General features: G+C 37.8%; 1 protein-coding gene and 1 long non-coding RNA gene across 5 annotated transcripts; one reads left to right on the top strand and one right to left on the bottom strand.

Annotated features, from left to right (window-relative positions):
- Positions 1-19,125: 19,125 nt before the first annotated feature.
- Positions 19,126-53,913, top strand: kank3 (KN motif and ankyrin repeat domains 3). Of its 4 annotated transcripts, none has more exons than XM_039811568.1 (13): positions 19,126-19,228; positions 38,614-38,686; positions 39,997-40,079; positions 40,392-40,418; positions 40,527-42,305; positions 42,953-43,055; positions 43,285-43,521; positions 43,824-43,914; positions 44,776-44,995; positions 45,524-45,666; positions 50,466-50,666; positions 52,323-52,424; positions 53,133-53,913. In XM_039811568.1, exons 3-13 carry the CDS (start codon positions 40,043-40,045, stop codon positions 53,193-53,195), a joined length of 3,003 nt encoding a protein of 1,000 aa, XP_039667502.1. In that variant the 5' UTR covers positions 19,126-19,228; positions 38,614-38,686; positions 39,997-40,042; the 3' UTR covers positions 53,196-53,913. The 4 variants fall into 4 exon arrangements, with proteins under 4 accessions (XP_039667502.1, XP_039667501.1, XP_039667505.1 ...); XM_039811567.1 differs by having other exon boundaries at positions 39,993-40,079; XM_039811571.1 differs by lacking the exon at positions 40,392-40,418.
- Positions 32,890-38,241, bottom strand: LOC120565654. The gene is made up of 3 exons (XR_005640275.1): positions 38,037-38,241; positions 33,347-33,493; positions 32,890-33,204 (listed from the first exon to the last, which is right to left on the bottom strand). It is a non-coding gene; the product is annotated as an uncharacterized LOC120565654 (long non-coding RNA).
- Positions 53,914-57,375: the final 3,462 nt, after the last annotated feature.

Raw genomic sequence — 57,375 nt, 5'->3', positions numbered from 1 at the left:
GACACCTCAATGGTTTTGACCTTATATTTGGGGAAATAACTGATGAATATACTCTGTTCCATTCATGTTTACAGTGTGCATGGAATTTATCACTTAATTATCTTCATAGTTCTAGATTTTAGAGTCCAAGTTCTTTAGTGTCTTTATTTTCTATGTCCATATATACAGGGAGCAAGGCATATAATATGTAGAAAGGAACTCGTCCTCTATCAAATAAAAAAAGAAAAAAGCGTGGCAGACAATAGCGGACAGACTGAATGATAGTCTAAAATATACATTTATGAACTACTGCTCTTAACTGAAACCATTCAATAAGTACTGTATTGGCAAAAACGAACAGTTGTACACTTTGCATTAAGCGAGCAGTGGAAGTTAATATGACTTAGGACATTTATATTTTAGCCCATGAGAGAGAGGGAGAAACAGAGTGAAAGAGATATTTACGCATCATATTCTAGCGTTGTAGAAAATTGATTTTATGGTAAATTTCCTGAGTAACATTATCTTCTGCTTACTTTTAAGGCAAAGAGTACAACTGTTAATTTGCGCAAATGATTAGTAGCCTAATCCTTGAATGGTATGATTATGACGGTTTCAATTCGAGCAGTTGTCAGTTAATGTATATATTTAGGCTACAATTACGATTCAGTGGTCCGAATCCTGCCATTCGCTGTTTTACACGGCCGTGTTTTTTTCTTTTTATACAAATGTATTTCATGATATCATACTTCCATAAGAAGCTGCTGCTCACTCTGTATAAAGTATGTACAATGCGTAGTCTCCATTTTGGATCAGTAATCTGTGATCGACCTCGCGGTCTTTTGAGGAAAGCCGTGGACGCGCATCTATCTGAATTACTTCAGCCTGGCTCGACCTAGTCGCTCCTCCTCAGCCTGGCTTGGCCTTCGTGAAACGCACCAAGCCAGGATGCACAGATTAGACTAGGTCAAGCCTCGATTTATCAGTTATCCTGGATTTATATATTCTGCTTTTGTGAAACAGGCCCCAGATTAATATTGTGTCTGACAACATTATGGAAAGGATTTCAAAGGAGGTCGACCTTTCTGTTAGAGTAAGATCCTTTCTGTTTAACATAAAAACATCCACGAAATTGTGTTTCCTAAAGCCACCAGACTCCATGTAAATGAACAGTAATTTTAGCAGCATAAATTGCCTTCATTCAAAGTCGACAGAAACAAAATAAAGCTATGAAAAGCCCTTTTGTGTCGTCTTTCCACTTTACCAACCATCACGGTTAAAATTAACACATAGTTTACTGATTTACATGTGAAAATATGTTGGCTCTATACATGCTAAAAGTATTGTTTTTTTTAAATGAAATCTGGTGGGTTGGGCGCTAGCGATCTTAGAGCTGTTTCTGGTTAAATAGAAAGGCCTTAAAGAGGTTTTAAATAGGCCTATATTTGTATGGATCCTCCTAGAATAATAATCTGAGCCTGTTGGTGGCAAAAACAGCAAACGAAACTGACGATGCACATTTGCCCTATAGGATTACATTACAGAGCTACCGAAAGTGAATATTTGACTTAGATTCATCAGGTGTTGCTCCGTGTCTGCTGAATGTATAAACAACCAACTGTTTGCTAACAAGTACGCCATATCAAGTTTATAATGTGATAATATGTCAGTGTTGTGCTCCCCACAAGTGGCCAAAAAATCAGTTATTCCAGCTTTAAAGTGATCCACCAAATAAAACCATGCCTTTAGTAAGAAATACTCAACCTCTGTAGACAAAATGTGGCTATAAAAGGTTTGTCTCTTCATTTGCGTCATCAATTAAAAGATTTAAAAATCAAATTTTAAACTCGAAACCCTGCACCTTTTAAGTGACAGGAAATCTATTGATAAAAGGATTTTAAATGTTTTTTATGTTTTTAGTCTTTTACACTTGGTTTAAAACTTCCCTTTACATTTTTAAATAAATACATTCCAGTTCAAGTTAGCTGTAAATGTATTATGAGAGTATGTCAAAGTTCAAATGTGGATGTTGAATGCAGTGATGCCCCTAGATATGTTTAGGTGTTTAAATGATAATAATCAAATAAACATTTACACATGTATTTCTGTATCTGTGACCTGAGAGAGGTGGATGACCCCGAGCGTCAGATATCTAAGAAAATGATAATATTGTCCCTTAACAGTATATTAACTGTGGTTATCTGCCGATTATAAATCTTAACGCACAGTTTTCATCTTCTAACATGTCCAGAAACATCCATGCACCTCAAGGGCACTGATTACAACAACACAACATGTCCCATCAGATCTGCACATGTACAATACATGAGGTTCCACAGAGGGGTCTGGTGGTGATGGTGGGAGTAGACTGTGTTTCTAGGCACCCAGTGGGTTACTGTGTGAAAGGTGAGGGTGTTGCCACGTGTCTGGTATGTTGCATCAGCCTCCGAGGGCAGAAAATATCCACGGACTCTGTTTAGGATCAGACATGCTCAGCTGGAGGGCGAGACCAACTCGCTTGTAGCCCAGAGCGACAAAAACATCCACAGTGCTGCAGCTGGATTTGAATTTATTTTTAACTGTTGTCATGATCTTCAACCTCGAGTGTTTGCTTAGTCTTTATCAGTAACCTTAAAAAACAAAGACTTCAAGGAAACGCTGGATAAGGAAAATTAAATCTACAGAAAACCTAAAATTGGTGAAAAAGAGACTTGGGATTAGTTTGATTATTAGATGTGGTAGCAGAGGCATTGATTTATAATATTTGCATAACAATTTATCACAAAAAAACAAATGTTTTTTGTCAAATATTGATGAAACGTTGTTTGTTTCTCTGTATGCATGTGATTTTGATGATTTTTTTCATCACTAAAACTTTTACTTAGAGCTTGTAATAAGTTTTAATGTTATTAAAAATTAAATTTTCCTCAACTAAAATACAGTCTAGTATCAAAACTGGATTTAGGATTGTGTTTATTTGTGAATCTATACACATAAACGTGGTTGTTGATTATTTCTGTAAGGCGGTAAATACACTAGAATTCTTCATTTTATGGATCAGTTTACCACAGTGTCGTCAATGCACAATTAATGTAGGTTAAAGGAGTAGTTTAATATTTTGGGGAATACGCTCATTCGCTTTCTTGCCGAAAGTTAGATGAGGAAATCGGCATCATTCTCATATCGTTACAATAAAAATTAAGCTACAGCCAGCAGCTGATTAGCTTAGCTTAGCTTACATAACGACTGGAAATGGGGGAAGAGCTAGCTCTGTCTCAAAATCCTGCTACCAGAACTCACTAATTAACACGTTATATCTTGTTTGTTTAATCCGTAACAAAACCAAATTGTAAAAATTAGGATGTAACAACAATTACATCCTGGTGGTAAGCGGTGACTTTCTGGAGCCCGGCCAAGAAAAAGTCTGTCCTATAACTCCGTAAAACCATGTGTCATTTTTTACGCTAATATGTTAATTAATGAGCTTTAGAGGTTCTGGTTGGTCGATTGTGTTATCTTTAGACAGAGCCACGCTAGCCATTTCTCCCCAATTTTGGTTTTTTTATGCTAAGCTAATTGGCTCCTGGCTGTAGTTTATTTACTGTACAGACACAAGAGTCAATCTTCTCATCTAACTCTAACCAAGAAAGCAAATTGGCATATTTCCCAAAATGTCACTTTAACCAAATTTAGCTTTAAACTATTTTAAATAAAAACATTTTACATTTTTATTTAAAATAATTTTATTTATTAAGATACTGTGTGTCTAATTCCAGTCAGTGAGAGTCATATAACATTTTCTATTTAATATATTTTCAAGGAAACAAATCACCAAAAACACGTTTTGTATTTTTATTTATTTGTTGTTATTTATTAAGTTATTACAAGTTTTGGAAAACAGTCTTCAGTCCTGGCTAGTCTCTTCTTTTAGTTTTTAGTCTTTCAGTTCATTTGGCAGAAAAGTGTGTGAAAGGTAAAGTGTATAGTTTCGTGTCATGTCACAGGATTTATAAAAAGCAGCTGTTATTTACAATTCAAAGGTTGAATCTCCGTTCATTCACTTGCATTACACTGACCTTTTACCCAGATTCCCCTCTCGCAGCATCCTGGTGCTCCTGCTCGCTTTGGGACCTGTTTCCCTTTGTTTTTGTACAATCTGATTCTCCAGCTTGCACTTTAACCTAGAAAGCAGCGTCGTTTCCCTGAGGCATCCAAACCCTGATCAAAGAGACGTCGGCATTTAAGTCAGCGGTGGGCTGTGTAAATACCTTTCCTGTTTTTACGAGTGAGTTAATGAGGTTTTTCTGGCTACTGTGAAACACTGAATGTATAGTTTTATAGTGATTAAATCAGCACCTGAAACGGAAAATCAATACTTGAGGTTCATCATCATGTGACTTAAAGCTTCATTGTGTTAATTTGTCAATTAAATTATCTGCTACACTTTAAAAAATACCATACAACTACTACTTCTCATTCTTTTGTATTTAGCAAATGTATAATTATGTTTGTAATGAAGCTTTCATGTAATTTATATATTTTCTGGCTGTAGTGATGTCAGGTCAGTCCACCACTTTGATCCAGACTTGATATCTCAACAATTATTTGATGGATTGCCTTGAAATCTCATTCAGACATGTACAGTATGATCCGCAGAGGACGAATCCTACTGACTTTTGTGATTCTCTGACTTTTCCTTTTGTGCCATCAGCAGGTCAAAGTTTCACTAATCCTGTGAAAATTTTAATATCGACTAGATGAATGGGAACAAAATTGTGTACATTTGTGGTCCGAAATAGTTGCTTGTAGGCTTAGAGAAAAGGCACAAAAGAGAATTTAAAATCCTGCCATCTTTCTCAGCTTCGCACAGCTGGCCAATCACGGCGTGAAGTGGGGGTAAATGTTGGATTGTCGGTTTTGCAAAGTTTCAGAAGTTGTCGGATGTTTCTAGTCCTGACATCGGAAAGGTGTGTGTGGTGAGGAGGGGGTTTCCAACACTGACCATGTGACAGGCCAACACATCCTCATACCTAAACAAGATTTTAAATGACTCCCAAAACGACATATATGACCGTTCTATTTACTGCCGCACCATGCTCATTTTAAACAAGGCCGTGACATGTGACCACGGTTTTAAATACATAGTTAATCTTGTGAAAAGGAACTAGTTAAGATAAGGCAACAAAAATACTTAGGGTTGGCTTAAAATGATTCATGTAAAACTACTAAAATAAAGTCGTGATGTGACGTCACAGATGTGATTGCGTCACGGACGAAGGTCTGTACAACTCGGTTAATTTCAAAAAGTAACAGTTGACTGGTTTTACACGGGACGCGAACCCCGGTCTCTTGGGTGAAAGTCCTGTTTGTTTGTTTGACCCATCCACCACCCCAGCCTGCATCCTCCTCACGCGGAATCTGGCGCTCTTATACTTTATCACCTCACTTTCTCATTTATTCTCACGATAAGTACTACAGCCACGGGAGGTCGCCACACAATTATGGGTCGTTATGAGCTGCTTGCACAATCGACCTATACTGTCGTTTTCTGGGTCAGTACAGTCTGGACATTCTGACATGTTTAGTCTTGTTTAGACCAATGAGCTGTTGTTAGTGTACAACTTGGACAGATTCTGTTGATGCAGAAGAGGCCGCTGGATTTTGTGCTTCTGTTCAACAATCAAACAAACTAAAGGCTGTTTGAGAGCCGCAGTTGTGTTTTACATCACACCTCCCTGTATGATGTCCCTCCTTTACAGAAGTAGATTCATTTATGGGACCTCCTCTGACTTATACTGTAGGTCCATGTTGTTGTAAAAAGATTCAGGTTCACCTAAACTCAACCTTAACTTTATGTGACTCTCTGTAACTAAATAACGTATATTTGCATGACTAACAACATTTTTACCTTTTTAAAAAATAAGATGCTTCCTAATGTCAATATAATGAATTACACAATAAATGGGCACCTGACATCTGTCTAAACTGATCTATAAACTTTCTGAGCATCTTATTGCATTAAATATAAATAACTTGCTGACCTCTCCTCTATTTTTGAAAATAAAACCCCAGTTGACCTTTTTTAGTATTAGTCTTAGTATTAACCAAGTATTAACCTCTGCCTCAGTCCAGATATTTACTCACATGTGGCTTCACTGGTTCACTGCAACCGGCATCACTTTACTTGGCTGTGACCTCTGCTGTGAGAGGGTCAAATCACTTCTCTTACAGAGTTCACCTTTTACCCAGAAACCGAGAGGAAAGCCTGAGGCGTGTGAAAATGAAGAGAAAACTTCAACATACTCAGCTCAAATGACTTTATTTGCAACCACATGCAGAGACTGATTTCTGATTCATTGTGGATTTTTACATAGCATTAAATTATCTTTTCTTTATTTTTTAATGGTGTTCATTTTTGAATTATTAGAAAATAATCTGAATTGTTGTTTGTTTTAGCTGTTTTTTTTTTGTTTTTTTTACTCTTTTGTATTTTATGTACTGCCGAACCAAGTCAATCGGCAGGAAATTATCACCCACCATTCTCCAACCTGCTGTTTTGTAAAAATGAATACTTGGGTTTTGAAACTGAACAAACAATTTGTCACCTCTGGGACAATGTGTTTATATACACTACAGTAAATGATTATTAGAGTAATAGAAAAAAATACTCTTAATTTATTGTGTAAATATTTGTTAGTAAGTCTTTGATTATGCTTGTACTTGTTTTTCTGAAGCCAAACAAAGAGCTCGTTTCCCTCTTCAGAGGCCTTCAAACTAATGCATGACCTCTTCCTGTTTGGCCTCACCTGGACTCTCCTTGAGGCCCGCAGTAAATAAAAAACATGTTTTGCTGCCAGGGTGTCTGGACTTTGATTCACACTCCGAGAACGTGATGGACAGGTATCCTCCTATCTCCATCCTGTCAGTACCACTCGCTCCTCAACGGGGAAATTACTTTTTGTTCTGTTAAAGAGCTGCTGGCCTCAAACTCTGTTTTCCTCTCGGGTTGCTCACTTTGGCTGCCCCCCTAGCAGCCAAATAATATAATCAATTAATGCTGCTTTAATGTCCTATCTTGTGCATCCACATCACATCCATCTTCCATGAAATGATCGTTCTCCTTTGGCTCAGTTGTAGCACAGATTCCTCCCTAAATATATTGACTATAATTTCCAATAAAATTTTACCAAAATTTCAATACTGGTCATAGGCCCACATGCCGTGTGGCGTCTGTATATAAAATGTATTATTATTAGTTTCCTGTCTTCTCACACATGGAAGCAAAGACTTGCACTGCGAGTGATGGTGCCAGTTCTCCATTACGGCAGCCGCCCCATTTTTCTTCTGATTTAAATGACTGGATGTTCAGCTCCCTTTGGTGCATTTGGAAGAAAATGTATGATTATTGCCGACAAAGTTTATAATGTGATAAGAGGAGAACACTGCAGGGTGTAGATCTTATAGTAGTGTATGTAGATAAAAGTTGTGTTGATGGAGGTGATGTTGAAAAACAATAACTTTACAACCACAATGTAGGCAAATGGTTTCTTATCAAAACAGCCTTGAAAGCTGTTAAAAAGTTATAAAGTTAAGTCACTAAAAGGGACGATAAGTAGAGAGGCTGAACAGTCTGATTCTCAAGCAAATGGCTGTTGAATATTATTTCTTTATGATGAATGAACTCTTTAAGGTATAAGGTTAAGTTTGTTATTATACAATACAGGATTTGCACAATAAAATGCAGTTGTAGCCAGTCAGAAATGTATAAATAAATATTCACCTATTTTAAAAATTTGAATATAATAAAATAGAACAAAGTATATAAAAGTAGCACTAAATGCTAATTCATTTTAATTATATTTATAAAGAATACAGTATAGCAACAAATAAGTCAATGTTTAAAGTTTGTTCTTGACTTTAGAAACAACAGCTACGGAACAACTGACCTAATGATCCATTTAGGAGCTGTTCTGGAGCTAAATCAGCTTGAAAACTATTAGATTAAATTTGGAAAATTAACGGTGGTTAGTTTCAGGATAAGATTAGTGTTTTATGTTAAACTGAAAATAATATCAGAGAATGTCCTAACAAGTAGCCTATAGTAATCCTGGTGTGTCATATGGGGTGGAGGCCTGTATTGATGGTTTGTATCTTTGTGTGTGTGTGTGTGTGTGCGTGTGCATGTGCGTGTGTTTGTATGTAGACATATATGAGATATTTTGTTTTCATATCACGTCACTTCTATACTTCCACATGTCCAGTAAATTACTAATTTAAACTAAACTGTTTAAATTACAATAATATGACTGTAGATGTATTTTGCTCACTTATTTTTGAATTTTAAAAGTCAAGCAGGGGTGTTCATGTCTCTTGGGTCTGTGACCCCCTGGACTGGAGTTCAGGCCGACCTGCAGGAAGGAGAAGTCATAAAATGTCTCAAAGCTTCCAACTAAATGCAGCTTCCTCCATCTGTGTGTTCCATCAGAAAACTGTCCCCGTCCTCGACTACTGCACGCTTCTCATGGTCGCTGTAGGTCTACTTTCAGTGTTTAAGCAGCTGAATACCAGCAGTCATACCAGAAAGCATAATTAAATATTTTAAATGGGCATTAAAATTGTGGCGGAATTTTTAAACATTTACTTACTGTAGGTAAAAATAACAATGCCATTATTTAAAAAATGTTCTGTTACAAGATAAAAAATAAAACTTTCCCCCATAAAAGTAGAGAGGTACTAATTATATTATTAAGTAATAACCAGAGATTGTCGCCACTGTTGCACTAAATGCTTGCTCTTTGGGCAATTACTGGAATTGTAGGGTCTTTGTAAATTATAGAGTGTGGTCTAGACCTACTCTAATTGTAAAGTGTCTTGAGATAACTCTTGTTATGATTTGATACTGTAAATAAAATTTAAATAAATTGAATAGATTGTCTCAAATAAGGATGTAGTCTCTGACGTCACTCATAGGTTTCTGAAGAGTCAAAATTAAGCTCAAAGTGGGCGGCTCCCTGTGGCTTCAATTCAGCCGTCGCCATCTTGGAAGTACCTGACGTCACCTAAAATGGGCAAAGAGGTGGAGCGTGGATGGAGTTTAGGTGGCCGAAAAAAAAGTGTACAGTCTATGCTCGCAGCCATCTGTCACTCAAAGCAGCCATTAAGCTGTCACACATCAACTGACATATCTACTCCTTATAAAGTCGTTATGGAAAATGTGTTAAACAGTTGCTTTTTTACACATCCAGCAATTACAGAGAAATATTATCATTTACTTGAAGTTGTGTTTCTTACCGGATTAATCTAAGTCCAATATTTATTGTAACAAAAAATTGCCGGTGCAACACAGATGTCTTGTTACTTTACACTGCTTTGTCCTGCCTTGGTTGCACTGGATTGTTGTGGTCTGCAGAAGCACAGAGAACTCTCTCATTTTTACTCCAATATTTAGTCTTCTGTTTTTGGTCTCCACCAACTACTCAGGGAAATATCTGGCTCTTCACCATAACTCGTCTTGTCCTGTCTCTTGTAATAGTATAGTATGTCATACAAAAGTCATAAAAAGTATAGTAATAAAAACATTTTGTCCTCTCCTGTGTGTTTATTGGTTTGATCAGCCAATATATAAGTGTGCCTCATGTCTCATTTTAGTAGGAATGTTAGATGAGTTAACAACTTGTTAACTTGTTTTTTTAGCCTTATTTTTCAGTATGTCATAAAAGGTCATAGTGTAGTATGTCATAAAAATCATAAAAAGTTATAGTATAGTATGTCATTAAAAAGTCATAAAAAGTCATAGTGTAGAATGTCATTAAAAAGTCATAAAAAGTCATAGTATAGTATGTCATGAAAAATCATAAAATGTCATAGTATAGTATGTCATAAAAAGTCATAAAAAGTCATAGTATAGTATGTCATGAAAAATCATAAAATGTCATAGTATAGTATGTCATAAAAAGTCATAAAAAGTTATAGTATAGTATGTCATAAAAAGTCATAAAAAGTTATAGTATAGTATGTCATAAAAAGTCATAAAAAGTCATAGAATAATATATCATAAAAGGTCAAAGAAGTCATAGGATAGTATGTCTTAAAAAGTAACAAAAAAGTCATGGAATAGTATGTCATAAAAGGTCACAGTGTAGTATCTCATAAAAATCATAAAATGTTATAGTATGGTATGTCATAGAATAATATCATAAAAGGTCATAGAAGTCATAGTATAATATCTCATAAAAAGTCATAGAAAAGTCACAATATAGAATGTCATAACAAGTAATAAAGAAATCATAGTATAGTATGCCTTTAAAAGTCATAAAAGTTTATAGTATAGTATGCCTTTAAAAGTCATAAAAAGGTATAGTAGAGTATATCATAGAAATCATAACGTAATATAGTATGTCATAAAAGTAACAAAAAAGTCGTAGTATAGTAAGTCGTTAAAAAATCTGACAATACTGACAATACATAAATTTATACAATCATAAAAGGTCATAGTATAATATCTCATAAAAAGTCATTAAAAAGTCATAGTATAGTATGTCAGAAAAATCATAAAAAGTCATGGTATGGTATGTCAGAAAAAAGTCATAGTATAGTATGTCAGAAAAATCATAAAAAGTCATAGTATGAGTATGAAAACATCATGGTATAGTATGTCATAAAAATTCATAAAAGGTCATGAGTATATGTATGTAATAAAAAGTCATGGTATAGTATGTCAAAAAAAGCATCATAGTATAGTATGTCATAAAAAGTCATAATTATAATATGTATAGCGGAAAAGCCGTAAAGTCATGGTATAGTATGTCATAAAACGTCAAGGTAGTATAATATGTTCATAAAAGTAATAAATCATGGTATAGTATGTCATAAAACATCATGGTTATAGTATGTCATAAAAGTAGTTGTCATAAAACATCATAGTATAGTATGCATAAAATCATACAGCGTAGTATTATGTCATAAAAGCATCAGAATGTCATAGTATTATATTATGTCATAAAACTGATAATACTGACATACATACGTTTATATATCATAAAAGTCATGGTATAGTATCATAAAAGGTCATTAAAAGTCATTGAGTATAGTATGTCATAAAACGCATAAAACATCATAGTATAGTATGTCGTAAAATCATCATAGTATAGTATGTAAACCGCTATAAAAGTAACAAAAATCATGGTATAGTATGTCATAAAAACGCAATACTGACAATAATAGTTTATATCATAAAACGTCATAGTATAAATTTTAAAAAGGTCATAAAAAGTCATAGTATAGTATGTCATAAAACGTCATAGTATAGTATGTCAAAATAAAATCATAGTTATAGTATGTCTCATAAAAGTCATGGTATAGTTATGTCATAAACATCGTAATTATAGTATGTCATAAAATTAGGTATATTATGTCATAAAACGTCATGGTATAGTATTTAAACCGCGTCTAATAGTATATAATATAAAACGTCATAGTATAGTTATGTCATAAAACATCATGGTGTATATTATGTCATAAAACATCATGGTATAGTATGTCATAAACGCAACTATAGTATAGTATATGTAAAACATGTGTATAGTATGTCATAAAACATCATAAAGATATATTATGTCATAAAAATATGGTATAGTATGTCATAAAACGTCATGGTATAGTATGTCATAAAACATCATGGTATAGTATGTCATAAAACGCATAAAACGTCATAGTATAGTATGTCATAAAACGCATAAAACGTCATAGTATAGTATGTAATAAAACGTCATAGTATAGTATGTCATAAAACGTCATAGTATAGTATGTCATAAAACATCATGGTATAGTATGTCATAAAACGTCATTGTATAGTATGTCATAAAACGTCATAGTATAGTATGTCATAAAACGTCATAGTATAGTATGTCATAAAACGCATAAAACGTCATAGTATGTCATAAAACATCATGGTATAGTATGTCATAAAACGCATAAAACGTCATAGTATAGTATGTAATAAAACGTCATAGTATAGTATGTCATAAAACATCATAGTATAGTATGTCATAAAACATCATAGTATAGTATGTCATAAAACGCATAAAACATCATAGTATAGAATGTCATAGAAATCATAACAACGTAATATAGTATGTCATAAAAGTAACAGAAAAGTCATAGTATAGTAAGTCATTAAAAAATCTGACAATACTGACAATACATACATTTATATAATCATAAAAGGTCATAGTATAAAATCTCATAAAAAGGTCATTAAAAAGTCATAGTATAGTATGTCATAAAACGCATAAAACATCATAGTATAGAATGTCATAGAAATCATAACAACGTAATATAGTATGTCATAAAAGTAACAAAAAAGTCATAGTATAGTAAGTCATTAAAAAATCTGACAATACTGACAATACATACATTTATATAATCATAAAAGGTCATAGTATAAAATCTCATAAAAAGGTCATTAAAAAGTCATAGTATAGTATGTCATAAAAACATTAAAAAGTCATAGTATAGTATGTCAGAAAAATCATAAAAAGTCATAGTATGGTATGTCATGAAAAATCATAAAACGTCATAGTATAGTATGTCATAAAAAGTCATAGTATAGTATGTCATAAAACGTCATAGTATAGTATGTCATAAAACGTCATGGTATAGTATGTCATAAAACGTCATAGTATAGTATGTCATAAAACGTCATAGTATAGTATGTCATAAAACATCATGGTATAGTATGTCATAAAACGTCATGGTATAGTATGTCATAAAACGTTATAGTATAGTATGTCATAAAACATCATGGTATAGTATGTCATAAAACGCATAAAACATCATAGTATAGTATGTCATAAAACGTCATAGTATAGTATGTCATAAAACGTCATAGTATAGTATGTCATAAAACGTCATGGTATAGTATGTCATAAAACGTCATGGTATAGGTATGTCATAAACGTCATAAAACGTCATAGTGGTATGATATGTCATAAAACGATAAAACGTCATAGTATAGTATGTCATAAAACGTCATAGTATAGGTATGTCATAAAATCCAATATAGTATAGTATGTCATAAAACATCATGGTATAGTATGTCATAAAAAACGTCATTGTATTAGTGTCATAAAACGTCCATAGTATAGGTATGTCATAAAACGTCATAGTATAGTATGTCATAAAACGTATAAAACGGCCATATAGTGGCTGGGTCAAGATCAGAGTGGCCAAAACCCACAAACCACACTAAACTGAGAACTGACACTGAGAACACAGACACACAGGAAAATAGAAAGAAAAAAGAAGAACGGACATTGATTGACACAGACAGGACCACACAGACAGGAGGAAATGACCACAATAACACAAACAGGAAGAACGGACACACGGAGGAAAGATGAGACCAAGAGAATCCCACATAACCAGACACAACACACACAGGAACACACACAGAGACAGGAATCACAGAGACACAAACACAGAGGAGGAAATACAGAAATGACAAGAAAAAAGACACAGGAGACAAGGACACACAGGAGAAAATACAACAGGAAACGAGAAGAGTATAAATAAAATAGTAGAACAAGAAATAAGAAAATAGTGGAGAAGAAATAAAGAAGAGAATGGATAATAATGACAGAGATGGAACACACACAGGAAATGCACACAGTGAGCAGGAAATAAGGAACAGGAACGGAGGAGTGGCCAAAAACACCAAATCCACAGAATCAGGAACGTGGAGGAAAACACACAGTGAGAAACACCCAAGCCAGGAACACACAGGACACACAACCCCAGGAACAGGAAACACACATGGAATCCCAGGACCAGGAACGGCCACAGAGAAACAGGAAATGACACAGGAGCACAGGAAACAGACCATAAATATGGAGAAACAGGAGGAAGAAAATGGTGGAGAAACAGGAATAAACAGGAAGAAACACAGGAACAAACAGGAATTTATGAAACAGGAGGAGGAAGAAATAAACACAGGAACAAAGAGGAACAAACAGGGAATGGAAGAGAGGAATGGAGGAACCGCCATAGTATGTCATAAAACATCATGGTATAGTATGTCATAAAACGCATAAAACGCCATAGTACAGTATGTAATAAAACGTCATAGTATAGTATGTCATAAAACATCATAGTATAGTCTGTCATAAAACGTCATAGTATAGTATGTCATAAAACGCATAAAACGTCATAGTATAGTATGTCATAGAAATCATAACAACGTAATATAGTATGTCATAAAAGTAACAAAAAGTCATAGTATAGTAAGTCATTAAAAAATCTGACAATACTGACAATACATACATTTATATAATCATAAAAGGTCATAGTACAATATCTCATAAAAAGTCATTAAAAAGTCATAGTATAGTATGTCATAAAAACATTAAAAAGTCATAGTATAGTATGTCATAAAAACATTAAAAAGTCATAGTATAGTATGTCAGAAAAATCATAAAAAGTCATAGTATGGTATGTCATGAAAAATCATAAAACGTCATAGTATAGTATGTCATAAAAAGTCATAGTATAGTATGTCATAAAACGTCATAGTATAGTATGTCATAAAACGTCATAGTATAGTATGTCATAAAACGTCATAGTATAGTATGTCATAAAACGTCATAGTATAGTATGTCATAAAACGTCATGGTATAGTATGTCATAAAACATCATAGTATAGTATGTCATAAAACGTCATGGTATAGTATGTCATAAAACGCATAAAACATCATAGTATAGTATGTCATAAAACGTCATAGTATAGTATGTCATAAAACGTCATAGTATAGTATGTCATAAAACGTCATGGTATAGTATGTCATAAAACGTCATGGTATAGTATGTCATAAAAAGTCATAGTATAGTATGTCATAAAACATCATGGTATAGTATGTCATAAAACGTCATAGTATAGTATGTCATAAAACGTCATAGTATAGTATGTCATAAAACATCATGGTATAGTATGTCATAAAACGTCATAGTATAGTATGTCATAAAACGTCATGGTATAGAATGTCATAAAACGTCATAGTATAGTATGTCATAAAACATCATAGTATAGTATGTCATAAAACGTCATGGTATAGTATGTCATAAAACGCATAAAACATCATAGTATAGTATGTCATAAAACGTCATGGTATAGTATGTCATAAAACGTCATGGTATAGTATGTCATAAAAAGTCATAGTATGGTATGTCATGAAAAATCATAAAACGTTATAGTATAGTATGTCATAAAAAGTCATAGTATAGTATGTCATAAAACGTCATAGTATAGTATGTCATAAAACGTCATAGTAAAGTATGTCATAAAACGTCATAGTATAGTATGTCATAAAACGTCATAGTATAGTATGTCATAAAACGTCATAGTATAGTATGTCATAAAAAGTCATAGTATAGTATGTCATAAAACGTCATGGTATAGTATGTCATAAAACGTCATAGTATAATATGTCATAAAACGTCATAGTATAGTATGTCATAAAAAGTCATAGTATAGTATGTCATAAAACGTCATAGTATAGTATGTCATAAAACGTCATAGTATAGTATGTCATAAAACGTCATGGTATAGTATGTCATAAAACGTCATGTTATAGTATGTCATAAAACGTCATAGTATAGTATGTCATAAAACGTCATGGTATAGTATGTCATAAAACGTCATAGTATAGAACATCATAAAATCATAAAAAGTCATAGAATATATCATAAAAGGTCAAAGAAATCATAGGATAGTATGTCATTAAAATTCAGAAAAATTCATAGCATGGTATGCCATAAAAAATCATAAAAAGTCATAGTATGGTATGTCATGAAAAATCATAAAACATCATGGTGTAGTATGTCATGAAAAGTCATAAAATGTTATAGCATAGTATGTCATAAAAAATCATAAAAAGACAGAATAATATATCATAACAGGTCAAAGAAGTTATAGTATAGTAGGTCTTAAAAAGTAACAAAAAAGTCATAGTATAATATGTCATAAAAAGTCATGAAAAGTCATAGTATATTATGTTATAAAAAGTCATAGTATTGTAGGGCTGGGCGATATGGAGAAAATCAATTATCATGATATTTTTGACCAAATACCTCAATATCGATACCGCAACGATATGGTAGTGTTGACTAATGGTGCTTTCACAAAATATTTAAACAATGAGATTTTTGATAAATAATCCTCAGTAATGTGGATATAATGACTAAGTGGGTAAGGGCAAATAATAGAACAGTTACAACAGTCTGGTAAGTTCAGAAAATGACATAACTTTACTGTAATGCAGCGTTTAAAACCAGGAAAAGACAACACTTATACCATAATATTACAATATCCAAAATCTAAGACGATATCTAGTCTCATATCACGATATCGATATAATATTGATATATTGCCCAGCTCTATAGTATAGTATGTCATAAAAAGTTATATGATGTAAACACAAATAATCACTACTGCTGTTTCTCATTACCTACTTAAAATCAAGCATGAGTTACAAATATTTAACTTTTGTGGCATTACCAAAATTAAACTAAAACCAGGGGAAGAATAATGAGTCTGTTGAAACAATATGACACTTCTTTGACAGAAAACACTTTACTCAAGGTCCACTTAAAAGCTTTTTCCCAAGCTTTCAACCACATCTTTATGGGCTTCCTCAGCATATGGACTTCCATCATGTGATAACAGGTGGTATTATAACCCATTTTATTTTCAAAGGTGGTCTTTTGGTATTGGATGTGACTAGCTTTGGTCAAACTCCATCCCCTGAGAACAATGAGAAGAAAAAAAAACATTAGAACTGGTTGAAAGCTCACAAAAAGCTAGTAAGTGGACCTTGAGTTCAGATAATATTTTTGTCAAACTAATGTTTCCAGAGTCAAGAATAAATTTTGACACTCAATATGAACCCCATTATTACATTCACTCCAAACAAAACAAGACTCATTGACTTAATACATTTATTTCCTTTGAATCTAAAGAAATGTTAATATTACTATTTAATAAGCTGGAAGATTGAACATAAGCCTTCAAAAATGCCTTTAAAAGTAAAAAGGAACAGCTTTAGCTGTAGGAAGTGGAAACTAAACCGGTTACACCTTACTTCAAGGTATCTAAATAAGAGTGATGACACTGTCATGAACGTGTCATAAACATTATAAACAAGTATAATACTTTTGTACTTGTGAAATATATATATATATATATATATAAATATATATATAAAACTATTAAAGTAAAAGTACTTGGGTGAAATGGTCCCTTTCAGAGTTATATAATTATGGAATATTAACTGATGCACACGTAAGCAGCATTTGTCTTCTACTTCATGTAACGTAATACAGTAGATAGTTTAATCTATAGCACACTATCATGTTTTATGAATTGATTATGTGTTATTGTAAGTAGCATAATTGAAATAATACTAGTAAAGTAAAAGTACCTTAATATTGTACTTGAGTACAGTACTAAACTTTTGACAGTCATTTTTTGTAGCCTGTTGAGTTGGAAGAGGTACAAAAATCCTCCTGAAAAGTACCTTCAAACTGAAACAACAGCGTCCTCAGCTGCTGGTAGGCAGATAATGCACTTTATGAGGCTTCACGGTAGGCTCAGCTGTTTACTTCCATACTAACACGTTGTGTCTTAACTGTGACTAGACCGTAAAACATCTCAAACAAGCGTTGGTTGACTTTAATATGAACAGACTGGTAGAATCACATATTAGATATAGCCTACTCTATGTATAGTAAAACAAAAGAAAACAGTACTTCTAAAACAAGGCAAATGGGCTAAAACGTTTTGACATCGTTCCTGGAAAACCGCTGTAGGCTAATGGGTCGATCGACATTTGTAGCATGCGGCCTGGCCATGAACGAATAAGCATTTTAGAATTGTCACTTTGTTTGGCGCCGTTTAAACAAACTGACGAACAAGCCCTAACGTTAGCCCTCTGTCGTAACCAGCCAGAGGCTCTGGATCTTGTTCCTCATTTGAGGATTCAGCTGTCAGTCATTGATTCGGTCGAACTGTAATCAGTGGCAAACTCAAGAAAGCTGCGTCAAAATCAACAGTTAGACAAGAAATGGCCGTTTCAGACATGATCCTGCCTTCAAAATAAAAGCACAGAATGGGTAAATTGAAAGATTCTATAATGTAGCCTGTTATAGTGTATACAAAAACAAAAATACTTTACATACAGCCTTACAATTTTTCTTGGCATAAAGAAGTCTACAATTATTGTTACATTCCTGGACAATGCCACAAATGGACATGTATTTAAATGACAGTGCATGTTTTTTGTCCATTTATTATGTAAAATGGATAAGGCAGCTCACTGATGTTGGTTTATTTAGTTTAGTTATGAATACAGTAAATAAAGCACACAACCAAACACAGATCCAACAGAAATTGAAAACTGAAAAAATAATGTTTTTATGAAGACGAATCAGAATCTGCTTTATTGGCCATGTATACACAAACAAAATATTTGACTGTTTTTTTGGTACTTTTTTTGTATTTTTATATTTTTAAACACATAGAACAGACAAACACAATTGAACAGGAACAAAACTTTCTCCCACCCTCTGCGGTCTCGATGAAAGAAAAACAAATAAACAAAAAACAAAAACAGAAATCACACCTGTCCTAGTCATTCTCCTCTAATTCTTGTGATGTTGAGGTCATTAGGACTGATACTTGTGCTGCTGCGTTTTTACATAGGTCTAATAGTCGATGACTATACTGGGTTTTACGTAACTTACACACAGTTCCAAGAACAATTTATAGGAACAAAGAAATGGACATACAGCTAAAATCAAGGAACAAAGATAGGCAAAAATAATCATAGAACTATTATTTAAACATAAAGAGCAACAATGACCGACAACATACAATGTCTATTACAAGCCAAGTGTCAAATTACTAGATTGCTTTAGGCTATAAGTGGCTGGTTATGTACAGTATACACATGTATATATTTCTATTTACAGTAGGCTAATAGAAAACAGAAAAACAAAAATACAACCAGTTCAAAATTGGCGATTTATTTTGAAATCATTAACCGGAAAACGTATTTTACATGTTACATAACTTGACATCAGTCAGAGGGGTAGGAGTTTTTTTTTTTTTTTTTTTTCATCTTCTCCTCCTTAACTTTTCTTACCTTCTCCTGAAAGTCATGACAAGTCTCAGTGAGACTGGACGGAGAGAAGCCAGAAGGTAAGAAACAGCCCTAGGGAACGATTAACACACATGATACTGATACGTATTGATTAGCTGATTATTGCCTGACTGATCAACTCCGTTAACCGACAAAACAATTTACGCTGCGTGTGTTCCTCAAAGTGTAACGGTGAATTATTGATCACACCTAATGTAAGTGTCTCCGCAACGCCACCAGAAAGACTTGGAACGCTTTATTATGGTTGGCTGCAGTAAATCAATGTTTTTGATGCTCTTTTATTTTTCACTACTTTTCTTTAAGAATCACACAAACAAAGGTCCTTTTCTAAACGTAAAATTAAAAAAAAACTTGTGATTTGGGGTGTCATACTTTAAAAAAAGAAACGTGATTAATAGTTTTAGATCAGAATAAGAAAATAATTTATTGCCAAGAAAGTAACACTTAACAAGGAATTTGCCTTGGTTGGTCCATACATGAACATATTAATAGATAGGCCTATTGATATTCTTAACATATGCTTTTCTGCTCTTTAATCTTTGATGTTGATGTTAAAGCAGTTTTAGACACAGTATTGTGCGTTTTGTGATCATACTTTTGTTGTTGTTGCTGCTCCACAAATCAGTACATGCATCTTTAAAAAGCATCTTAAACTCCTTTTCGTTGTCTTTCTTTTGATTTTGTACCGTTCTTTTAATTTTGTTTTGTGTACACAAACTCAGCTTGTTCTTAAAACATCATGGTTCTCTGTCTATTTTATCTTCCCGTTTACCCTTTTTCCTTCTCTTTCTCCCATAAAGCACTAGGCCTGTTGTTTTGGAAAGTGCTTGATAAACAAAGTTTGTTTGCTTGCTGGTAGAGAGCAGATATACCAGAAATATCTCTTAGATTTAGTTGTGGATGAGGCTATTAAATGGGATGGAAATCCCCACCTCCCCTATTGTCAGAAGTGTTAAACGTCTCCCCAGCTGATCTATTGTCTGTTATTCTGCTGTTATCTCAACCTCCTCAGTTTGAGCAGAGTTTTTAAACTGGTATTGGATGTTCAGATGTTGAGTCGGTCACAGTGAGAATTCAAAACATAAACCGTAAACAATCCCTAAGTATCCAAATGCAATAATGCAGGAAGAAATCCACCAAAGAAGATGCAGAAACATCTGAGTAAAATATGGTCACTCCCCTTCCCAAGGGGTTGTGGAACGGGATTCTGGGAAACTCCTATACAGTCATTTTAAATTTTTTTTTTTTATTACTGTAACAAGGATCTTTGCCTAACCTTAACCAAGTGTTTAGTTGCCTAACCTTAAAGCGGCTATAATCTATATTCTTTGATAATAACAACATATCAAATGACAATGTGTCGAATTATCACGTGAATCTGCAGCTCCCCTCAGCTTTTACAACAAGTTCTAATCGTTGTTTAGCTCTCACTGCTCTCATAGTTTCATTTCTAGCTGCATCAGGCAGCTGTTTTCAGCAAAAAGCTCTAAATAGCCGCTGTACGCTACCTGCTCAGCATCAAACCGCAGACAGACAGAGAATAGCTAGTGAACATAATGGAGCATTTTGTAGCTAAATAGACAGATATTTCCCTCAGGAGTTGGTGGAGACCAAACAACGAGCTAAAAGAGAATGAATATTGAACGTTGGATGTTAACAGGCGATGTGATTGAAATCTCGTATTACAGGAGGGTGAAAGGGTTTGTTACTGTAAACGAGAGCTGCACATTCAACTTTAACCACAATTTTGAAAGAGTGTCCAGTTTGATAATTGATGATGGTTGCTACTGGTTGGGAGCAGTAATGAAGTTTAGTTTTCTTGTTTATGATTAAGTTTAAATGATTTGATAGTAACCATAGAGAATCTATTGTCTGGTTTGGGAATATTCATGTGAAGGATGTGGAACAAACTGATTGGATAGAAGGCTAAAGAGAAACAATGAATGTTTATTTGCTTAAGTCAGGAATGTCAGGATGCGGGGGCCTTTTTGTTGAACTTCCACTTTGGCGTCTTCTTGTAAAATGAAACACATTAAAGCTAGAGTTTAAAGTAGCTTACTAGTTTAAACTTTAATGCAGTTTTAAATGGATGCAGACAACTGTAGTTTGTCATTTTAGATGAAGGTTGTTTCTTAATGTTGTTTTTTTGAAACATTCTAAGGCAAATACATTTCCTAAATTGATAACCACGAGACAATCAGCTGCACAAGAATGAGACGTGTAAGCAGAAATTGACCTTTTAAAATTAGTGTTAATCTCTTTAACAAGTTCCTGTCTCTCTCAGGGGAAACTGTCTTTCTGCAACAGGACTCTGGGGTTTGACTTACTGCTGTCGCCTCAAAAATAGATTTGTTGGAAGTGTCAGTGTTACACTCTGATACTCTATATTTCCTCTCCTGGTCCCGTTATGTTTTTCTTTTATACACACTTTGCGCCGAATGCATGTTTTCTCGCCTTGTTTACACCTTAGAACAGTCTATTTAATTAAATCTGAATTCAATTTTGGGTGTGTGCTCATACTTATGAGCCTGATAAGATGCATGCTGTCGTATTTTTAGCTCTATTACGAGTGGTTTTAATTTTAGCGCCTCAAGACTGTGAGTTCTCTGTGCACTGCAGTGACATGATGAGCGAAGAGAAAGCTGGACTCATGGTTAAGATGACAGTGTACTACAGTTAGAAACAAAATTGGCATTTTTTGGTAATCTGGTGGGTTTGCAATCGCAGTGTCATTCACTGTCTCCCGCGTTAACATTTGTAGTTCATTAACAGCTTGTGTTATTTCACAACATGTCTGTAGAGGAGCACTTCCAGGACTCAAATTGTTTGCTTGAGGTGCTCTTTGGATGGGACAATCATATGGCAAAACTCAGGAAACTCCAAGGCACTCTCTTTAGAAAAATTAAAAAGCCTTGGTCATCTTAAACCGATCTGATATCGAGGCGTAGTCGGGGTGGGGAGGGGTTGCAGTTCGTGGGCTGGGGATCTCATCGCTGCTCTTTGCAGATGATGTGGTCCTGATGGCATCATCGGCCTGTGACCTTCAGCACTCACTGGATCGGTTCGCAGCCGAGTGTGAAGCGGCTGGGATGAGCACCTCTAAATCGGAGGCCATGGTTCTCAGCAGGAAACCGATGGAATGCCTTCTCCAGGTAGGGAATGAGTCCTTGCCCCAAGTGAAGGAGTTCAAGTACCTTGGGGTTTTGTTCGCGAGTGAGGGGACAATGGAGCGGGGGATTGGTCGGAGAATCGGTGCAGCGGGTGCGGTATTACATTCCATCTATCGCACCGTTGTGACGAAAAGAGAGCTGAGCCAGAAGGCAAAGCTCTCGATCTACCGGTCAGTTTTCGTTCCTACCCTCACCTATGGTCATGAAGGCTGGGTCATGACCGAAAGAACGAGATCCAGGGTACAAGCGGCCGAAATGGGTTTCCTCAGGAGGGTGGCTGGCGTCTCCCTTAGAGATAGGGTGAGAAGCTCAGTCATCCGTGAGGAGCTCGGAGTAGAGCCGCTGCTCCTTTGCGTCGAAAGGAGCCAGTTGAGGTGGTTCGGGCATCTGGTAAGGATGCCCCCTGGGCGCCTGCATCTGGTAAGGATGCCCCCTGGGCATCTCCCTAGGGAGGTGTTCTAAGCACGTCCAGCTGGGAGGAGGCCTCGGGGAAGACCCAGGACTAGGTGGAGGGATTATATCTCCAACCTGGCCTGGGAACGCCTCGGGATCCCCCAGTCGGAGCTGGTTAATGTTGCTCGGGAAAGGGAAGTTTGGGGTCCCCTGCTGGAGCTGCTCCCCCCGCGACCCGACACCGGATAAGCGGACGAAGATGGATGGATGGATGGATCTTAAACCTTTAAAAAAAACTCTGATGCATTTCGGCATACAAGCCTTCGTCAGGGAGTCAAGCTTGTGTTATTTGTTTTGGTGCTGTTTCAGATACAAGTTACACACTGAAAGTAGCCTAACGGAATGTGTCCCAGGGCTCATCTGACGCCAAAACACTGTACAGAGGATCGTAATACGCTGACAAAAGATGTCATAACTCCTGGAGAATTATCGTGGCGGCAACTATAATATATTTTGTCACAACAATTGCAAAGAAAACCATAGAAATGCAGCTTTCGCATTACAAAGTAATGCACCAGGAAAGTGCGCTTGAGGAGGGATCTTGAGCCTGTACTGTCGTTTATTTGTTATTGAAGCAGATACCCACTGATTAAAATCACAACAATAATTCCCGGAGAGTTTAAACATTAATTCTCTGCTGCTCTATAAAAGTATGTGGTTTATTTACTTTTTACTGTTTTAAAGTTAAAGCTTCTTTTCTTTTCTTCTTCTTCTTCTTCTCAGGCAACAATTAGTTTTAAGTGTCAGGGCTGCGTGGAACCTGATAGCAGGAGGTTTTCATCATAATTAGCAGGCATCCAGGCTTTGAAAATGGAAATTACCACTTTCAGCTTCACGCCAAATCCTCTGATTGGAGTGGCTTTCCAAATTGTCCTTGAAAAGAGGAGACACTCTTTAGAAGTTCATTGTGTTTGAGAGAAGCAGCTGCGAGTTTTCTACATGTAGCTTTAGTTTTTATGAGGTAGAAAAAACACTTTTGTCTGTACTTATTTTTTTTTTTTTTTTTTTGTAGCAGAGACCATGTACAACAATGGCTCAAAAGTTGGCTTCAAGCTGGACAGGAAGTACTGAGCAATTACAATAAAAGACAACTGTACACAGCAGAATGTAATAAACAGGAATTACACAAATATTTAATCATAAAACAAAGGCAGTTGTGTTGTCTCGTCTAGTTCTTTGTAGCTGGTAGACCCTTTTATAATCTCCATAATATAATTTGCCTCATTAGTCTCGAGATGGTGATTTATGAAACCTCAATTTAGGTGTTTTTTTGAAAAGACTTTTGCAGATTGAGTTTGAATTTAATAGTTATCTCGAGATATTGGCCATGTTTCAAACTGTGGCAAGATGACAGAATCATGGTTTTGCAGCAGTGTAACTTAGTTACGGCTAATAATGTGAATTTAGTTGTCTGATTATTTTCATCATAAAGTCCTTCCGCTTGGCCTTTTGAATAAATTCAATCAGCTGTGATCTCTCCTGTTGGGCATTTATATAATTATGTCCAGCTATTAGATTGGGACAGACTCTTGAGTTAACTGAGACACTGAAAAACTTAATTATCTTAAAAGAAAAAGATATTTCAGTTGTGATTGTGAGAAAATAGCGTTTGATCGTTTGAGATGACTTGTGATTACTTCTTAAAAATGAATATGAGCATCTCAGAATCACATTCATTATATCTTGATAAGGGTGAGTTGTGACAGGAGAAAAACAGATGTAGACGTCCAGATAATGAAATACTTAAATTGGAATCTCAGGATAACAGACCACCCTTGTGTTCTGTAGTTTTATTTACAGCTTGAAAATTAGTCAAAGGTCGTCTCTCTGAATGGATCTATACAGTCAGCTCTCGCCTGAGCCTCAGGACCTCTCATTTCGAGCTCTGAGGCGGTGCAACATCATGAATAGTTTAGTAAAGAATGAAAAGGTTATTAAAGGACAAGGCTGCCGATATTCATTAGTTAAATTCATTGTCAAAACCAGCGACTTCCAGACTTCCCTACCTTGTCTGCCCCACATGATTGTGGTCTTTGCACATGATTTGTTTACATTAAGAAAAACACAGAATATAACCAAATCCCAAATCCCTGTAGGCTATATAATGTTTGATCTGTATGGTCTATTGGTTATGAAGAGTTTGCACTCATCTGCCTACGAACAACCGGTCATACTCTCTTATGAAATGGTAAAACAAAACCGGACTATAATAAGACTGTTAGTGAGTGTCTACCACTGTGGTCTAATCAGACGCTCCTCCCTCTGCTATCTTCACTGCCTGAGAAACACTGAATGAAAAACATAAGGCTAAAAATACCAACGTTAACTCAAGTACTTGGGCAGAGCTTGGGAGAGAGGCACTGATCAAACTGTGTGCACTAACATCAGAGTGGGAAAAACACCAAACTAACCAATCACTGCTGCATTTTGGTTTATCTGGTACACTGATCATGATTTACATGTTGTGATAGTTGACCCTAAAAAGCTTTTTGGCTGGTGAAATGGTGAAAGTGGCAGACTGGTTTGACTCTTGTGGCATGTGCAACAAAAATGTCCGACTCTCGCTCTGCCTGAACTGACCACTTCTCTCTGTGGAAGAATGAAACCACGACTGCTTTTGGAAAACTTCCTGCATGTCACCGTGATGCCACAAACCTTTTGAACCCAATTTTCATTTTTGGATCAAACAAGGATTGTGTGCTACTGAAAAGTTTGTGGTTGTACTCAAACTTTCTCTGACGCTGATTGGTTCGGTAAGCTGGTAGTTCAGACACAACAGCATTACTTGAAGCCTGACAAGATAGATTTTTGCTATCTGATCTGGCGCTTCTCGCGTGATCTCGTAATATCACGAGAATCCAGCTGCCGTGCAAGGTACGTGGCCTTGAACTCCAGTTGTCTAAATTGGTTTTCCAGCTCAGAGATCACCTCTGGTCACTGGCTTATAAGAGAAGAAATGTTGTGTTTAGCAATGAACGACACTGACCTGTTCAGTTCCCACTGCAAGATGAAAACATATTTTACAGCCTAATTTTTATTTCATTTTTTATATTCCTGTCTTTTGTTTAACAGTTTTCTCTATCCTTTTTCTCTTCTTTCTTGTTTTGTACTCTCTATTGCTAATTTCTAATTTTGTAAAGCATTCTGTAAAAAGCTTTTTTAGCAAAATGCTTTAGAATACTGGTTCATGTGGCCGGGTTGGTTGAGTGGGTAGAGCAGGCGCACATATACTGAGAGGTTTATGCCTCAACGCAGAGGTCCAGGGTTGGAATCCGACCTGTGATGATTTCCTGCACTTCTTCCCTTTCTCACCTAGCTGTCCTGTCAAATTAAAGGTGGAAAAGCCCCCCAAAAATAATCTTTAAAATACTGGTTCATTTGCAGTAGAGTGCTCTTTAAATGTTGTAACTGTCTTTATTAATGGTTAATAAATCCTTTACTACTCCTTTACAATTCAGTTATAAGCCATGAGAGTAACTTTTGGGTGAAAAATCTATGTAGCTGGTTTATCATTAAAGATTTCTTTTTTTGGGCATTTCCACCTTTTTAATGGACATGACAGCTAGGTGAGAAAGGAAATCATCACAGGTCGGACTTGAACCCTGGTCTTCTGCGTCAAGGCATAAACCTCTATGCATATGTGTGCCTGCTCTACCAACTGAGCTAACCCAGTGGCCACTGGTTTGTCTTTAATATTCAAGTCTTTAATAAAGGGTTGAGAGTTTTTGCACTTTTTAAGTAATCAAGTCTGCGGTTATAATTGTAAATACATTATTAATAAATCTCTCAAAGGTAGGGCAGGGTATTGTTAAAAAATAATTGATACCGATACCAATACCGTGACTTCGATACCAGTTCCTAAACAATACTTTTTTCCATACCAATTTTAAAAAAAACTAAAAAAATTACAACATTACAGCACAAATCTTTGTATTTATTTTACAGCTCCATTCTACGTGAGCCTGTCTCTGTGTAACGTAGAGTTTTCCCTGCGTGTCTCTGCGACCTGTAACATTAGACAGCCAATCACAGACATGATTGGAGCTTGGTAGAAGCATGCTGCATGCTTATTAGCTCACGGACTCTGATGAGATTTACTCCTTAGGTATTGAAATTGGGTATTGAATGACAAGGCATTTTTCGATTCTCAATGCTTTAGAGGCAATTCGGCCGGTGCCTGAAAAGTATTGAAATCGGTACCAGCCCTACTCAAAGGTTTCACTTTTTTTTAATACACCAAAGTTGTAAGTCAGTTGATTTTGGTCCAGATGCTCTGCAGCAGTGGATAGTCTACCTGATGGACTAAAGAGCTAAAAAAAATAAAATAAAAAAAAAGAAGACAAATTAAGTGTCCTGATGGAGCAGGCTCAACACAACTTGACAACCTAAAAGTTGATTGTTATTGCTTATAACTCATCTATGATCCTTTTCGTAAGTGGCACCAAAATAGTGAAAAAACGATAAATAAAAAAGGAGGTAAACGACTTGTGTAATATGTATAACGTAACAGACGAGGCAACAGAAGAAGAACGAGCAAAAGCCACATTTTATGAAAGAAGGATTCTCCTTTGCAATTTGGGTGAGATCACTCTGCAGATTGTCTCGGGGTCAGCTGCATGGCATCAATATGTTCAATTAAGTTTCGTGATGCCTGGCAGACATCAGATTGCCTCTCGGGAATAATGAGCGGCCCAAATCTGAGAAGCTAACTGAATCGGTGCCTGATGGAAAACTAAATTAGAGCCCACAAACATGTATTTCCACAGCAGCAGCTCCATGTTGATGAAGGTGTGTTCGCAGGAGCTTTGGGAGACATTTTAAAGACCTACGTACACCCAGTGCCTTGTCATTACCCCAACGCTCTCCATCAAAGAGATGCTGAACTGGTATAATTTCCACCAGTGAAGGAAATAACATGATAATAGACACATATTTCAGTTGTTTCTGGGTAGAAAGCTGCTGACATCTGGTCCTGTTCTGTAGTTATGAGAATCAAACATCTGGAGACTCCAGTTGCTACTGTTGTAAAAGAGATATATGGGTCAGTCTTAAACACAAATCTGTGGACCGGAGATACATTAACATGGTGTATATTTTAGTTATTTAATTGGCTAGAAAACAAAGAGCTGAAATGATTAGAGAAAAAGGAAATGTGCGAAAAGAGACACATCTGTAAATGGAAAAATCAGTTGAGAGAAAAAAGGCTTTCCTTGTGTATTTAAAAAAGCTTCTACAAAGGTTCAGTTTGTCATGTTGGGGAAACAGCCTGGAGATTTTGTCTCACCACGGAAGGAAAAATAAGGTGTTTTGGTCCAAAATGCAATGTGACATCAGAGCTTGAAAGTGGCTAATTAGGGAAAACTCGATTTGTGAGCGCTGCTTTGTTTCAGGGAGGGGCAGCCAGCCGTCAGCCATGAGAACACTTCCTTCTAAGCTGACTAGATGCTGCTGCTGGGATACAAACTGTGTGCAGCTCTCTGGGCTGCAAACTGATGCTAAAATCAATGTTTCCAGAAAGAAACGTATAATGTTGCTATTCCAAGAATTCAATCATGTCCAGTCCGGTCTTTTGGTTCTGTGGTCGCCCATGTTTGAAAATTTACTGGATGAAAAACCATAATGCAGTTTTAACAACAGATACAGAAAGTTGTTACTGGCAAGAGACATACTTTTAAAATTGTGTTTTTTAAAGGATATTTTTTTAAAGTTACTTTGTTTCTTTGCTGAGTCGCAGTGAGGGATAGGAACACAAAATGGGATTTTTGTACTAAAAAAACTTTAAAAGATAACCAACTTGATTTGACAAACTCAGACTGCTGAAGCTTCAGATATCTGCTGAATGTGTTTTTGCTCAGAACTGAAAGGACTATGGATTTTGCCCCAATTTCAGCAATGAATATCTCTTTCAATGTACATAAAGTATGGGCATGTGAGTATTGTATTTTTGTATTACACTTTGAAAAATGTGAACCTATCCTTTTGAGCACATTGATAAACGTAGGATGTAAAATGGAGGCTTCAGGTGTGTTGTGGGCCTGAACTGATCCTGTTGTCATTGGCCACATTTGCTTGCAGGTGATAGACAGTTTTCTGCATGACAATTATATGACCGTTGAAGTTATAATTCACAAAAAATTACAAAATTTAAGATGAACCTTGGTCAACTAATATGACGTGAGATTTAGTGGACTCAATCAAAGTGCATTTGTGCGACAGTCGGACACCACAAACTGTCACCAATGAAAAAGGAACACTGCTGAGTTCAATGATACCCCAGACAAGAGTCTACGTCAAACGGTCATAAATTGTGAAAAGGGGCATGGCTAAATCCTCAGGGGAGGGGCAAATCATCATCAATGAAAAAGGAACTCTCTGCTGAGTTCAATGATACCTCAACTGGTTCAAGTTATGGCCTTAGTATATGGGCATGGCTAGAGTATAGGAGGCAGCTCAGAATCCCATGTAGACTAGAGTGCGGATCGGGCCGCATTTTTCTGTGCGAGCCCGGCCCGCGTCCAACAGAGCAGTAACCGAACCTGAGCCGAGCCCTACAGGCATTAAGATATTTATGTCCGAGCCCGATACACAGTTAAAATCTTTTTTTTTTTTTCTCATACTAATGACACATGTAGGCTACGTTTGTTTGTGTGGAAAGCCCGCTTTTATTAAGCAACTGTAGGAAGGCATTCAGAAATGTCAACAGATCAGCGCACACGGGGCAACAAGTGCATGTTAATAAGTGGTTTAATTTAAAATGTCCAATGTGTTAACCTTTCCTGCTTGCTTCGTTTCTGACCGTGGTCAGAAAACCAGGGGAGACTAGTTACCTCCAGGGCCGACGTTATAAAATGAATAACGTCTGGTTAAAATCCCGTTTCTGGTGAGCAAATGAATGAACTTGGCTTTCTGTCTGGGGTTTATTTCGGACACCGCACACACTGTGTACAAAACTTAAACTTATTCCACTGACTCTGCTCCAGTCGCATCTACACGTCTGCTTCCTTATCTGTCTCTCTTCTGCCCACTTTACACACACACACACACACACACACACACACACACACACACACACACACACACACACACACACACACACACACACACACACACACACACACACACACACACACAGCTCTCTTAAAGGAGCCGCAGCACCATTTTACAACAAATGCCTTATTGCGCTGATGTGAGCCCGACCTGAACCTGAACATAATTTCTAAATATCTGTCCGAAGCCGGCCCGTCGGGCTCGGGTTGGGTATCCATCCTCTAATGTAGACCACACATAAGTTTCATGTAAATCGGTGGATAATGTTTGTCATTTAAGGTTGATTTCCTGTTGCCAGCAGGGGGCGCTATGACTACGAGTCAATATTGGCCTGTAGATGTCCTCAGGCCTAGACCTTTGTCAATAAATTTCAGGCAGATTGGACAATATACGCTCGAGGTACAACAACTTTCTCGTTCATCGCTAAATACTCAAAATGTCCACATGGTTCGATGAAAAATCTTGCTTTTACTAACTTTCGGTACGGTCTTGAGATGGCACGGCCACAAATAATAAAATAATAATAATAATAATAATAATAATAATAATAATAATAATAATTCCTTCAGTTTCAATAGGGCGTCCGCCGTAGTCGAAGCTCGGGCCGTAACCAGAATGGCTCTCGGAGAGCACAGACCTCCGCCAAAGCTAATGGTCAATTTCCTGAGTCATCAAAGTCGTTTTTCTGACTGCGGTGTGTTGTTGAACTTCAAGTTGTAATGTGGAAACAAAATGGATGCTACAAAGACGTGTTATATTTTATTTCTCAGAGCGTTTAAACAACACCTTGATAGCTGTTTCCATTATTTGCATGACAACGAAGAGCAAAGGTACCAGATTGGTGAGCCATGAAATATGACCAGGAACACATTTTTGGGATTTTTCTTACACAACATAAATACACGCTTCCACCAAGTTCCAAAAAAATTGGGCCAGCTGTTTTTCCGTAATCCTGCTGACAGGCAAACTAACAAACCAACAAACTGAGCCAAAAAACTATTTCCTTGGCAGAGGTAACAACTCTTAAATCAGCACTTTTAACAATGATGTTGGCAAGTCTGACCTGTCACTTGCTACTGACTTGTGAGGGCAAAACAAAATAGGCCCCATCCTTACAGGAAATAAGGTTACATGAACACAATGTCAGACTGAATGAATTACAGTTAAATGAAATGGCATTTCAGTCTGATTATCAGAATAAGAAAATCAATAAAGTGGAAAAAGGTGTGACAGGCAACTCAAAGTATATCATCATGGAACACCTCAAATTAGTTGAATCTCAGAGTGAGGAGATCTGACAGAGAAGGAAGTACAGTATTAAGTCACTGGATGAGTCGCCTCTCTTTATCCTTCATGAGAAGCTTTATGTCGAGACTTTAAACCAGAGCAGCTGCTTCTCAGCATCTTCAGATCCACTGTGGAGCCAGACTCTGTCTCTTTGTCTTAAAACTCACAAAGTGACAGACTTCCACAGTGACTTTATTAAATTCACTTTGTGACATTTTGAACCTGGACACAGTCAGAAAAAGGCAGGGAGTGTACAGGGGGGTCTGGTGTGGAGAAAACAACGAGGCCTCACAAAACTTCTTCGAAAACAGCATCGCCACCAAATAGGCATAAAGCCTCATTGTGGAGGCTGAATGTGCCTGATTGTGTTTGCTGGATAATCTGGAAGGAAGAGGGAGGAGAAGCAGGAGGCATGTGATGTTTGAAGTCGACCTGATTGTGCTAAAAAAATGATTTTTCTTTTTATCTGGATAGAGCAGGACACACAAGATGTTAAAAATGTGACATCAGTGTGTGATTAATGTTGAAGAAATGGGAGACAGGAAGTGGCAGAAACCGTGTGTGTATGTATGTGTGTGTGTGTGTGTGTGTGTAGATAGTATATATATATATATATATATATATATATATATATATATATATATATATATATATAAAAAAAAAAAAAAAAAAAAAGAGAGAGAGAGAGAGAGAGAGAGAGAGAGAGATATAGAGAGAGAGAGAGAGAGAGAGAGAGAGAGAGAGAGAGAGAGAGAGAGAGAGAGAGAGAGAGAGAGAGAGAGAGAGAGAGAGAGAGAGAGAGAGAGAGAGAGAGAGGTAACAGTGTGTTATTGTGTGACACTTCAACACTTGAGTCTTCGGCTAAAAGTGCTAACGCGTTATCTTACCTCCCTGTGATGCATCATGTGATGTCGGCCTCTGTGCTGTTGATCGCAGGATGTGTGTGTGTGTGTGTGTGTGTGTGTGGTGTCACACTGGCTCTATTTGTTCAGCTCTCAGTTTTTGCTTGTCTTCGCTATGGTGTTTTCCTGCTGCCTTCAGGAAGCAGCTTTCAGGACGGCCTGATGTGTTTCCTGGCAAGAATCCCCCCCCCCCCCATTCCTACTGGGAGACAATGGGAGGTCTCCCACAGGGGCATGAAAGGGTTATGTGTGTCTGGTGATGAGGGGGATTTATTGGGGGAGTAGTGGGCTTCCCTTCAGGAAACTGCAGATTTATCCCAGCAGCAGAGAGGCCCTCCTATGTGTATGTGTGTACTTGTATTTCTATGTCTATGAGGCCTAAATATCCTCAGGGATAAAGGCATGAAACAAATCTTCACCTCGCCTCTAAAGTAATTAAATTAGTAGTTGGATTAAGGTTTAAGATTAACTGGGACGAGAGTTGAAGTTTGTTAAGATGGACATTTGCGTTAATATGTTTACTGTTTTAGAGCAACAAGTAAGTCAATGTTAGAACAACTGACCTCAAGGTCTATTTAAGAGCTGTTCTGGACTAAATCATCTTGAAAACTATTATATTAAATTTGCTAAATTGGGAAAATTAACAGTGGATAAGATTTGTGTTTTATGTTAAACTGAAAATGAAATCAGTGAATCTCCTAACAAGTAGCCTATAGGTGTGTGTGTGTGTGTGTGTGTGTGTGTGTGTGTGTGTGTGTGTGTGTGTGTGTGTGTGTGTGTGTGTGTGTGTGTGTGTGTGTGTGTGTGTGTGTGTGTGTGTGTGTGTGTGTGTGTGTGTGTGTGTGTGTGTGTGTGTGTGTGTGTGTGTGTGTGTGGTTCTGAATGGGTTTTTTCTCATGTAAAACAGTCGGATAGTAAAAGTTGCTGTCAGTGAGAGAGGATGTCGGCTTTCACTCCTTCATCGTCTGTCAGATTGACTTTTCTCAGGAAAAGGGTGGTGGGCGGTGAGGATGAGGTCACTGTTTCAAAACATGGCCCCCGAGCCTCGAACCAGCACATTTCCTTTTCCACTGAACGCAGGACAACTCCATGTTTACTTCTTCATAAGTCTGCTCTGGGACGATGTGGTACTTCTCCATTCGTCACATGTTCCTACTGAACCCGAGAGGAAAAACTGTATCAATAACAAATATTATTTGAGTGATTTTAGGAAACATTTTTGGTCACCAAAGTACTAATTCATCCAAGTTATATTTTATATAAATAAATGTTACTCCTGAATCTGCTTGCTACATACCAACTACCCCGGCTGCTTGAAGTCTGACCCACTCATCACTAAAGATTAGGGGGTGTTCCTCGTTTAACTAATGGTGGATTCGATTGCGGCTCTAAAAAAATCTGAGAACCTCAAACTGTTGTTGCTCCTATTGTGGCATTGAAGTCCCTGTTGAGAAGAGAGAAAAAAAAAAAGTCAAATTGTGGATTTGGAGAATCATGACACCCAACGATGATTCCCTTAAATCCCTATTTTTGTAGAATTGGCCATTTCTATGAGTAAAAATAAAACTGTACTTATTAAAGTTAATTGATGAGGTCCGCAAACACAATAACGTCCAACAGGGGGAAAAACGCAAGCATTCATATAATCAAACGGGTTGTAAACATCCATCAGTCAAAATGTATTACCGGAAGACTACCTGGCGGCAATAGCCACGTCCGCCATTGCACGAAATGTCGCCTCACAAAGGAGATAAGCGCACACTCTTGACGTTATGAACCAAAAACTGACTTCACTCTGGCAGGAGTTTTTCAAAAGATCAGTTTTCAGTGACCTAAAATGGAGTTTTCTTGTGGACGAAAGACAAAAACGCATAGAAAAGGCTACATTTAAAAACAAAATCCCTGTGTACGTGTGGCTAGGCCTTAGTTGCTGATGGTGCTGGAAGACATCGAAGATTATTGTGTAGCTGCAATTTTAAGAAATGCGACTGTAGTGTTTCATCAAAACTGAAGTATGTCATTTAATCTGTAGCCATGGAAATACAGACGTCTAAGGCTGTTTAGTTAGTCTGAAGAACACCGAAGTTAATCTGTTCACAATAAAAACAGTTTGGCGTTTACAAAATTAAGGTGGTATGCCCACAATGTGTTCACTATCATTTGTAGCTGTGAACATCATCTTTGTCTGACTGCAGGATCATGTGATTCTGTGTGTGTGTTTTTGTTGTTTGTGTGAATAAATGCACAAGTTTTCACTCAATGTACGCATATTTTGTTTTTGGCTTGTGCAAGTGTCACGAGCTCTGTGTGTGTGTGTGTGTGTGTGTGTGTGTGTGTGTGTGTGTGTGTGTGTGTGTGTGTGTGTGTGTGTGTGTGTGTGTGTGTGTGTGTGTGTGTGTGTGTGTGTGTGTGTGTGTGTGTGTGTGTGTGTGTGTGTATTGTCAGCATGGCTCTCAGCTGGTCAGGACTCAGCGGGTGTAGAAAGAAGGAATGCAGCTTCTCCCTGAAGTCTGTAATTTGCTGTCTGTCATCAAATCAGAGAAAAAAACAGCAACACTTGAGGTGTGTGTAAGAGAAGGAGAGGGTGCGAGGAGAAATTAGTCAAGAGGGTAGAGATGAAGAGTGGTAAAGTATAATGAAGAGAATAAGTTAAAGCTGCAAGCAGCGTTGGACGGGCCCTCGCACCTCCTTACGTTACAGGGGTTACTGGCAGACGCCGCTCCATGCACCTGTGTATTTGTGCGACAGTTAGACATCGCAAACCGTCACCAATGGAAAAAGGAACTCTCTGCTGAGTTCAATAATACCTCACACAATAGTCCACCTTAAACGGTTCAAAAGTCATCAAAGGGGGCGTGGTCTGAGTACATGGGCGTGGTTAAAGTATAGGGCACGCCTCAGTTTAACGCCTAAGTTTCATGTAAATCGGATGTTTGTCATATAAGGCTGATTTCCTGTTGCCAGCAGGGGGGCTATTACCAAAAGTCAATTTTTGATTATAGATGTCCTCAGGCCTAGACTATTGTCAATCGTGAGAAATTTTGTCCAAATTGGACAACATACACTCAAGTTACAACAACTTCATCGATCAATGCTCAAAATGGCCGCTACTAAAACGCTCACACCGTTTGACGAAAACTCAAGCTTTTAATAACTTTTCACCTTTAACGTCTTAAGATGGCACAGACCAAATTTGAAGTTGATTGAATGAAATCTCTAGGAGGAGTTTGTTAATGTACGACGTGGAAATGGCCCAAATCACACAAATTTCGAACTTTCAATTCAAAATGGCGGACTTCCTGTTGCATTAAGGGTATGGCCACGCCCGCCGATAGGGGGGGACAAACGGGTCTGTTGTCCCGGGCCCACAGTGGGGGCAGAACTGGGCCCTCATTAAATTATGGAAGAATTAAAAATCTTTTTTTTAAATAGGCCTATTTGTGGAAAAAAATATGTAGCATAATATTTGAATTAAATAAAAGCGTTTTATTTGTTTTCTTCCTAATTGTCCTGGAAATGGTGGTCAAGAACCCCCCCCACCCCCAACATAAAAATGGTTTGGCCACTGATCAAAATTTGATATTGTCACTTGATTTGAAGTTCAGTACGCTCAAAATGTCCGGTCAGCACAAGTCCTGAGCTCGGAAAAGGAAAGAAAAGAGAAGAAGAAAATAGAGGCCTTAGAGATTTTCTAAACAAATATTAAAAAAAGGTGGTGACGGTGAAGCTGGAACTGTCAACGTAGAGCAAGGTAAGAAACAAGCGCCAGCCACGTTACTGAGCCTTGTAACGTAACCTAACAGGCCAGCTCTAATGTTAACGTCCATTAGCTCGTATAAAAGCCTGACACAACACGTTAACTTTGACAGAAACAGTTGAGTTTGGTAGCTCCATCAGTAAGGATGAGACAGAGAGAGATCCAGCTGCAGTCAGGTGACAGAGAGAGTGAAGCGGGAGGGGCCCGCTGCCCCGCAACGGAGGGACAGAGTCAGGCTACCCGTGAGAGAGAAGAGAGAGAGATAGAGAGAGAGTGATGCGGGAGGGGCCCGCTGCCCTGTCGGAGAATCTGAGCAGGATGGATCAGAGACTGATTACACACTTAATTTCAGTGAGAGATGTGAGGAGAGGAAGAGCAAGGGAAAAGGAGAGATCTGGCCGCGAGGGGGGGGGCCATCTAAGATCTCGTCCCGGGCCCAGGCAAGACTGTCAGCTGGCCTGGGTATGGCTCCAATGAGCTTTTTTGTACGTGTTGACATGCTACATATGCGTACCACAGTTCGTTAGTCTACATTAAATGTACTGCAGGGGCTCAATTTCTTTAATTTTGTAGGGGGCGCTAGCGAGCCATTTTTGTGCGCCTATTCCCAAAATCTTAAAATACGTCAATTTTCACCAGGCGTGATGCGACCACAAGTTTTGGTGAGTTTTTGAGTATGTTAATCGACCTCAAAAAGGTGATTCATTTGCCAGGAAAAGAAGGAATAATAATTCCTTCAGTTTCAATAGGGCCTTCGCCACTGTCGGCGCTAAAGGCCCTAATAACAGATGTGGGAAGGAGGAGAGACTTGACTTTCAGGGGCTCATTTTGTTTGTTCAACAATCTAATTAACTTTGCAACACATTGTGCAAATCAGTTTCATGAATAATGCTCTACAGAATGCTCTAGTGAATCGTGAAAATGCACTAGAATATGATTTGCTAGCATTTCTGATCTGATTTCATACTTGTCAAAGCTCTAAAGATCTGCAGCATGTTTGAGTAAAACCCTTGTCATTACGTGTACTTTTGCATTCTTTGCTATGTTAAATGTTATGTCCCTATCAAAATATGAATGAATGAACTGCATAGTTCAAATTAGTAGAAAGAAAATATGGCGCTCTGTGTTTCTATGCGCCAATAATTATCATCGCATCAAAACTTCCCCAGAAACGCATGTGCTCTTTGTTTTATCTATAAAGACACATAACTTAATTCTCATTGATATAAAACCATATTGCAACTTTACTGGAACAAGTTAATTTGAATATGATAACTTGCAGCTTTTAGTAAAAAATTAAAGGAGGAGAGAAACAACTTGACACAAACTCTACCGGTCTTTAAAAAAAAAAAGTAGCAGTGTAATCCACCCTACCTATTTGAAATGACACTAAAACACATCTGATCACGTGTAGAAGAAGAGTGCCGACAAGGAGCTAAAGTTGCATAAACTAAAGCCCATTAAACAAACCATCTTGGAGTCATGTGTGGAGTTTATATGCAATGGTTAGCTTGTATTTGATCCTAAACAAACTCAAAGTGCAGTAAACTACCTCTCTCTGGTCGCACCAAATTAAACCAAGGTGAGGTCACATCCTTAAAAACCTTTTCGTATAACTTGTGTCTGATTGAGTCAGACACTGCAGCATAATGTTTACGGTGTTTTGACCTGAAAGTAGAAACTGACAAACACTGAGGAGAAACAGACCTGTGGCTGATAAGATACTGAGCAGAAACGTTTCCAGTTAGAGAAGATACTTTTTTTCTTTCCACTGCATATTTCAATTTATCCATTGTCCATAATAACTCCATAATATAATCTGTGATAATATATCCTGTCTGTCTGAATGTTGCGGTCTTTACTTTGACAATAAACGGTCTGTATGCTGCAGTCTGAGCTGACGGATGATGTGTGTGTTTAGGTTATCAGTAGTCGGTCAGCTAGAAGGACTACCGGCGTGTTGCAACAGCATGTGTTAGGAATGTGCCCAAGGCTGCTGGAAAACACATCTGTGTGTGTTTGAAACAAAATGAATGACTGCATGTATGTGAGGTTTGTGTGTGTGGGAGGTAAAAGTTACTGTACCTGACTGTCTTTGAAATATGAAAACACAGTGTATCTATGTTGCACAAATCTTTTTCTCTGTTTTGAAAGTTGTTTTACGCCTGAAACACACCAGCTTTATACGGCCCACAGCAAAACCTGTAATTTACTCAGTAAACCCACACACCTGTGATAGTGAGGTTTGTGGTGACGCAGGTGGATGCACACCTTGTCACAGTTTACAGCAGCGTTCTGTTGTCCAGAGTCGAGGCTTTTTCATACTTGCTCTCTTCTCTAGCTTCTCTAACTTCTTCTCTTGTCACGTGATAGCACATCTTCTCTGGTCTTGTAGAGGTTTCTTTTTGTCCAACATTGAGATGAAAACATACTTGGATTTCTGCAAGAGATAGAAAAAATATCTTTTTTTTTTTTTCTTCCAGTTTGGGATCAATAAAGTCCATCCATCTACCTATTAAAGGAACTCTAGTGCACAACAGCTGGAAAGATTGAAGCCTTGCCGAACAACCCAATTGATTAAAAGACTCCAAATTAAGGGCAGAACTCTAGACTCACTGTGTGGTATTTACATATAGATGACAAATTGTGACAGATGTTTTACACATCATCTTCAACTTCAAATATATTTGTGTCCCCAATGGGTGATTGGGTGTGCAGCAGGTATTCACTTGTCTGTATAATATAGTTATAATGCTGTACAGTGCTGATGTGTGAAATCTAATGGTGGATGTCTCTTTCTCTCTCAGGGCTGAGTGGAGCAGGAAGGAGGGAACCAGCCTGAACTTCAGCTACATGAATCGCTCAATGAGCGGCTGAGAGGTAAACTTTTCAACACAACAGCATTCATTTTACAGTTTTAAAGTTACAATCTGTCATATTTAAGTTAACGTTTCCTTCTTTTCTCTGTACTTGGTATAGAATTGGACAGAGAGTGTCCAGTTTAATGCCATTTTCCCCTTGCTGTGAGGAAATCTCTGCTTTTTTCCTGAAGCATAGGAAGTGTTTTCCATGTCCTGTCTGTTTGGAACAACCAGAAGAAAAACAATGTTAATATGGCTGAACAAAGAAAAAACCTAAACTTCTGTTGATTCTATTGAGACATTTTGAACAGATTGTGTTTGTCTTTTAAAGATAACGATTAACAGAAAAAAGACCGCTTCATTCCCAGTCAGATGTTTATGTATTGCTTCCTACTACTAAAAATGTAAAATTTGACTTTTAATGCGAGAGTAGTCTCATCATTTTTAATATTTTACATTGTTGTTGTTTGGCAATGATGTTTTACAATGTAGTCAGTCCCCTTAAGAGTTCAATTGTCTCATGCATCTGAATAAATAGACACTGCCAAAGGAAATTATACATTTGCCAGTGCAGCAGTATGTACTGTATGTCAGATTTCAATGGTCTTGTGGTGAGCAGAATCCTGTGGTTTCTCAGTAGAGTTGGATGGTGCGATACTGTCATTAATGAAGCAGCTGTCTTGTGTTTTTTGGACCCTGTTCAGCTCTTTGTTGTTGACTTTGTTCTGAGGTGTTTCCCCTGACGGCCAACTTCACTGTGTGCCAGGAGTTTCTGTACACATTCACACACAAGCGTACATTTGAATTTTAGGCATGTATCTTGAACTCTTTCTTAGTGACTTTGCGCACATGCACACTTTGCGGAAAAGATAATGTCAGGCCAACATTATTCAACACCTATGAAGAGAAAAAGCAAACAATCCATTTAACAAAACCACTTTATCTCTGAAAGAAAGGAATTCCCCTTCTTTTAAATTCAGTCACACGTGTTAACAAGCCAAAAGAAAACGCATAAACTTCTTTAGATGTTTCTGCACTTTATAGTATGTTTACAACTCCCATAAAGAAGCATATTTCCACCATTAAAGTGAGAGCAAGAAGCCACTTATTTGTTGTGTGTCTCATTTTAACAAAGACATGTTTATGGGAACATTTTAGAGAATGTGATTTTGATGCTTACAAAATAAATCAGTTCTATAAAATCAAAGCACACTTTCAACTAAACAAACTAATGTGCAGAGATTTTAGAAAGGACATACTTTTCCTTCCTCTTGGTCTTAAGTACATCCATGACAAATGCATTTGTGTCACTGTTTTTTTTTTAGCCAGGTATTGATTTGAAGCTGTGTGTGCTGAAAGGTCCCAGTCCTGAAAAATGACTCAGTCTGTGCAAGTTAACCCAAAGCTGCCTGGTAAGAAACTGCATGAAGATGTCCTTGTTTTTTTGTATTTCCACCTCGTATCCCAATTTCTATTATGACTGTGAACATGAGGTTTGGGTGTTGCAGTGTGCTGTTTGATTTATATTGATGTTGCACATTGTAACTTTTTAGTGTATTGACTATATTGTAATTGGTATACTGTGTCAACAAGTTATACTGGTTATTATTAAAACATGAGTACCATTATCAATGCAAGCTAGTATACATAGATTTAACCAATGCCGGATTTTGGGCATTGTGTTTTATGAGATAGGAAATATTTTTAACACTTTTTTTTTTTAGACCTCAAGGATCCACAATGCATTGAAGGTGAAAAACAGTGAATGTAAACATCATTTGTTTTTTTACAATGAAGCTGCACAGGCCATATTTAAGTATGAAACCATATTATCTGGTCACATGTCCTCTTCCCTTCAGATCTGGGCTCTCCATTTATCTACTCCAGTCAGGAGGAGGCTGACCAGCCAGGCTCCTACTCCGTCCAGACTCCGTATGGTTTCCAGCTGGATCTGGACTTCCTTAAATATGTAGAAGAGATAGAAAGTGGACACAATCTCCGTCGGGCACCAGTCGGCTCCCGCCGCTCTGGCCGAGGGCCCAAACTCTCACAGAGGAGTGTCGGGGGACGTACCAGTGGCTGGACATCCACAGAGTCTCTGGCGTCCCCGGCCAGTGAGGATGGCAGAGCTCCTCCGCCGCCGCCACCACGCCACCGCCTTGGGTCAGCACCCTGCGAAACGCTCTCTCTTTCCCCTGTGACCCTGCTCAGTGTTCCTCCTCTGTCTGCCGGAGCCAAAGTGCCACCTCCTCCACCGCAGCGCAACCCTAGAGTGGAGCGGACTCTTCTGGAAACCAGCCAGCGTCTACAACAGGAACAAACCCACCAGCACCAGAACGGTGGGCGCTTCCAGCTCGCAGATCCTCCCAAACAGCTCTTACCCTCTCCATCCACTCAGCCTCTGCAAAGTAGCTGGACTAAACCTAGTCCTCAGACCTCTGGGCGAAGCACTCCAGCTGCTGGTACCACAACGACTCCAATCGCACCCAGCCACCTGCAAACAGTCAGAGAGCAGATGGCTATAGCCTTGAAACAGCTGAAGGAGATGGAAGAGAGGGTAAAGGGTGTTCCTGCACTTGAGAAAGAGGTGGCCAAGCTTCGTGCAGAGAAAGACATGCTCCTGTTAGCCCTGCAAGAGAAGAAAGTAGCCATGAAGGTGGCCCAACAGAAGCAACAGTCCACAGAGTCTTCTACCCAAACCACAGAGATCCTTCAAACTGACCACAGTATCCACAGTCGATTGACTGCACCAACCTCACCTGGACATAAAGGCTTGGGAAGATCTGGTGAGCTGAAAAGGCTGACTGAGAAATTTGAGGGTAAAGAAGAGAAATCTACAGAACCTTCATCAAAGGTTTTAGTAAAAGCTCCAGAAAAAGTGTCTGTTGCTGAGAAGAAAGCAGTGGCTGTTGGGGGCGACATGCCAATGGACTCTGTTGTTTTCTACTACAGCCAGGGTGTGAAAGATGCTTCTGAGGGCACAGAGGTAAATGTTTATGAGAAAGGCACAGGAACTGAGGCTCCTCTGGTTCATGAGGAGGGAGTACAGGCCAGTGTGGAGACAGAAGAGGCTGAGGTTTGGGTTATGGAGTCACTACTTGGGCTGACCAGCGAAGCACAGCGGGAGATTGACACCTTACAGGACACCATTAAATTCCAGCAGGAGTCCATTGTGGCTCTAGAGGACCGGTTGAGTGTGGCCGACAAAGACATGGGGATCCTTAAAGCCCAGATGGAAGAGAAAACCAAAGTCACGTTTGAGAAGGGGGTTCTTGCAAAACCGGATGTGACGAATGTCCAGGTAGAGACATTGACTGCTGCATTAAAACATGCTGCAGTTTTGTGCCGTCCTGAGGTGAACGATGCATGTGTGGGTGAGAACTTAACAGCGGATCAGATTGAACAATTCACCCAGACTGATGATGTAGTGGAAACGGCAGAACCAGCTCCTGTTGCACTGGTCAGCACTGGGTGCCAATGGGAGAACTTGTTTGAGGAGCAAAAAGTTACAGTCCCAAAGAAGAGACAGTTGACCATTGCTGAATATAAGGTGTCACCATTGGAAGAGGTAGTAAGTATGGCGGAGAAGAAAGAGGAAGACCAAGGAGAGAAGACTGCAGCCAGCAACACCAGGACAGGTAAATACTTGTAAATGTAGAATTATTTGTCTTTATAACATTGGTGCAAAATATCGCATCATCATCACAAGTGGTGCATCATGGATAGACTGTACACAAGTTCATAATCTTTTCATTTCAAATAAGTTCCCTGGAAAGTCTAAATAAATATAACTACAGACTATGTAATCTGGTACTAATTTAAAGGGAAAATATAAATTTGCCAAGAACTGTCTCATTTAAAACCAAGTAAGTCATTATTCATGTTTTAGTGGACACTTACTGTATATTCTGAATTGTGTTTGCCTGAAGGCAAATTTTTGCACAAGCTGACCTGTTCAGACTGACACTAGTAATTAATTAGGAGTGTACCAATCAGTCTTTTTTTCAAAAATAGTTACAAAATACATCATTCTGTCCATGAAAAATGTTAGAAATAATTCAGAAATTACAGAAAAAAAGCATTACCCACTCTGATATGAAATAGATTTACTGAAAAATGAACATAAAATTGGCAAATTGATTTTAAAAGCAGTTTTACTAGAAAGACAAAAATGAGGTATTCTAAAGAAATGGATTAATCCTCCAGCGATAAACTGATGACATAATTTTGTTAACATCATGTGTGAGTTTTTTGTTTGATCCATCTGCTTCCTTTATGGTTACAGGTATGCTCAAATCAATCATGAAGAGGAAGGATGGGAGTAACTCAGGCGAGAATCGCACTGCTGGCAAGAAGAGCCTGCAGTTTGTTGGCATTCTGAATGGAGGGTGGGTAACATGAAGCCCTATTTTATTTTTTACCACAGTAAAAATAAAATTGTTCCACAGTAAAAATAAAAAACGGGCGGCAGATGGTCTAAAGGTTGGAAATAACACGTTGACCAGGTCACAGGTTTGACAAATAAACAAAACCCTTTTCCCTCACCAATTGTGTTACTTTCCAAAAAACCAGCTATCAGTGTTGCTCTGTATTCCAGCAAATATTTGTGTCTCTTAGGTATGAATCTACATCCAGTGAAGAAGAGGATGAGGAAGAGGAGGAAGAAGAGGAGGAAGATGGGAGTTCCTCTGGAGAAAGTGGAGAAGGTGAGTGCTTGGACAGCACAGAGGAGGATGAGGCGACTCTTGAGGACGAAACATCAGAGGAGGAAAGAAACGTCAACATGGACGAGAGTGACACTGATGAGGAAACCCTGAGAGCCACAAATTATTCATCTGATGCTGTGAAAGAGAAGTATGTTGTTACTTTTGTATTTTGCATGTTGCTATATTGATTTAATGCAGTTTCAGATCTCCTAGCCTACAGAAAATGGGTTAATATAGTTTCCTGATTAAAATGTAGTGATGTCAAGTGCTCATGTAAAGGCTACTAAATCATGTTGGATGACAAACAGCAAGTCTTCTCATTTAAATAAACCAATATTGTATAATCACATGTATAGTAAAATCCACATACAATTGTGATGCAGAGAAAGGGAAACTATGTACAGAAAGCAGTAAATTGTTTTGTTTCAACTTCAGACATTTTTGTTACAGGTTTGAGCTGAGCTCAAAAATGCGTGAAGCGTGCCTCATTCTGAAGAACCACCTGAACGATGACATTAAAACACTGAAGAGTAAGGAAGTGGTGCGTTCCTGCATGCTTCTTAAAACCATTTAATCACTGAGTTACACATTTAACTTCACCAGTGCATTGTTGAAATAATGCAAAATGGTAATTACTTAAAGTTGATGAAAGCTGTGAGACTTATTTTATTTTTTAGGGATATTTATGGCAATATCAAACATCATAAACAATAGGAGAGGAGAGTAGACTGAGAAAAGGTCAAGTACCTCAAATGTGTACAGTACAGCGTCCACGTCGTTTAAATAGCAAATGCTCCTGCGCCCATCTTTGCGCCCATGGGCGTGCTGGTCTTACAGGGAGGTGTGTTCAGGTGAATGCCTGCCGTATTGCTATCTTGAGGCAGCGCGAAGTGATCGTGCCATTGACCAACAAAAACCTGGTCTAAAGTCAATTGCGCAGCATTTCATTGTTATTTTAACAGCAAATTAGTAAAATGCGCCTAGGTTTATGCACAGCGCGCGCACACTATGCTTGTTACACACAACACACACACACACACACACACACACACACACACACACACACACACACACGGAAGCGCAGCAGCACACAAACAAAAATATTACGGTGCAAATCCACCATCATAATAGCAATGCGCCAAGGTAAAAACGAGCCTGGCTTTTAAAGGGAATGGGAGATGACCCTGATTGGTTTATTGCATGTCACGCCCAAAACACACCTACGAATTAATGAAGACACTAAGTAAAACCATTTTGAACCATGCGCCCGTCTCACTGACCCTTTTTTCCGCCGTCAAACCAGTAAAAGTGGATTTGGACACGCACCTGCGCCAGGTGCTTCATGCTGTGCGCTTATTGTTAAAATAGGGCCCTAAATATCACTTCCCATTCTCACCTTTAGCTCTCCAGCACCCACACAGTCCAACTAGAGTGGTTCCGTATCTCCAGCGCCAAGATGGCTCAGCCTTCACGGGTCTCAGACTACTTGATGGCGTTCTCTGAGGTGTCGTCAGTGCTGCTGGAGCACGTAGTCAACATGACCGACGGCAACGGCAACACAGCTCTCCACTACAGTGTGTCACACTCCAACTTCGGTGTGGTGGGGCTGCTGTTGGACACAGGTCAGTGACCTTCTGAGAATGATCCACACTACACTATGAAATGTTACCGCACAGGCTACAAAGATAATCCAGTTAATAATCCAACCAATTATTCGAGAAAGGTCCAACTGCGGACCTTACGTCTGTGAGCCATGGGAAATGAGTAAGAGTCCCCATACGTGAGCTCTGTAACTTCTAGTGTCTTTATTCATTTTACCAGATATAAAAACCTTCTCTGCTCAGGACTTTAAATAGTGGTAACGTAATGTTTATTGCTAGCTAAATATTCTTTCTTGTAGTGTGTTCAGTTTACAATAAATTGCTAAATTACCTGAAAAAAATACAACCTGGTTGATGTTACATAAGATAATATATAAGTATGTAATATATAATAGGTTAGAATCTGTCATTTGGAACAAAACTGACTGTTTAACATTAGTTACCTAGTGCACCTAATAAACAGGTAACTGATAATCTGTGTTCTGTATATCTGTGCACTTGCGTATATGCTTAAATACACGTTAGTTAAAAAGCATGTGCTCCCTGCAGGTGTGTGCAGTGTGGATAAGCAGAACAAGGCGGGCTACACAGCCATCATGCTGGCTGCTCTCTCTACTGTGAAGGAGGAGTTGGACATGGCTGTAGTCAAGAGGCTCTTCAGTCAGGGGAATGTCAATGCCAAGGCCAGCCAGGCAAGTCATGTCATCATCAGTTTATCACAGTTGAGGAGTAAACAACACATGAGAGTTGTGTATAGTACTGTGAAGTTCTGCTTGTAGCCACCTCCCTCCTTCCATGTTCCCACAGTCATTGTACTGCAGTCATTCCTCTCATGTGTGGGTCGTGAATGAAGTTCACTTGTAACGGCTGAAAGAATCACTTGTGACTCAAATATTTTCAAAGATACAGTTCTCTATTTAAAAAGGGGTCACCTGACAATGTAAATGACCAATATGTGCCAAAAGAAAGAACACAAAGACTTAACTGTGAGTCTATAGTCGGCTTTAACATCCAAAGCATGTTATCACTAAAAAGAGTCAATCCTGGCTCAGCTGGCTTTCTTAAATGGATTTAATCTGATTTAAACTGTTAATGTGAAAACATTCAATAAAAAAAACCCAAACATAGGTTAAATTATAGATATTACAGCCAAATAAGAGTGTAAGTGAGGTTTGAGTATTCACCTCACTAATTTGGCACTAGCATTATTACTAGTAGCATTGAATAGAGCAAGTTTTTACAGCATTCCTTTGCTAAATCTAAACAACACACACTCAAGAAGTTAAGCTTAGTTAAAACAAAGTAGTTTTGAGTCAACATCTACTTGATAGAAAAAAAAAAAAAAAAACAATTTTTTTTTTTTTTTGAAAGGGGAAAGGAATTTTTTTTTTTTTTTTAAAAGTAATACAAACATTCAGAGCCAGATGAGTAATTGGTTATAGGTTAGAGAAATGTATAGCGTAACTTGACACATTTGTGAGAATCTATTGACTTTTTTCTTTTAAAGTGGTTTTATCTCTTTGCTTGATCTAATCAGGTTGTGTAGTGTCTGTGCTTGGACACGGCGCATGACAGGCTCTCACACTGCCAAGTCATAGGACTCTGGATTTATAGCCAGTGATGCTATAAATTCAATTACTGGCGCTGGTTATTGTTGCTGTGGTGAACAAAACACGCAAGGCATGCAATGCCATGCAGTTTTAGAATCAGGAATTTAAGTCATACTATTTTGTGTTGTATTTTAAGTTCAGCTTAGTGACTAAAATTTTCAACAGTGTAAATGAAAACTGCCAGCACTATGCTGGAATTCATTTAGCTTAAAAAATATCTGGTAATACTGAAAAACAGAAAAGGCGTGTGTGCTAGGCAAACTTTATAGATTAATATATAAATACTACCTTTTGCAGTTTATCTTTAGTTAAAGTCATCAATTTCCTCATTCACATTGTTTCAGATAGTGGACTAGGATTGCTACCAGTAAGTCATTGTTGCTATCACTTTTTGTTTTTGCAATATTTCTCAAGCTGTAAATGGTGTTACATTTTTTTCATCACTTAATAGAATGGGCTAAGCAATATGACAAGCTCTCAAAAATATGTATGTATTCTCTTAGGTCCAGGTACCGTTCGTTCATTTGTTTTTGCTTTCACATATAAAAACGAGAAAACAACTCCTTTTTCCGTTTTTTCGTTTTTTTAGAAAAACGAAAAAACGAAATTACGAAATTACTTGATTTTTGCTTTTCCTGTTCTTGCACGGAAATCAGAAAAACCACTTGATATTCCGATTTTCCCCTGTGGTGGGGTGGTGCTAAACCTGATTGGCAGGATATGCATTCATTGTTTTTCAAAATAAGAGTTTACCCACACTGTATTTGTTAGCCTGTAAAATTAATAGTCTATATGCATGCTATTTGTCACCCAATTGTATGGCTTAACTGACTGAAAAATCAGCTGAAATAGCCTAAATGTAAACATGTTCACGCATTGACAGTTGTCAGACAAAAGGCACAATCTGTTTTTGTAGTAGAGGCAAGACCAAGGGGGTAAGCTTCGCTTCAGAACTCGAACCTCCCATGGCGCCATTTTGACGCTACAAAGAGATCACCTCCCGTTAGCATTCCACTGACTAGCATACATTTTGGCGCCACTTTGACAGCGAATAACTTTATATCTGAAGCGTTTAAAGACTCTATTTGTCCGTTGTTTATTTCTAAAGAAACACAACAATGTATAAAAGGCTCCATTACCTTGTACCTCACGTTATGGCTCCGTAGACGTTTTTGTAAAAATAGGCTAACGATTGTGTCATAACCAAGTGACTTACTGTCACACAGTAGAGGAATTACCGTATAGTACAGGAGAAGCTCGCAGGCAGTTTCGACTTATGTTAGCTGTTTAGGTTTAATTACTAATGTTAACTAGCATGTTAGTGATCAATAATTAGCCTGTGCCCATGTTATCTCCTTACATATACCTACGCTCTCCGTCTCTGTAAGATTAGGAATGATTGAGATTTCTCTTGGCACAGCTACCAGAAGACTTACAACTTTCAGACAGGTTGCTCACGTCACATTTACGTTGTCTCTGTCAGTTGGAGGCTGCGCAGTAAAGCAAGAGATCACCGGAAAAGTGCTTCTAATATCCTTCACTGGTCTCCGTCCAGAGCAACGTGCTCTGTTGGTCCATTTTATATATGTCAATGGGCAAGACCCATCTCATCGTTTTAACCCTGTTGTGTTTAATGTCATGTTAAACAATTTTTTGTTCTTGGTCAAAAATTACCGTTCCATTAATACTTCTAATTTGTTTAGAAACCATTTAAAAATGTATACATTATCATAAAGTAACACCTGTTATGGTCAAAAGTAAGAGATTTTATCTGTCACTTTGGAAAAAGAGAGAGACTCTGAGAAAAGTTTAGCGTAATAGGCGTGGAAAAAGCAGGGAAATATTAAAAAAATAATAAAATTATCTATGGAAAGGAGTGCCATGTCTTTTTGGTACATGATAAAGTATCTGCATTCAGGAAAAAGTTGGACCTGTGTTGGGCTCGCGTGGAACAGGGCTCAGTCCCTGTGCGATTTGTACCACGCATGTATTGAAACACTTGACGACCAAACATCACAACTTCTTTTTTGTATTAAATCTTTATTATACAATAGTCATACAAACAATCAAGGCACATTGTGTTTGTAGATTTGTTAAAAATGTGTTTACAGCTTTGAGGTAGAGACAATATACTCCAAGCATCACAACTGGCAGCATATTTTCTTTTTTTTTGTTTATAATGATATTTAATTTAAAAAGACTTGTTGTCACTGATCCAAAACTGTGTAGCGACGTCGTTGTTGTGTTGTTTGTTAATGTTTTTACTTTTAATACTTCGTCTTGACTAATAACCATAGACTGTATATTATTAATGCAAAGAAGTGTAAATGTACATAAGTGTCCTTTCTAAGACGGGATGACAGCTCTTCCAGCCACCACTGCTGTATACCACTATATAGGTACATGCTAATGGCAGTAAACATGTCATCTTAGATTGCAATGTGGTTAAATAATTAAAAACCAAAGCCGGTCTACGGAAAGCCGTTCCACTCCCTAGCCAGCCCCATTGTACCGAATTTTGGTTGCAGTTCCACCAGAGTTCCACTGGGGGTGATTGTGGTCCAGTGCAAAATAAATGGTACTCTATGGAGCTAGACTGCTAAATGTGTCTCTTTTGCCTGATTGTTGTTGTTAGAAACTTTTCAGATATTGGTTATAGGCTAAAGTTGAATGAACGAGTAGTTATCCCTTTTTATTTCTTACAGACGGTGAGTAAAACGTTAGTCGTTGTGCCCAACACGCTAGCATTCTGCTAATGAATGCTGATTGGTCAGTGAAGGTCTGATTAAGACCAGAGCTCCCGCTTGACGGCATCCGAAGCAGAGCCTGAATATCAGAGGGAATATTTCGGCGTGGTCTTTAAAACATTAACAAACCTCTTTCTAGCACGTGTATCGACAGGGAGAGCCGAACCTGTTAGCTGTGTTGTTGATGCCTCGAGAGAACAAAGGAAGCGACTCAGAGCTTGCCGTAAAGCAGTATCTCTGGCTGTGTATGTGTATGACATCATTGACATTTTAAAAGGCTTTTTAGAACAAAAAAGCCACTTTAAAAAAAAATTTAACACCAAGCAGTGTGTATTTTCTTAGCCTCCCCTTTCGAATGCAACATTCAAATTACTAGACAAAAAAGTTTATCCTGAGAAAAGTGGATTTTGAGGGGTATAGCTCCATAGAGCAAGTAACGAGAGAGTGAAACTTCTTCCCTTATTAGAAATTCTTTGGCCCAACACAGGTCCAACTTTTTCCTGAATGCAGATACTTTATCATGTACCAAAAAGACATGACACTCCTTTCCATTGATCATTTTATTATTTTTTAAATATTTCCCTGCTTTTTTCACACCTATTACGCTAAACTTTTCTCAGTCTCTCTCTTTTTCTAAAGTGACAGATAAAATCTCTTACTTTTGACCATAACAGGTGTTACTTTATGTGAATGTATACATTTTTAAATGGTTTCTAAACAAATTAGAAGTATTAATGGAACGGTAATTTTTGACCGGGAACAAAAAATTGTTTAACATGACATTAAACACAACAGGGTTAAAACGATGAGATGAGTCTTCCCTCTCCCACAAAAACAGATTGTGCCTTTTGTTTGACAACTGTCAATGCGTGAACATGTTTATATTTAGGCTATTTCAGCAGATTTTTCAGTCAGTTAAGCCATACAATTGGGTGACAAATAACATGCATATAGACTATTAATTTTACAGGCTAACAAATACAGTGTGGGTAAACTCTTTTTCTAAAAAAATGAAAAAACAGAAAAAGGAGTTGTTTTTTCGTTTTCATATGTGAAAGCAAAAACAAATGAACGAACGGTACCTGGACCCTCTTAGAAAGAAATTACTTAAAGAATTATTCTTTACCTTTGCAGGCGGGCCAGACAGCGTTGATGCTAGCTGTTAGCCATGGTCGGCAGGAGATGGTGCGTGCGCTGCTGGAGTGTGGCGCTGACGTGAACGTGCAGGATGACGAAGGCTCCACAGCTCTGATGTGTGCCAGCGAACATGGCCGTGCTGAGATTGTCAAACTTCTCCTGGAACAGCCTGGTTGCGACATATCCATTGTTGATAACGTAAGGCATTTACATTTAGCTAATGCACTCATTCAGTAACTTACCCTGAGTTTACAGATGAAGTTAACTGTTGGATCTCTGACTGCTGAAAACATCTGAGCATTTTCTCGTCTGGGATTCAGCTTAATCCATGCTCAGGAAACAGCTCCTCATGGGAAATTGGTCTCTGCAGTTTCCTCTCGTTGTCACCTCTTTATCTGCTTCTCTTCTTTTGCGTTTTGTCTTTGTTAGCAAGATAGGCTGAGAGCTAAGAGCAGAGTTTCATCTGCCTTCCCCTGCAATCAGTGCTGTTTACTGGAAACACAATCACTGAGCTACTCATAATCCCCTGGGGGATCAATTAAAAAGCCACAACTTCTCTGTTCACAACCGCAGACTTGCAGATTTCAGACACAATGCCCTGCAGGCTCTTGCACAAGTCCTCTGCATACTTCACCATATGACCCATCCACAAGTCAGCAGCTACTGTTCATTTCCTAAAAAGAAAAAAAAAAAGTGGAAAAACTTGTCCATCAAACAATCATTTTGTCAACCAGTTCACTTATATTATGTAAAAAACTTTAATGTATGACATTGTTGTAGTTTTAGTGCATCAGTTTTTCAGTGGGAACATTTTAATTTTTCTCAAATAGCAGAAATCTTATCCTGGAACAAAACTCTTCTCATGGCTGCTTGTGACATTTATTGCTTCGTTTTTTGTTCATCTGCACAGCCGGGTGTTTTAAAGTGATTTTACAGAGGATTGGTCTGGATGCTTGAAGAGGGGCCAGGCAGACAAATATTTGAGCATTCACATCTGTGCCATGAATAAGTTGGCCATTCAGTGCAGGCAGCTCCTGGATTGTGTTTCAGTGCAGCACAGCTGGACCAAGAGGTGGGGTGGGGGGTGGAAAACATTTGGAAAAGCCCCTACCTCCACTGTTCTCTGAAAACACACAACAGCATGCCAAACTATGACTGTAAGACACAGTGGAGTTATATTTACAAAATGGTGCAATATTTTTAAGGGTAGTAAAGGTGTAAGGGTACGCAATTTATGGTTCGGTACTCTATGTTGAACTATGAATGAAATAACTTTAGTTGATTTAACTTAATACCGTATAATTAGGAATACGTCTTTGATGTGTGGAACATAAATGTCAACCTGTGGATTTTGTGTACCTTTACACCTGCAATATCAACCAGAGCAATTTACACGAATTGCAGAAGAATAAGTCAAGTTCATTTTAAGCTGTAGAATAATATTACATTTCTGGTTTAACATTACATGACAGCTATATTACTCTTTACTAAATGTGTTATACGGTTAAAATCACAGGATCTCCCTTACTGTAGATTTATGTCCTGCTTGACATGTTTGATGTAATAGCAGTGAGAAAGGCTAAGGATGCAGGGTGGATGAATGTCCTGGTTGTTTACTGGCAAATCAGGGATGCGTGATAGTGACTTAACTGATGGGAATGAATGAGTTGCCCCAACGTCCATCACAACACATCCAGACAGAGGCACAGTCTTGAAAAAGGAACAACTGTGTGTATTGTGGATCACTGTAAAGCTCTCTGATGTGAGCTCTTGTGTTTTAAGGGTCAATAAACTCACTTTTACTCTCTCTGCCCTCCTACTGTATCGGTTTCTCCCTCTCTCCTCTGTCTGTAGGATGGCAGCAATGCTCTGTCCATCGCACTGGAGGCGTCTCACAACGACACAGCTGTGCTGCTCTACGCCCATATGAACTATGCTAAGACCCAGCCTGTTGTGGTGAGTCCTCCTTCCCACCCACCTCCTCCTTTTGTGGAGATGGGGTAGTCACACTTGTAAAAGCACAAATGTACAGTAAGTTACAGACTTAAGTAGAGTTCAAAATGTAGCCTACCTTATAGCAAAGTCACCTTTTAATTTGATTGTAGACTTTGTTCCGTTTCCTGGAAAGAAGAAAAAAAAAAACATTTGGAGTCAAGAGTTAACTTTTTAGTTGGCGGTGGTTCATTTTTTTTGGTTCACAGGCTGAAAGGTTTGAGAGCCACCATCTTTTAAAGTGCTGGGAAATGGCATGTAAGCAGGCTGAAGTCAACATAACTGTACACTGAGCAATGTCTGTTGTATTTAAAGTGGGTCAGATGAGTTCCTCGGCAACATCCAAGCTTAGGTTGGGTGTGGGCAGCACTGACTGAAGGAGCACGGTTGCCCCCTACAGGTGTTATCAAGCTCCTGTGCATTGTGTTTTTTATTAAAAGACAGGAAACAGAATATTTGAATTATTACTACATAACTAAAACATTTCCATTACATTTATCTAAACTTACATTGTAAATACAATTTTCAGTACACTTTGAAATTAACATACCAATAGCAGTCAACAATGAAGGAGCCTTTCCTTTGAGATGTAATGGCTCTCAACCCTTCAAACTAACAAAAAATATAATGTCATTTAGAAGTTGACCATGTTCTTTACATTATGTCTTTCAGGGGAGTCCAAAGGCCCAGCCTAGGAGCCCCACAAGTCCCCACAAGTCCTGGCCTTCAGACTGAAGGATCATGGCTGCTGATGTAGATGGACAGATCAGCAAACATAACTGGATCTGAGCTGTGAAAAGCTCCACTGGAATTTACTTAATTATATATATGTATTTATATATTGCCATATGTCCTGCATTTATAAGTATTGTTAATATGAGAATATAATTTTTCCATAAACGTTGTGAATGGTTATATAATATACTTGACTAATATGAGCTCCTAGCATGTCTAAATGAGGTCTTCAGCTTGTTTTTTTTTTTTTTGTGACAGAAGATGAGACTTTTACATTTATTATTTGCACTCCACTAATATTTTTACTGTTACGGGCAACACACACCAGTGGGATATGATGCACTTAAATAAAATCTGAACCAATAACTTTTCTATGTCAGCCCATACTGACATCACAATATGTGTCAAGAGACGTCACGGTCTATAATAAATCTTTTAGTAAAGCATCAATACTGCAGAAAATGTATCATATTATTAGCTCCCTGGTTTGGCACATCCTGGCTACTCCATCTTGACTACTTCTGTCTGCATATCCAGTGTGTACTTTAGATATCACACGATTCAGCCGGTGTGTGTTGTTTTCTCTTTTTGTGCTGCCTTGGTTAACTGATCTGTGAACCTCTTCACCTTCATAGTCTGCACTAACTGTCTGTGCATTGTATGCTCATATATACTGTATATTCATGTCTGAAATAAACATATTTACATAAACGTTGAACTGCATCCTGTGTGTGTGTCTGTGTGTGTGTGTTTTCAGGCGTATGGCTGGGCCCTGGGGGGCATGCGTCAGCTAGCTGCCGTCAGTATGGAGGTCTGCATGCATTACTTTTTTTTAAAACTGAAACTGTTGTTTACACTGAGTGAAAGTGGAGTTGAAGGAATATCTTAAACAGTGTTCTGAAATCTCTCTCTTCCAAAAGCCATGTTCTTATGCACATTTTTACAATTTAGTTAGTTTGGGTTTTCTACATGTTCCTACTCTCTAGCCAGCTTGTGAATAATTAGCAATCTAAACTCAGTGTTTACCTAAATTAAAATATTTTTACCTAAACAATTTCAAATTGTAACATTACATTCCTATCTGGGCTGAACAGAGGGACAAAGGAATCCTGAAGTCACAGCATCTTGAAACACAATTAGACAAGTTAATTAATACAGAAGACATTTTATTTTGAAGATTGCAACGTCTTCAGAAAAATTCAAAGTTGATAAACTAGTTATTCCAAGATTTTTTAGTGGCTACGTAAACTCAAAAAGCAATACCATCTCAAAATGATACATCTTTTTTTCTGAAATGGGTTTGTGGTGTTACCAGTGCTGGAAAATGTATTTATATTAAGTAGTTATCAAATAAATGCAGTGGAGTAAAAAAGTACAATATTTTCCTACAAAACGTAGTGGAGTAGAACTATGAAGTAGCAGAACATGTAATTACTCAATTAAAGTACAAGTAACTCAGGGGGTGGGGGGGTTTGGAAGGATTACTGCATAATTTGTGTTATTCTTTAAAGTGATGGTTCGGAGTAATTTAACTTATTTTTTAAAAGTGCTGTAGTACAACTAGCAAGAGACAAGTTATAATTGAGGTAAGTTTGGAGACACTACCTTATTTAATCATTAAAATAATACATATTTTTGTTGTATCTCTTTTTGGTGTTGTAATTTGTAGACGTCCCTAAGCACTCTTACTGCCGGTAGCAGTAGCAGCAGAGAGCAGAAGCCAGCAGGCAAGTGTTATTTAAATAAACTCCTGGTGTACTTACAAACTTTCCAATCCATCGTTTTATGAGTACATAACCTATATGTACTAGTGTAGAAGTTTGGTATCATTTCAGGCATCATTAGTGGGGTAATGTACAAGATACAGAGTTGGATCCATTAGCCCATGCACTAAGCTATTCAACTGATAACGCTAACTCGCCCAATGTTCGACCCAGGTGAAATAAGCTTCTGGGGGTTATTTGGCTCGAGGTCGTGGTGCAAAGGACCCTAGGGTGAAATTACTCCGAACCATCACTTTAACATATTCAATCTGCACATTTATACACATGGTTTGTTATCCCTACCTGATGCAAGTGCATTTATGCTGATAAATGTAGAGTATGGCTGGTACTATACAATTGTAGTATATGAGGTAACATCATGGCATCATGTTAAGCAACTGAAAGACTCAAATGTAATGTATTTACATGATTGCTAAATGGAATTGGGGAAACATTTCTAACCTATTTACATCTAAATATCATGCCATTAAATGTGATTTTTCTGAGGTGGCTGTGTTGGCTCAGTGGGTAGAGCACATATACTGAGAGGTTTATTCCTTGATGCATAGGTCCAGGGTTCAACTCCAACCTGTGATGGTTTCCTGCATGTCTTCCCCTTTTCTCACCTAGCTGTCCTATCAAATAAAGGCGGAAAAGCCCAAAAAAGAATCGTACCACCGTATTTGGAACATTTACTCAACAGCTGTTAAAAACCAGCACTGCAGAGAGATAATAATGTAACCAAATCATCTGTAAACAAAATCTGTTATTATGAGATTACCAAAGACAATCTGTTATAAATGTAGATGTGAAGTATAATCACTTTTCAAGTACAACATAACTCAGATAAGATATGGTATACTGCCAGTACATACTAAACAGAAGATCCATTCATCCCCTAGTTGAAGATGACAGGATCTTTTGAGTTTAATGATGTGGAAAAATAAATTAATTTCATCATCTACTTACCTCTATATTTTTTCTGCAAATATTGTTTAGAAATGGTCAAGATCCAGATTAGATTTGAAATGAGGATAGAGCTTTACACATTATCTAAAAGTATCCTTTTGATAATGCGTTTGTGGTTTCATAATATTTTTCTAAACATTTGAACGGAAGAAAAATAACTTTACATTTATGGAAAAAAATTGGAAAAATAGTAACACTACAGCACGACCCCATCTAATCTGCTTTGCCTAACAGACCTGCCAACATACAACAATTATGACCTAAATATTTAGGAGTTCCACGCATTTTATGAAGGAAGTTATCATGCCTGATTTCAAGAGCCTAAGAGGATCACATAACCATATAGTGGATAGCAAAAACTATAATGCAAATTTTTTCTTTTACAGGAAAGCTGCAAATATCTACTACTGGGCTCCATAATATCACTTTTGGGGATGTGAAAGCCATTCAATTCTATTAAATTTTGTCCAAAAAAAATGTACAAACTGATAATTAGCAGATAAATACATGATGATGAATGTGCTGGAAATGCACCGCTAGAAGCCATGGCCTCAAAATAAAGAGATAGAAATACATGTAATAAGCTTATCTGAAGAATTAGCAACATAAACAGTATAAGACAGCTTAATAAGAAGATAATAATGTATGACAATATTATTCATAAAATATATAACAAATGCAGGGTATAGGGTAAAATAACACCAGCAGAGCAGAGCAAATTATTTTTTGTTTGCTCACCAGTTACAATTTGTTTAATTATTAATGCATGGACCTACTGTAGTTTATTACAGCAGAACCTGTAAGAAACAGAGCAAATTTCACCTAAATAACAAAAAGATATTTCACAAACTGGATGCTCTGCAAATTGCGCAGAGAGAGAACCAAAATGCAGTACAACAAAAACAACATGTATCTGTATTTCAGAAATATCAGAAATCAACAGAAGAGGAATCCGTTTTCTCCCTTTTGGTCCGTTTGTAACTGTACTGACTGGAATATCATGGAGGTAGTTGGGGTGGTGGGGGGCTGTGTGTGCTGTTTTGTCTATACAGTGCGTAACATTTTTTTTAACCAGTTACTTCCACACCACTTCTTTCATTATGCTGATCTGTGAAGTGGAACGCAACGCTGGCTGAGTTGAGAGGTCAGGGGCTCCCGCTGCCTAGATACATACAGTCTAATATTAGAACATTTCCTTGATTTGTTAGCAGCATCTCTGCTGACTCCTGAGCACATGGCAACAGGCCGGCCAATAGGATTTCAGGAGACCACTAAGCCCCTCGCTCTGTATAGCAACAGTGGCATCCTTCCCTTATTTATTTATATACGAGTTTTTTTCCCACCGACTCATTCTCATGCTTCTGTCCCCCCACTGTGCATTCACACTGTGCTCTCAAACTGTAAAAAAGAGTTACGGTGCGAAGAGTAGAGCTGCTTTTACTTTTGCT

Source organism: Perca fluviatilis, chromosome 9 (assembly GCF_010015445.1).
Source record: "Perca fluviatilis chromosome 9, GENO_Pfluv_1.0, whole genome shotgun sequence".
Lineage (NCBI taxonomy): Eukaryota > Metazoa > Chordata > Actinopteri > Perciformes > Percidae > Perca > Perca fluviatilis.
This window is presented reverse-complemented; position numbering and strand designations above follow the sequence as displayed.

Bases quoted from the DNA above. Each gene is read 5' to 3' on its own strand.
- kank3 (XM_039811568.1), top strand. From the start codon at position 40,043: ATGACTCAGTCTGTGCAAGTTAACCCAAAGCTGCCTG. The intron at 40,419-40,526 runs GTGAAAAACAGT...TCTTCCCTTCAG, and splicing joins GGATCCACAATGCATTGAAG to ATCTGGGCTCTCCATTTATC. The intron at 50,667-52,322 runs GTAAGGCATTTA...CTCTGTCTGTAG, and splicing joins ACATATCCATTGTTGATAAC to GATGGCAGCAATGCTCTGTC.